General features: G+C 44.5%; 2 protein-coding genes across 2 annotated transcripts in view; both read right to left on the bottom strand.

Moving 5' to 3' along the window:
• Positions 1–16,052, bottom strand: part of CMTM7 (CKLF like MARVEL transmembrane domain containing 7) — a 16,506-nt gene extending 454 nt beyond the window's left edge. Inside the window, exons 1-5 of the mRNA XM_053410416.1 lie at positions 15,670–16,052; positions 7,815–7,988; positions 4,016–4,114; positions 2,463–2,544; positions 1–428 (exon numbers count right to left, since the gene is read on the bottom strand). The exon at positions 1–428 is cut by the window's left edge and continues 454 nt beyond it. Coding sequence (XP_053266391.1) covers positions 415–428; positions 2,463–2,544; positions 4,016–4,114; positions 7,815–7,988; positions 15,670–15,825 — 525 coding nt within the window. The 5' untranslated portion in view covers positions 15,826–16,052 and the 3' untranslated portion in view covers positions 1–414. The remainder of the gene's footprint in view (positions 429–2,462; positions 2,545–4,015; positions 4,115–7,814; positions 7,989–15,669) is intronic.
• An 8,588-nt stretch (positions 16,053–24,640) lies between these two features.
• Positions 24,641–53,096, bottom strand: CMTM8 (CKLF like MARVEL transmembrane domain containing 8). Its single transcript, XM_053410415.1, has 4 exons — positions 52,643–53,096; positions 26,120–26,293; positions 25,334–25,450; positions 24,641–24,751 (listed from the first exon to the last, which is right to left on the bottom strand). The coding sequence occupies exons 1-4, from the start codon at positions 52,829–52,831 to the stop codon at positions 24,668–24,670; spliced, it is 564 nt and encodes a 187-aa protein (XP_053266390.1). The 5' UTR covers positions 52,832–53,096; the 3' UTR covers positions 24,641–24,667.
• Positions 53,097–72,089: the final 18,993 nt, after the last annotated feature.

Below are 72,089 nucleotides of genomic sequence, written 5' to 3'. Positions count from 1 at the left end.
AATACAAGGTTCTCCATCACCACCCACATTTTATTCTCACAACAATCCTGTGAGGTAGGTTAGGCTGAGGGAAAACATCTGGTCACCCAGATAACATCATGGCCAAGAATTTCAATCCTGGTTTCCCCTTGTTTGCAGAAAGAAAGAAAAAACAGGTTCCCTAATACAAGAATCTTGGTATTAAGACAATGCAGTATAGAGGCTGCTGGTACTAACAATCTGGACAAATTAATATGAGGAGTGTAAGACCAGAGCCCTCTGGTGGTCAACTCACTTAGTAAGAGGTTTCAGGAGTCATTACAAAAGCAAGTCCTCAAGACGATCACCAGAACAAAATTCCATCTTACATACATTTGCTGTCTGTTAGCCTATGAAATCCTCAGTTTGGTGTGTGCATCATGAGTGCCAAAAGTTTCACACAGCAGCATCTGAAAAAGAAACAGAGAAAGACTAGAATAAACTTGTCAAGCAAATTACAGACACAATTTATATAGCTGCTCCATAAAATGAATTTTCTAGGCAAGCTCACAAAACAATTTCATCCAATGAAAGAGGGGGGAGCTTTGTAAATGTTTGGGACATGAAGATGTAATGGTAGATTTGTCACATACTTAAGAGGGCAAGGGGTGACTTGGAACCACCCAATATCCATTCTGTCTGCATTGATGCCTCTACAGCGAGACCCCATCTCTCAGTGTAGATGTGATATCACCCTATATACATAAAAATGTAAGGCTGTCATCACACTGCAGTTTGTGTGATTTTCGGCAGGCAACTATGCCAATTCCAGTGTGGCAGCAGAAGAGCAGGCAGGCAGATGAGTGAGGAAGCAATGCAGGTGGCGAGAGGGCCAGTCAAGCTGTTTAAACAGAAGGTGGGAGATGCTTCAGAGAGCAGTTGGCCAACCATATTCTGAAACGCTTCTCCCCTCCTTTAAAAGAGGGCAGGTATTTAGGCGACCTAGAAAGAAAGGGGCAGGTTTGGGTGAGCTGTGAGGAAATAGGTGAAAGGGTACATTGGTAAACGGAGTTGATGCATAGATAGTATTGGTGTGGGGGAGAAAGAGGTGAGCAGGTAGGGTTGGCACATGGAGCGAGCAGGTGTAGGAGCTTCTAGTAAATATTTTTAAATGCTGAACTACTGTATTTTTTGCTCTATAAGACGCACCAGACCATAAGACACACCTAGTTTTTGGATGAGGAAAACAAGAAAAAAAATATTCTGAATCCCAGAAGCCAGAACAGCAAGAGGGATCTGGCTTCTGGGATAGCCTCTTGCTGTTCTGGCTTCTGGGATAGCCGCACGAAGCCTCTTCAAGGCAGCGGGATGAAGGCTCTCTCTGCCCTCAAGAGGCTTTGCACGGCAAAGCCAGGACAGCAAGAGGGATCGCTGTGCAGCGATCCCTCTTGCTGTCCTGGCTTATGGGATAGACGCACATAGCCTCTTCCGGGCAGCAGGATAAAGGCTCCCCCAAGAGCAGCCCTTCTCCCTCCTTGGGGAAAAGCCCCCAAGAGCTGCACACACACACTCCACGGGGGTCTTTAAAGGGAGCACTGCGCAGAGCCTCCCGCCTGCATTCGCTCCATAAGACACACACACATTTCCCCTTACTTTTTAGGAGGGAAAAGTGCGTCTTATAGAGCGAAAAATACGGTATATACAAACAGTACCAAACCAGAAGATTTTTGTCTTAATTTTTAAAAAATATAGACATGAACAGGGAGAAATACAGAATGAGAGTGCAAATGTTCAGGCATGAGTAAAAAAAAATTTGAATGTAAGCAAGTGTTTTCAAATGTTTTTATCCCTGATAAAGGTCACCAGCTAAGTTATAGTTAACTGTGAGGATTTATTTAAAATATTTTATTCCATCTGCTCAAAGCTTCTGATGAGCAGGTACACCTTTTTTTTTATCCACTCCTTTATATAAAGAGTCATTTATTGAAGGGATGGCATGAATAATATCAGAGATGTCTGCACATGAGATGGAATTTTATAGGTACCAAGCTTATGCTTAGCAGGCCAAGAATATCTTACAATGAAGGGAGCAAATGGAGGAAGCTCTAGTGGTGTCAGTCTGCAGTATAATTTACATAAATGTGAGCTGGCTTGGGTCAAACATATTGCTGAGTTCTTTGCTGAACCTTGCAGCTACAACAGGAATGGAGTATTTAGGTCTCTCCGGCTTTGTAACGCAGTTTACAATCTAGGTTGCAAGAGTCAGAGAACACAAGTGAACAAGGCTGTTTCTTATGTCCGAGACAATCCATGATGCCACTGAGAAGTTGGGGGAGGACAATGTCTTGGGTAGAATCACTTTATCTTTCTTGTCTAAGAGGCTCTTGCTTGTCATCCTCACCTACGCTCAGACAGTTCTGCCAATGGACTACCAATTGGTCATTCCATGGTTAAATAATGCAAGTTAGCTATGGTTGGTGCAATTTAATTGACTAGATACTTACCTGTTGACTGAGTGACACAAGAGACTTTGTAGGATAGCCATATACTTAAGAGACACAGAAACGAAGCTAAGAAGCCAAATACCTGTTAAAAACAAAACAAAAAGAGCCGTGTGATAACTAAACCTTCTAGTATAGAGAATCCAATATACCCTATACCAACATTTAAGATTTATCCACTAAGGATTCTGTTCACCTCATGCATCCAGTTGATAGATCCTATCCAGGATTAAAAAAAAAAAATGGACACAGGTGGCGCTGTGGGTTAAACCACAGAGCCTAGGGCTTGCCAATCAGAAGGTCAGCGGTTCGAATCCCTGCGACGGGATGAGCTCCTGTTGCTTGGTCCCTGCTCCTGCCCACCTAGCAGTTAGAAAGCACGTCAAAGTGCAAGTGGATAAATAGGTACCACTCTGGCGGGAAGGTAAACGGCACTTCCGTGCGCTGCTCTGGTTCGCCACAAGCGGCTTAGTCATGCTGGCCACATGACCTGGAAGCTGTACGCCGGCTCCCTCAGCCAATAAAGCGAGATGAGCGCCGCAACCCCAGAGGCATCCGTGACTGTACTTAACTGTCAGGGGTCCCTTTACCCCTTTACCTTTATTCAGGATAAATTAGGCTTCTAGTTTAAAGTGCTGTTTCATGAACTCTGTTGGACTAACATACTCGATGTTGCCAGCTTATTATGCAGCCAAAAGAGTGGCCATTAGGAGCTACAACCCAGAAACTCTGAAATCTGCATGGCCCCAATGGCCACATGATGTAGCCATATAGTGTGGAATCTGGCTGCAGAGGCAGAGTTTTAGAGAACCTAATTATAATTTAAAGTGGGCAAAGCTTACATAGCGCTTGTTATTGCAGGGGAAAGTCTAGTACAGTGGTACCTTGGTTGTCGAACTTAATCCATTCTGGGAGTCCATTTGACTCCCGGAACCATTCGAAAACCAAGGCGCAGCTTCGGATTAAGGAAGCCGCATCGGACGTTCAGCTTCCAAAAAACGTTTGCAGACCGGAACACTCACTTCCGGGTTTGCGGAGTTCAGGATCTGATTTGTTCAGGAGCCAAGCCAAGTACCTCAGAAGGCAAACCCCTTGCAAGTCGAACGTTTTGGCTCCGAATGCAGCAAACCCAGAAGTGAGTGTTCTGGTTGCGAACATTCTTTGGAACCTGAATGTCTGGCGCTGTTTACGTGGCTTCTGATTGGCTGCAGGAGCTTCCTGCAGCCAATCAGAAGCCTCGCCTTGGTTTCCAAACATTTTGGAAGTTGAACGGACTTCCGGAACGGATTTCATTCGACTTCCAAGGTACCACTGTATATATACAAGGTTTTGTCAAAGGCCCTCCAACACTCAACCCAACCAGGATACAGAGCACAAACAAGGGACAAATCCTGACTTGTGGTATAGACTACAGCTCTACTTTACATGCAGCTCTACCTTACATGCATACAAAGAGTAATTATGCAGAAAAAACTTGGAATCTGCACTAAAATCAGACCCCAGCAGTAACAATGTAAAAGCAATTCCTTGTTGATGGGGGAAAAAAGCTGCCTCACCGCTCCAGCTGTAAGACTTGCTGACCCAGTGCTTCTGGCCACCACCACGACCGATCCAATGAGAAGAAGGGTGGTACCTATTAGGTAATGGAGAAACTCCTGAAAAGAAACAAGCACAGAACAATTTTGAAGACAACCCAATAAAAGGAGCATTTCAATGTGGCACAACACTGCCAACCAATCAGAGTCTTTTGCTTTAAATCACCTGTGAAAAAGGAAACATGGGACTGCCGTCTCTGGCCCAAATCGCATTTCCTGGAGGAAAGACACTGTTCTGCTGAAACAGATAAGGTTGCTATCCCTTGCTCTTCCCGCTCCCCGCCAAAACAAACAAACAAACAAGTTCTTTTCGAGATTGCACAATAGGTAACCATAAGAGAGATGCTGTAGTCTTGCTGGTGGTGTTACTGATGAGGAGAGCATAACTCCCAAACAGAAAGGCAAAGCCCTATTGGTCTCTGAGGGTTCTGCTTGCTTCCCTTCCTCACGTTTAGTGTGCATCTGTGGCCAAATTGTCATTCTCTCTTTAGGCTTTGGAATACACGGGGATCCTTTTTTGCTCCTTAAATCATAGTGTGAGTGCGGCATGATTTGCTGCCCGTTTATATTTGCAACTTTGCTTTCTGAAGCAGCATTCATATCCGCTATCACTTTCATTTCAAGAAATGAACCAACTTTTCTTTATTCCTCTGGTGTGAGCTTCTTGGGGCATAAGGTTAAGGATAAATAAATTCACAACAGATGCATGTTCTAACTCTCAGCTTAATATTGGGGCTGTGCATACGAAGACACCTGCACGTGGGTTCAAAGCCACTTTGAGCTCCTGCGAGGAAAAGTGGCATATAAAACTATAATAATACATACACCTGATTTTAAAGCCTTTAACAGAGATGCTGCAACTACATTTCCAAACGAGGGGCAAAGGTAAAGGTAAAGGGACCCCTGACCATTAGGTCCAGTCATGACCGACTCTGGGGTTGCGCGCTCATCTCGCTCTATAGGCCGAGGGAGCTGGCGTTTGTCCTCAGACAGCTTCCGGGTCATGTGGCCAGCATGACCAAGCCACTTCTGGCGAACCAGAGCAGCGCATGGAAACGCCGTTTACCTTTCCGCCGGAGTGGTACCTATTTAACTACTTGCACATGACGTGCTTTCGAACTGCTAGGCTGGCAGGAGCAGGGACCAAGCAACGGGAGCTCACCCCGTCACGGGGATTCGAACTGCCGACCTTCTGATCAGCAAGTCCTAGGCTCTGTGGTTTAACCCACAGCGCCACTAAAAAGCAGGTTATAGAATCGCATGTCCTAAGGCTACTGCGGAAAGTTAGCATATCACAGAGGTGGGTCTAGTCTCCACACACCCATGCTACTTTTTGATCCGCAAAGAGGAAGCATTTCAAAACTGATAAGCATTTCTAAAGTGGTACAGTGATGGTCCCAGGAGGTTTGAACTACGTGGTATTTCTGAAACTGGGACTTTAAGGTACAATAGGAAAGTGATAATGTCACCAATACACCTCACTCTGTCTTTTCAGGAAAGACCCGAACTGCGTGAGATGTTGTTTTAATTCTCTTGGGTACTAATTAGAGCAAACTCTAGCACAGAGTTTGCTCTGCTACTTTGCACTCCTTTGCCCCTCCATGGGCTATGAAGATTCTGCAGCAAATTTTCCAGTTGTCTGACCTTCCCCGTGGGAGAGGGCCTGCAGCTGTTGACTCTTGTCCCTGAATAGCAAGTCAGAGAGACAGAGCAGACTCATCTCTCCCGTGGATGCTGAATGCAGCGATAGCAGCAGAGAAAGTAAAGGTAAAGGTAAAGGGACCCCTGACCATTAGGTCCAGTCGTGACCGACTCTGGGGTTGCGGCGCTCATCTCGCTTTATTGGCCGAGGGAGCTGGCGTATAGCTTCCAGGTCATGGGGCCAGCATGACTAAGCCGCTTCTAGCGAATCAGAGCAGTGCACAGAAATGCCATTTACCTTCCCGCCAGAGTGGTACCTATTTATCTACTTGCACTTTGACGTGCTTTCGAACTGCTAGGTTGGCAGGAGCAGGGACCGAGCAACGGGAGCTCACCCCGTCACGGGGATTCGAACCACCGACCTTCTGATCAGCAATTCCAAGGCTCTGTGGTTTAACCCACAGTGCCACCTGCGTCCCAGCAGCTGGGTCAAATCAGGAGTGGGGAAATGCCATTGTCATGCATGTACCGTATTTTTCGCACGATTGGACGCACCGGACCATAGGGCGCACCTAGTTTTTTGGGGGGGAAATAAAGGAAAAAAAATTTCCCTTTATTTTCCCCCCAAAAGCAGGTCAGGCAAACCGAACCAGGTCGAGGAACAGCGGGATAGTGGCGCTGCGCCTCCCTGCTGTCCCCCGAGCTTGTGGGGCTGGCTGATGTCTGCCTGGCGCGCGGGGCGCTCTGCTTCAGGGCGCCCCGCCCGCCGGGTGGCAGGCTGCTATCCGCAGCTTGGGGAGCCTTGCGGGGAACTCCTGCAGGGCTCCCCACCCTGCGGATGTCTGCCCGGCGCGAGGGGCGCTCTGCTTCAGGGCGCCCCGCCCGCCGGGCGGCAGGCTGCTATCCGCAGCTTGGGGAGCCTTGCGGGGAACTCCTGCAGGGCTCCCCACGCTGCGGATGTCTGCCCGGCGCGAGGGGCGCTCTGCTTCAGGGCGCCCCGCCCGCCGGGCGGCAGGCTGCTATCCGCAGCTTGGGGAGCCTTGCGGGGAACTCCTGCAGGGCTCCCCACCCTGCGGATGTCTGCCCGGCGCGAGGGGCGCTCTGATTCAGGGCGCCCCGCCCGCCGGGCGGCAGGCTGCTATCCGCAGCATGGGGAGCCTTGCGGGGAACTCCTGCAGGGCTCCCCACCCTGCGGATGTGTTCCCGAAGCGCCGGGCGCTCTGCTTTCAGGGCGCCCGACGCTCCGGGAAGCAGGCTGCTATCCGCAGCCTAGACACGGCTAGCGGAGCGCTAATCCCGAAGCTTGGGGCTGCGGAGCTCAGCGCGCCCCAAGCTTCTGGGTGCCGGCAAGGTCTAGACGGCTAGCGGAGACCTTGCCGGCACCCAGAAGCTTGGGGCGCGCTGAGGTCCGCACGCCCCAAGCTTCGGGATTAATGCAGCGCTCCGCTAGCCGTGGGAGAGCTGGGTCTCCCACTGCTAGCGGATAGCTTCCTGAAGCCTGGAGAGCGAGAGGGGTCGGTGCGCACCGACCCCTCTCACTTTCCAGGCTTCAGCGAAAGCCTGCATTCGCTCCATAGGACGCACACACATTTTCCCTTGCTTTTTAGGAGGGAAAAAGTGCGTCCTATGGTGTGAAAAATACGGTACTACAGTATAGTCTTCGACCATCTGCAGTAACTGAAACATCGTGGCAGCTCAACCGACACACATGCATCCCCTCTAACTTGCTTGTTGCAAATGCAGATTGCAGAGCCCATCACATTTTAGGACAACTAGGAGTCACGGGAATCCTGCCATTTCAAAAGGGCCTGAAAGTGTGCTGGGGGAAACCTGAGGTTCCTCTTTATGTTCTGATAATGTAAATTTTCTTACTGTGAAAACTGATGACTGGGAGCTGATCACTTAAGATTTAATTCTCTTTACGTTTGGACTTTGCTTAGATCTCACTGTCACATTTTATGGCTTTTTGGTCCCACTGTCTTACTAACGTTTTCTTTCGGGGGTGGGGAGCTTTTGTTTGTCTTTACAAGTGCCACGGGCCAATTTATTAAAAGCAACTTGTCCCGTACCGCCCGGAAATTAAAAACAAAAGCGATTTTAACTATGAGCAGGAACTTACTGCAAGTGGCCAGTTGATGCAAGTCAGCATTCGGTAAATTCTGAAGATATAGACGACGTAGAAAATGAAGATCATAACTAAGTCAAACATGGAGATAATTTTGAAGTAGGTATATGTACTGTGACTGGCCACCGGTGAAGCAATGATGCAAATAAATCCGATCAGCAGCAATAGCTGAAAGGCAAGAGACAAAAGAGGGTGAATGAATAGGAAAGCAAAACAAACTCCCAACTCGCAGTAAAATGCTCAAAATGAAAAAAAGAAAAGAAAAACCACTTTTTGAAGAGTCCGAAGAAAACAATTCCAACTAAAGTAACGATAATAAAACTTAAAAGTTTAGATTACAAAAATATATTGGGGGAGGGAATACACTGGGGTACAATCCGAAGCAAACTTACCGCATGCAACTCAGTTTGAAGTCAGTGGAACTTTGGTGTAAATGTTTGTTGGGTTCAAGCTGCCAAGAGGGCAGGTTTCTAAAGACGGCAACAGTTACAGTGGTACCTCGGGTTACATACGCTTCAGGTTACAGACTCCGCTAATCCAGAAATAGTACCTCACGTTAAGAACTTTGCTTCAGGGTGAGAACAGAAATCGTGCTCCAGTGGCACGGCAGCAGTGGGAGGCCCCATTTGCTAAAGTGGTGCTTCAGGTTAAGAACGGACCTCTGGAATGAATTAAGTACTTAACCCGAGGTACTACTGTACTACTGTTTTGCTAAGTGGGGCTTAGGTCATCAGCAAACAGATATCCAGAACACAATGGCTGCATGCTAACACTATGTCTCATTCTAGGCTAAAAGAGGAAAACCTCGCATTTAAGAATAATTTACAGTTGATTTAAATATGAAAACACCACATTTAGTCCTGTATCCTCTCTCCACAAAAGCCAACTAGATTGCCTGTAAGAAGCCTGCAATGTGGACCAGAACTCAATAGCACCTTCCCCTCCTCTTGTGCTACACAGAAATTATATCCAAAAACCCACAACCTCCAGTACTTAAGGAAGTACAGCAGTAGCTCGGGTTACATATGCTTCAGGTTACATACGCTTCAGGTTACAGACTCCGCTAATCCAGAAATAGTACCTCAGGTTAAGAACTTTGCTTCAGGATGAGAACAGAAATCATGCTCCGGCAGCGCGGCGGCCCCATTAGCTAAAGTGGTGCTAAAGAACAGTTTCCGGTTAAGAATGGACCTCCGGAATGAATTAAGTACTTAACCCGAGGTACCACCGTACACATAAGATTCCTTAAGCTTCAAAATCCCAATATCCTCCACATTTAGAGACATCCAGCCATTTACACACTTCAGAGGCCGCCAATCTTTCTGGGCCTGTGAGTACATTTGCAAACCAGAGAAACTGTGCTGGGCACCATGTACATAATCAGAACACAGATGCAACACACAAATACACTTAATTCTTCCCCTGCCAGACATTCCATTTAACAGCTGCAAAAGACTATGTCTTTCAAAACTAATCTCAGAATGGCAGGTGGGGGAGGACAGGACCCCATAGGTGCTGGGGAAGGTATTTGGATTAGATACTGGGAAGGTTAGCAAGCTCTACAACCAATGAAGGTGCTTCTGATTAGCTGCATTCTGGCATTATACAACTCAACATTACATAGAATATGCAAACAGGGACGAGCATGCTACCTCTGACCCCATCACTGTACAAGAGTTGGAAGGCAGAGTGTCTGCAGCAAAGGCATTGTGCTCCTATAGACTCCCCCCAAGTTGCAGAATACTGGAGAAATCCAGGCTCTACACTGCTATGGGAAGTTTCCATTAAGCACCAGAGGTCCCTCTCTGCAGATGGTTGTCTTCCAACTCATGCAAGGTGACAGGGACAGGTGGAACAGAAGTGGCACTTTCCTCCCCATCCACACATTCTACTTACTCATCCATATAATGCCCGAATTGAACTGCTCTTTCAAACCAATTCAGCAACCCCTCATGGAGATAAACGATTCCACTGCACAGATGGAGATTTCAGAACCTTCGCTTCCATGAAGGGTAGCTCTTCATGCAAAAAAGGAAACCCCAGAAAAAGCGGCTATCTTCATTGTAAAGGTAAAGGGACCCCTGACCATTAGGTCCAGTGGCGGACGACTCTGGGGTTGCAGCGCTCATCTAATTTTATTGGCCAAGTACAGCTTCCGGGTCATGTGGCCAGCATGACTAAGCTGCTTCTCGCAAACCAGAGCAGCACACGGAAACACCGTTTACCTTCCCACTGGAGCAGTACCTATTTATCTACTTGCACTGGCATGCTTTTGTTTTTTTTTAAAAAAATATTTATTAACATTTTCAAAGTTAGTACAATAAAGATATAAAAAATCAAAAAGAAAAAGGAAAAAAATACGAAAAAACAGAAAAACCAAGATACATAAAAATTAAAAACACATTAAGTTCACAATAATTTACTTTCATTGACATATTTTCCCGACCTCCTCATACCTCCCCTTTTTGTATTCCAATTCAAATTATTGATTCAGCAAATCCTTAACCATAATTCTTAACCTAATTCCACCTCTCTTTTTTTCCCCTATCCCTCAGAACATTACAGCTGAAAACCTCTTAAATTCCATCCAACATCATTCTAACATTCATTAATTTTACAATATTTCTGTAGATAATCCTTAAATTTCTTCCAATCTTCTTCCGCCGACTCTTCTCCCTGGTCACGGATTCTGCCAGTCATTTCTGCCAATCCCATGTAGTCGATCATCTTCAACTGCCATTCTTCAAAGAGTGGACAAATCCTGTGTCTTCCAGTACTTTGCAATAAGTATTCTTGCTGCTGTTGTAGCATACATAAAAAAAGTTCTATCCTTCTTTGGCACCTGTTGGCTGACTATGCCTAGAAGAAAGGCCTCTGGTTTCTTCAGGAAGGTATATTTAAATACCTTTTTTAGTTCATTATAAATCATTTCCCAGAAAGCCTTAATCCTTGGGCACGTCCACCAAAGGTGAAAGAATGTACCTTCACTTTCCTTACATTTCCAGCATTTATTATCGGGCAAGTGATAAATTTTTGCCAGCTTGACTGGGGTCATGTACCACCTGTATATCATTTTCATAATATTCTCTCTTAAGGCATTACATGCCGTAAATTTCATACCTGTGGTCCACAACTGTTCCCAGTCAGCAAACATAATGTTATGTCCTACATCTTGTGCCCATTTAATCATGGCTGATTTAACCGTCTCATCCTGAGTGTTCCATTTCAGCAGCAAGTTATACATCTTAGACAAAATCTTAGTTTTAGGTTCTAACAGTTCTGTTTCCAATTTTGATTTTTCCACCTGGAAGCCGATTTTCTTATCCAAATTATATGCCTCCATTATCTGATAATAATGAAGCCAGTCTTGCACTTTGTTCTTTAGTTTCTCAAAACTCTGCAATTTCAGTCTATGACCTTCTTGTTCCAAAATTCCCCAATATTTCGGCCATTTGGCCTCCATATTGAGCTTTTTCTGTGCTTTCGCTTCCATCGGTGACAACCACCTTGGGGTTTTATTTTCCAATAAGTCCTTATATCTAATCCAAACATTAAACAACGCTCTCCTGACCATGTGGTTTTTGAATACTTTATGTGCTTTAACCTTGTCATACCACAAATATGCATGCCACCCAAATACATTGTTAAAACCTTCTAAATCCAAAATGTCTGTATTCTCAAGAAGCAGCCAGTCTTTCAGCCAGCAAAATGCTGCTGATTCATAATAAAGTTTAAAGTCTGGCAGGGCAAATCCACCCCTTTCCTTTGCATCCGTTAATATCTTAAATTTTATTCTAGGCTTCTTGCCCTGCCAGACAAATCTAGAAATATCTTTCTGCCACTTCTTGAAACAGTCCATCTTGTCCACAATTTGCAATGTTTGAAATAAAAACATTCTAGGCAATACATTCATCTTTATAGCTGCAATTCGGCCCAACAAGGAAAGCTTCAAATTTTACCAAATTTCTAAATCTTTTTTCACTTCCGTCCAACATTTTTCATAGTTATCTTTAAACAAGTTCCCATTTTTAGCTGTCATATTAATCCCCAGATATTTCACCTTCTTAACCACAGTCAGACCTGTTTCATTCTGGAACCTCTCTCTTTTAATCAGTGTTAGATTTTTCTCTAACACCTTAGTTTTTGCCTTATTCAGTTTAAATCCTGCCACCTGACCAAACACATGAATTAGTTCCAAAACCCTTTTAGTACTAGATTCTGGCTCCTGTAACGTTAAGACTAAGTCATCTGCAAAAGCTCTCAATTTGTACTGTTTGGCTCCGACCTGTATACCTTTAACCAACCGGTCCCTTCTAATCATGTTCAGCAGGACCTCCAGGACCGATATAAAAAGCAATGGGGAAATTGGGCACCCCTGTCGTGTCCCTTTTTCAATCTTTAATTCTTCCGTGACCACGTTATTTACAATTAATTTGGCCTTTTGTTCAGAATATATTGCACCTATACCATTCTCAAAACCTTGACCCACCCCCATACCCTGTAGGTTCTTTTTCATAAAACTCCAAGAGATGTTGTCAAAAGCTTTCTCCACATCCACAAATATCAAAACTGCTTTAGTGTTTATATTCACTTCTAACTTTTCCAAAATGTCAATTATGTTCCTCAAATTGTCCGATAGATGTCTTCCCGGAAGAAAGCCCGCTCGAACCTTATGGATCTCCTCCATCAATACTTTTTTCAGTCTCTTAGCCAAAATGTCAGCAAAAATTTTGTAATCCACATTTAATAAGGATATGGGACGGTAGTTCTTAAGTTGAGTCTTTTCAGTCTCTGTTTTCGGTATTAGTGTAGTATAAGCCTCCTTCCACGACTCTGGTGCCCTTTTCCCTTCCAAAATTTCATTGCAGACTTCCTTCAGAGGTTGTAATAACCACTCTTTCAAAGATCTATAATATCTGGAGGTCAGCCCATCCGGTCCTGGAGACTTGCCTAGTTGCATATTTTGGATGGCACCTTCTATCTCCTGGTCAGATATTTTACAGTTCAACATTAGTTTGCTTTTGAACTGCTAGGTTGGCAGGCGCTGGGACCAAGCAATGGGAGCTCACCCCGTCGCAGGGATTCAAACCACCGACCTTCTGATCAGCAAGCCCTAGGCTCTGTAGTTTAACCCACAGCGCCACCCGCGTCCCTTGTTTTCATTGAGGTGCATACAAAACATTGATCTCCCAGAGCACACCAGTCTACCAGTTCTCAATCAATATGTATTTTTGAATTTATAATCTGTAAAAAAAATTATTCCTTCTAGGTAAAAGTTAAGAGATCATATCCCCCCCCCCCTGTTAGCGGGGTAATGCAATCCCACTTGAGAAATCCTCAAAAATAATAATGAAAGGGATAGGGAAGAGATCCTGGAAAACTCATGCACCTTCTCTAGTGAAAGATGGATTCCAGTCCCCACTGTGCAATGCAACAAGTGTGTGCAAGATAAGATATTTGATACAATAAGCTGTAACTTGACAGTTACGCATTTGAGCAGTATTCCTTTTCTAAATCTCAGATGTCGGGGTTACCATGTGCAATACTTTCTCTAGCTTTTTTTTTTCAAGGTTAGAGAAAGTAGTTGACAGTAAAACACCTCAATTCCCAGGGTCTTCTTTGAACAGGAAACACATTTTTGTGCCTTCCTGTTTTGACTCAGCTGAATCAGTCCGCTCCTTTATATTCTCTACACGTACGATTGTGTCGCTGCTCACCCTAGTAATAGGGTTGTCAAATTTGCAGATGACACAACCGTGATTGGGCTCATCCCTGAAAGGGAGGGTGAAACGCACTATAGAGATGAGGTGGAGCGGCTGACAGAGTGGTGCAGAGCTAACAACTTGCTCATAAATACAAGGAAGACAAAGGAGCTTGTGGTGGACTTCAGGAGACAGAAGAGCAATATCCAGCCACTTTTGATTGATGGGGTCTGTGTGGAGAGGGTAACAACGTTCAGATTTTTGGGCATTGAATTACAAGAGGATCTGTCCTGGAGTGTCAACACAAGGGGGCTTGTGAAGAAGGCGCAGCAGAGACTGTACTTTTTGAGAATTCTAAGGAAAAACCATCTTCCGCAGAAACTGCTGCTTGCCTTCTATCACTGTGCCATTGAGAGCGTGCTCACTTATGGCTTATGTGTGTGGTACGGAAGCTGTACTACCCAGGACAGGATGGGGTTGTGCAGAGTTGTTAAGGCAGCAGAGAGCATTGTTGGCTGCCCACTCTCCACCTTAGAGCAGATTTATGCCACAAGGTGCCATAGGAAGGCACTGGACATAGTAAAAGATCCATCGCATCCTGGTCACTGTCTCTTCGAGCTCCTGCCGTCGGGACGGAGATACAGGACGATGAAGACAAGAACGAGCCGTCTTAAGAACAGCTTCTTCTCCAGAGCGATCTCAGCCCTGAATGGGAAGCCTGGACTTTGAAAGTCATCTAATCTTCCTTGCTGTACTATACTGTATTGTTTTAATTAGTGTTTTTATGGAGCAGTCGAGTAATTTCGTTGTCCCTGAGAGGGGGCAATGACAATAAAGATATTATTATTATTATTATTATTATTATTATTATTATTATTATTATTATTATTACTAGTTCTTTACAATGCTACTCAAATCACAGCTAATCTTTCAATATTTATAGAGCCCTCCTTTTTTAAGAAACAAGCAAACAAAAATGCCATACTGAGTTGGTTTTACATTTTGAAACCTCTGAGGAAATTCAGCTGCAGCTGAAATAGAGAGCCCTCACATGGGAAAAAGATTACAGCAAAAATGTTTCTCTTTCTAGCAAGGGATGATTTTTAATGCAGTCTTTCCAGAGCTAGCTTCCAAGCTAAAAAAGACAAAGGGTTTAACAATCTTGAGCTTTAATCCTGTCATGTCCTAAAGAAATCTTAAATTGACATGTTTTCAATTCATATGCAGATACAAAGCTTCCCCTTATTATTTTTTCTTCAGATCTAGATGAGAACCATGCACAACAAACACAAAACAAAGGTAAAGGGCTAGATCCAAATGTGCCCTTTCACGAAGGAGGCTTGTTTCTGGGGGGGGGGGGGAACCCTAACAAGTGTAGCTGCCCTACCTGTGCCCCAAGGTACTTAATTTATCAAACAGTTACGGCAAGCTTGTAGGTCTCCGTCCTTTGTAGTTCTTCCAGGGCATCTAAGCGGCGCTATTAGAAGTGCGCGCGGAGGGAAGAAAGATGAAGAGCAGGCGAGAGTTGCAAGACGAGGAAAACGGGAAGGAAGGAGGCAGAAGAGAAAGCAGTAAGTGGAGGGAGGCAGGCAGGCAGGCAGCTGAGCCGTCGGAAAGGCTGAGCAGAGCAGAGCCGACCCCATGGCCGCGGAGGAAGTCGCTGGCGGAGCGCGAAAGACGACGGAAAGCAAACTTTTTTTGAGTCCATGGTCTCTCCCGCCTTCGGAGGCGCAGATACAGCTCCTCGCCACGGACGCACGAGGGGGCCTAGGTACGCCTCTACGTAAATACAGAAAGTCACAGTTGCTAGGCCATCGACTCTGAAACAAGCAGCCAGCTCAGCTTCCCCCCCAACACCCAAACAGGGTTGACCAAAGGCGGCGTGGAGCGATAACAGCGCGAAGAGCCGCGCTTCTCCTTCGCGCGCTCGACGGCGCAATGTGGCGCCCGCTATTCTGGAGAGAAGCGCGCTGGCGGGAGCAACACGTGCAAGAAGCCCTCTGCCTCTCATTGGAGCGCCAGATTTAGGCCACGTCGTCCTCCCTTGAGGAGGGGAAAAAAGGCGCGCGGCAAAACAAGCTCCAAAACTTTGGAGAAGGAACCCGGACCCCCCGGAATCCGTGGACCGCCCGCCTCGGCCCCCTTACCATCTGGGCCACTTTGAGTAAGGCGGAGCAAGAGCCCGCGTAGCCTCTGTCCAGCAGCCCGGAGTCCGGCCCCGAAGCCGAAAGCGCCGCCGAGGACGTCGACGCGCCACCGCCGCTGCTGGCGTCGGTGCGGACCACCTGCAGCCCGCGAGACATCTTGGCGGGCGAGGAGACGGCGCGGCCGGCCCTTCCCTCACGCGCTCTTCTTCCTCCTCCTCCTCAGCGCTGCTAGGACCGCTATGGGGCTCCGGAGGCGGGACAGGGCGGGGCGGGGCGGGCTGGCTGCAGCGCCTCTCTGCACAGCTGGAGCGGGGCGGAGAGGACGAGCGAGGCTCCGGCGCCCCTGAGTCTCTTCCACCAGGCGGCCTGGTGGAAATCTGTGCGCGCGTCCTGAAGAGGGAAGGTGGGCCTCAGCGGCGGCCGCCTCAGGCAGGAGCCGTTTCGTAAAGGGACGGTGGGGGTGTCAAGCCAGAGCTTTAGCAGCCGGGACAGCGGGGCTCGGCTGCAGGGGACGAGGAGGGGACCCCCCACCCTCCTTAACAAGAACTCTTAAAACTTGAGTTTACACGGTGCGAGAGTTCACACGAGACTCCCGGGCCCGAGGCCTCTCTCGCGAACGTTTTTCTTTGCCTATCCCGCCTCAGGCGGCGGGGCCGGCTCTCCTTTTCCGTCACTGAGGTTTCTAGAAAACTTAAGTCCACAATAAATATTTCAGTCGTCGAGATGTCATAAGACTGCTGGGCTGTTCATTTCTAAAAACTTTAAAAACAATGACGGCGTCTTTCTCTTCCTCCACCCCGCCCCCACCTAATATCCGGCAATTTGGAAAGTCGTCTTTTAGCTTTGCAACTTCCTTTCCGAAAGGTCTTTCAGGGTTCACTCTTTTGTTTAATAAAAGTAGGTGGTTAATTACACGGAGGTGCAAGTGATGGGCTTTCCATTCTATGCTACCAGCTTCCTCTACAAAGCTTAAGCTCTGGACTGTTGTTTTGTTTTAATTAGATCTTAATAGGCAGCAAATAAAACTCTAGATTTGTGAACAAAACATGCTAACAGGAGGTTCTGGTGGGAAAAACAAAAACCCTTCCCTATTTATCTCCTGCTGCTTGTGCAGAAACAGTGGCATAATAGTTGAGCATTTTAGTCAACTTCTCCTTTTATAAGGCACTATGGTGTGTTTTTTTTAAAAAAAAGACTGCTCAATTGCTTCAATTTAAGTTTTTACTCATTATCGCCAACTTTCCCCAATAAGGAATATAATTGAGGTGAGTGATAATGTAGGCAACAATTTGGGAATGTCAACTTCCCTTTATCGCCTCTACAGGGGGAGAGCCATGTTAAGTCTATTACTACAGCAAAATCAGCAGGGAGCCTTGCAGCACCTTACAAGACCAGCAAATTTTATTATGGCATAAGCTTTCATTGACGAAGACTTACCACACAATTAATTTAAGGAGTTTGCTGTCACAGCCTACTTAGATGGGTTTAGCATGTCATTGGGAAACAGGCGCTGGTACTCATGAAGAATCAGAATTGTAGAGTTGGAAGGGACCCCAAGGGCCATCTAGTCCAACCCCCTCCAATGCAGGAATCTCAACTAGATCATACGTAACAGATGGCCATCCAACCTCTGCTCTAACAAAGGAAGAGTCTACCACCTCTCTTGGGAGTCTGGTCCACTGCCCAACAGCTCTTTACAGTTGGAAAGTTCTTCCTGATGCATAGTTGGAATCTCCTTTTTTCTAGCTTGAATCTATTGCTTCTGGTCCTAGCCTCCTGTGCAGAAAACAAGCTTGCTCCACCCTCCATGTGGCAGCCCTTTAGATATTTGAAGATGGCTATCGTATCTCCGTAAATGGGACGCGGGTGGCAAATGGGACGCGGGTGGCGCTGTGGGTAAAAGCCTCAGCGCCTAGGGCTTGCCGATCGAAAGGTCGGCGGTTCGAATCCCCGTGGCGGGGTGCGCTCCCGCTGCTTGGTCCCAGCGCCTGCCAACCTAGCAGTTTGAAAGCACCCCCGGGTGCAAGTAGATAAATAGGGACCGCTAACCAGTGGGAAGGTAAACGGCGTTCCGTGTGCTGCGCTGGCTCGCCAGATGCAGCTTGTCACGCTGGCCACGTGACCCGGAAGTGTCTGCGGACAGCGCTGGCCCCCGGCCTCTTAAGTGAGATGGGCGCACAACCCCAGAGTCTGTCAAGACTGGCCCGTACGGGCAGGGGTACCTTTACCTTTTATCGTATCTCCTCTCAAGTCTTGTCTTTTCCAGGCTAAACATGCCCAGTTCCCTCAACGGTCCCTCATAAGGCTTGGTTTCCAGACCACCCTCTGACAGCAATGGTGAGCAGCACCTCTCCAGGAATTCAGGCAGAGATCTTTGCAGCCATAGCTTTATATGTCAGGAATGGAACTTCTATCCTTATTTTGCCCATACCCCATGGGCCAATTTTGACAGGTTGGAACAAGAGTGCCCACCTGTCAAAAGTTCAAAGGGGCTTGCTGAGATCAGCAGAAAATTCAGCTTCACCCCAAATACACAGGAAGAATGTCTAATACCTGTCCCTGCTACTGTGTGAATAAAGGACACTATGATGCATTTCTTCATGATGTAGTTTGTCTAATTTCTGGGGTGCCTTTCACTGTGCAAGGATGTATTTAAAAAAAAAGAGATAGTGCACATGGTCTCCACAAAAACCTTACCTTCACAGTAACATTCCAAGGGACCACAACAAAGGTTCATTGATCTCTCATTCAGACGTAAGGGGGGTGGGAGCATTATCATAACACAGCAAGCCCAGAGACCAGACTGAGAAAAGAGTTAACGTACACCTGACCAGAAGACGTGCCTAGTTTTTAGAGGAGGAAAGGGGGAAAGCTCCATTTTGGGGGGATCAGCTCACAGTTGTGCAGCTTCTTTTGCAAAGGAGGAAAGCCCCTTTTTTGAGGATCAGCTCAAAGTTGTTGAGCTTATTTGCACAGGGTTTTTATGGGGTTCAACTCACAGTTCTGCAGCTTTAGGAAAGGAAAGGGAGCCGTTTCTACAGTTTCCAGACAGATAATCTAATCAGCCAGTCACATGTCGCTGGGGAAACAGCCTCCATCTGCAGAACATTAAAAAATGGAGGCCTGGGCAAGGGGGCGGGGCCAGAAAGGGAGCCAGCAATCGACCACACATTCGCTACATAAGACACACAGACATTCCCCCTTACTTTTTAGTAGGGAAAAAGTGCGTCTTATGGAGCAAAAAATACAGTAGCCTACTAGACCATTATACCATTTCTCCCCTTTAAATCAGGAGAGAAGTATTTTGGTTTCACAGGCCAGGTCCTTATTACGTCCATCAATCACCTTCCTCCACCACCTGTCCAGAAGACGACTTGGTTCTCCTGTCCAGAAGGAGTGATTTAAACACCTGCTGAAATGGAGGAAGGGGTTTGCCTTTTCTTCCCCTGAAGGTATCCTGCGTGGCAGAGGGTATAGATTTTTCTTCAGGGTTTACTCCTGAAGCCTCTTTCTCATGGATAAGTATACAGTGGTACCTCTGGATGCGAACGGGATCTGTTCTGGAGCCCTGTTCGCATCCTGAGTAGAACGCAACCCGCAACTGTGTGCGCACGGGGCACGATTCGCCACTTCTGCGCATGACGTCATTTTGAGCATTTGCGTATGCAGCGAAACCCGGAAGTAACGAGTTTCGTTACTTCCGGGTCGCCGCGGAGCGTAACCTGAAAATGCTCAACCTGAAGCATATTTAACCCAAGGTATATTTAACCCAAGGCGTTGGTTCACCAGAAGCGGCTTAGTCATGCTGGCCACATGACTTGGAAGCTGTACGCCAGCTCCCTCAGCCAATAAAGCGAGATGAGCGCCGCAACACCAGAGTCGGTCACGACTGGACCTAATGGTCAGGGGTCCCTTTACCTTTATGACTGTAACTGCAAGGCATCAGTTTTCGTTCTAGAAGGGCGACCACCTTCCCAGGTTGGCGAGCCCCATCCGCTCCTCCGTTCCCTCTATAGCACGTGTAGAAATCGCTGCCTTGACCACTGGATCTTCTATTGGCCTCATCCACTCAACCCACCAGAGCCTGTGCTACTGTAACAAATGACCAAACTTGATCCAGTGTACATGCAGCTGCAAGAGGCCTTCCCTGATACCCCTACAGTCCATTGCACCTGCTGAAATCAGGCATGAAAGGTTTCTGCTGTAGTTAACGTAATACGTTGTGGTGTATGCTTGGTTGTAGAGTGTGTGTGCGTTGCAGGGGATTCGACTAGATGACACTTGGGGTTGCTTCCAACACTACAACACTGGGCTCTCACTTGTGGGGTGCCTCAGGGTTCTGTCCTCTCCCCCATGCTTTTTAATATCTATATGAAGCCGCTGGGAGAGATCATCAGAGGGTTTGGACTGGGTGTTCATCAGTATGCAGATGACACCCAGCTCTACCTCTCCTTTAAATCAGAACCAGTGAAGGCGGTGAAGGTCCTGTGTGAGTGCCTGGAGGCGGTTGGAGGATGGATGGCGGCTAACAGATTGAGGTTGAATCCTGACAAGACAGAAGTACTGTTTTTGGGGGACAGGGAGCGGGTTGGTGTGGGGGATTCCCTGGTCTTGAATGGGGTAACTGTGCCCCTGAAGGACCAGGTGCGCAGCCTGGGAGTCATTTTGGACTCACAGCTGTCCATGGAGGCGCAGGTTAACTCTGTGTCCAGGGCAGCTGTCTACCAGCTCCACCTGGTACGCAGGCTAAGACCCTACCTGCCCGCGAACTGTCTCGCCAGAGTGGTGCATGCTCTAGTTATCTCACGCTTGGACTACTGCAACGCGCTCTACGTGGGGCTACCTTTGAAGGTGACCCGGAAACTGCAATTAATCCAGAATGCGGCAGCTAGACTGGTGACTGGGAGTGGCCGCCGGGACCACATAACACCGGTTCTGAGAGATCTGCATTGGCTCCCAGTACGTTTCCGAGCACGATTCAAAGTGTTGGTGCTGACCTTTAAAGCCCTAAACGGCCTCGGTCCTGTATACCTCAAGGAGCATCTCCACCCCCATCGTTCAGCCCGGACACTGAGATCCAGCGCCGAGGGCCTTCTGGCGGTTCCCTCATTGCGAGAAGTGAGGCTACAGGGAACCAGACAGAGGGCCTTCTCGGTAGTGGCACCCGCCCTGTGGAACGCCCTCCCATCAGATGTCAAAGAGATAAATAATTACCTGACATTCAGAAGACATCTTAAGGCAGCCCCGTTCAGGGAAGTTTTTAATATGTAACGCTGTACTGTTTTTAACACTGATTGGGAGCCGCCCAGAGTGGCTGCAAAACTCAGCCAGATGGGCGGGGTATAAATAATAAATTATTATTATTATTATTATTATTATTACAATTCTATTGCAGATGACAGGATCTCTTGTTTGCAAGTGTGCCCAGAGGCCCAAAAAGGATGGTGACCCCATGTCTCACAGCAAAAGAGAGAAGAAGGGGTGGCTCTGCCTTGTTAGGAGCTCTCAGGCCTGCCCACCATGCTGGTCCTTGACAGATTGGTCCTGAAGAAATGAAACCTTTGACAGGAAGAAAGCCTGCTTACCGAGTCAAAGATCAAGGTATAAATAATACTCCTTGGATTGACATTCCACCATTTTTGAATTAGTAAGTGAAATAAAGAACACTGCAACAATTAATTTTTAAAAAAAAAAACACTTTTGTTTTTATGTACATTGAAATGGTTTGAGGGAATACAAATCCAATACTTTACAAAACGTGCAACGAAGGAGGAGAAGGTCATGGCACCACACAGGTTGGAAATGGTTTGCTTTTTATATATATAAAAAACAGCTTGGTAATCGTAATACGCAGATTGAAAGATTAAAAAAAAATAATCGAATCATCTCCAACACAGATTCTGCTGTAATATCATAGCACCGATATTGCTATTGGACAAATCCATAATCAAGGAAGAACTTGTTTGTCAGCAATCAAATGAAAAATAACTTATGTCTGAGATCAGAATGTACAAAATGTGAACTTCCAGAGGATGTTTTTCTGTTTCTTCCACATAGCCACCCAATATGAGCCAGTTACTTGGAAAGTAATTTCTTTAAGGCTGCAATCCTAGACACATCTCAGTTGAACTCAGTTGGACTTACTTCTGAGTAGACACATATAAAATTGAGCTGTGAATTTACAGTGTTCCCACTGCTTCTAACAATCTACCAGCAATGAAAGCTGATTGGCCTACCCATATTAATTTGAAAAAGGATCCACTCTACAGTCCCATTCTAGTCATATGTTTACACTGCAGCAGCTTCAGAACAGTACACTAACTTTGGCCTTTGGCACCATTAGATAGTTAACTCTTGTAAGCAATTGCCAAATTGTGTCTTGTTACAACAACCAGAGGCTGAATATTTTCTTCCAGGCCAATTTAGAAAACATTAGCGCTCCAAGGAGAATCTCTTTTAGATCTCTAAATCTTCAAGACTGTGTACAGTAGCATTTAAGCAGGAAAGTTTTCCTAAACACAGAAAGTTAACATGTATAAAAATATTATAAATTATTCTGATATATATCGCATGACCTATTCTAAAAGCTGCAGTCCTATGTGTATCTGAGTCAATATATATAGAATTGGACTGTGACAGTTATATGTACAAAGTAAAAAAATAAAGGGAGGCACATTTCGTTACAACAGAATACATACACTGCCTTCTGAAACATATTAATTGATGTAAAATATTCACAATACTTCTTAATCAGGCAGAGGACACTATTGCTCCTTGCTAAAAATGAGACACACTCACGGAGGCATTGGTGTGGGGACAGAAAGATAGGGCTTTAGGCTGGTGCAGGAATTGGGCCCAGATCACACCCATGACTGGCCAGCACAGGCTAAGAAAGCAACTTGGGATTCCCGTCTTATCCTTGGAACACCCTATTCAGAGCTTTCTTCTGGACTGATGAGAAACCAGTGGGTGGAATACTTTCAATGTGCAGAAGAGGGAGGTCTGTGCTGGCAGAGTAGCAGAAACACCACCCCACTGTCATCAGTCAGCAGGAGATGAGATGAACCGGCAGAGGCGAGGAGAGAAATGTCTTCACTCCCTACAAATCCTCCCCAGTCCAGCGTAAGGGGTGGTGGTGGAGGTTTCCAGTCTTAATCCCTTATATTCCCCTTCAAATCTAACTAAGGCTTCTTTCTAATAATAATTTTATTATTTATATGCTGTCCATCTGACTGTCCTATCCACTCTGGGTGGCTCTCAACAAAATATTAAAAGAACAACAAAACACCAACCATTAAGAACTTCCCTGAACAGGGCTGCCTTCAGGTGTCTTCTAAAAGTCAAATATTTATTCATTTCAGGTAGGTAGCCATGTTTGTCTGATGCAGTAGAAATAGATAAAAAATTGTCCAGTAGCACCTTAGAGACCAACTGAGTTTGTTCTGGGTATAAGCTTTTATGTTCATGCACACTTCTTCAGATACATTGAAACAGAAGGACTTCAGATACACTGAAACGCTGGACTTCTGTTTCAGTGTATCTGAAGAACGGACCTCCAGAACGAATTAAGTACTTAACCCGAGGTACTACTGTACCCAGAACAAACTTAGTTGGTCTCTAAGGTGCTACTGGACAATTTTTTAGTTGTTCATTTGTTTGACATCTGATCGGAGGGCGTTCCACAGGACGGGCGCCACTACCGAGAAGGCCCCGTGCCCGGTTCCCTGTAGCTTCATGTCTCACAGTGAGGGAAGCGCCCAAAGGCCCTCGGAGCTGGACCTCAGGCTGGATGATGGAGGTGGAAACACTCCTTCAGCTATACGGGGCTAAGGCCATTTAGGGCTTTATGCATACTTACTTGGAAGCAGGCACCATCAAACTCATTAGTCTGGTTCACACTAGAATAACAGAATTGTAGAGTTGGAAGAGATCCCGAGACTCAACACCTGTGATGCAGGAATCTCAGCTAGCTCATGAATGACAGATAAGTCACCCAACTTCTGCTTTAAAACCTCCAAAGTCCTGTTCCACTGTTGAACAGCTCTTACTGTCAGAAAGTTATTCCTGATGTTTAGTCGGAATCTCCTTTCTTGTAACTTGAAGCCATTGGTTTGGGGCCTAGCCGAGAAAACAAGCTTGCTACATCTTCCCTGTGACAGCCCTTTATATATTTGAAGATCACTATCATAACTCCTCTCAGTACTTTACTAGGCTAAACATACCAAATTCCTTCAACTGTTCCTCATAAGGCTTGGTTTCTAGATCACAGGCTCCCCTTGGCCTCACATGTTCTCATCTCCTCCTGCACGGCCAGGATGACTTCAGAAACCTCTGCTTTAGTTTCCCCTCAAACACAGCTTGTCACATCACACTTAAATTGGGGTTTGTAGTTTATATCACCTATGGTTAGTTTAAACAAGACAGCTTCATAAACCATGGTTTGAAGTTTGCTTGTTCTGAAAGTGGCCAGAGTTACTGTTCTAGCGTAAACCCTAATCCAGATGCTATAAACCTTGCTTAAAGAAAATTAAGTAAAATTTTCTGATGTCCTCCAGCTCACACAGGAGAAAGGGAGAGTGCATTGTACTGAATCTTGGTTCAGTATTAGATGCTAACATGATAACTGGTTGAGTTTAGGTATCATAGCCATACTGTGGGTTTGGCCATCGGGAACATGCTATGAGCTTCCATGCTTTCTTCTCACCATCCCTCATGCTAATCCATAATCAGTTTCTTCATTGATGGTATCCTGCAATTTGGAAGTCACAGGAAACAGTGGTTACCACAAAACGAGGGAGAGATAGGAAGGGGCATGAAAATCCACAGCATCCTCCTGACAGTCAACTATGGTTTGGCCATTATGTGAGCCATGAGCCATTGAAACTCTCTTGAGTAAAAATGCTTTGCCTGAACATTAAGAAAAACCACTGCAGGAATTGATAATTTAAAAATGATGCATTATACCCAAATGTGTTTTTTCTTAACTTAAAGAGGACATTTATTGCAAGTTCCGCGATCTCCAAGATACAAAACTAAAGTAGGCATTTCCACCGTAGCAGGAAGTTACAACGAATGCAAAGAACTGTGGGGGAAAAGAAAACAGCTGTTAGAAAATAATAATAATAATAATAATAATAATAATAATAATAATTTAAAATTTTTATTTATATCCCACCCTCCCCAGCTGAAGCTGGGCTCAGGGTGGCTAACAACAATAAAATAATACAACATTCTAAAAACCATTTAGCAGATTTATTTATATTCCCAGATCACTCATGGGGTACAAGAAAAGGGTTTTAAAATAACCACTCATTGTTTTATTGTCCTTCAGGGCCCTGTCTTGAACACCCCTGTTCTGTTCAGCTTGCCATGTAAGGAATTCTTTTGGTTTCAGTTCACATGTGGTTAAAGTGAGCAGGTAGTTCAGCATCCTTCACTGTTTTAATGGTCTGAGTTTAATGAAACCTCTTGGTTTCATATCCTGGTTTGTAAGCAGAGCTTAAACCACAATTTTCCTCTTTGTAGCAAGAAAATTGGCCTCTTTCAACGTGCACCAATTTAATACCTCGTTCCTGAATATTTGTTGGAACACATAAACAACTTCCTCCACCCACTTCCATATTTTGAGTGCTATTCATGATTCAAAGATTAAAAACTAACTTACTGAAGAAGCCGCCCAGCTGTTGTAGTTGTGGCTGTCCAATTCCTTGGTGACGGCACATGCGTCTACAATGGCAGCAATGAAGTAGAAAAGAAAGGCACTCCCGTTAAAACACAGGCCCTGTGGGGAGGGCAAAGAAAGACAAAATGGTAGTTTTCCCCCCATGTGCAGTGTTCAATAGATGCTTCCTATCCAACCGGAAGCAATGCAAATAACAAGAGATGAGAGCTTATTCCTGTGGCCACAATCCTAGACTTACTGTTATTGCCGGATACAGATAGGTAGCCGTGTTGGTCTGCCATAGTCAAAACAAAATTTTTTTTCCCTTCCAGTAGCACCTTAAAGACCAACTAAGTTAGTTCTTGGTATGAGCTTTCGTGTGCATGAAGAAGTGTGCATGCACACGAAAGCTCATACCAAGAACTAACTTAGTTGGTCTTTAAGGTGCTACTGGAAGGAAAAATTTTTTTTGTTATTGCCGGACTTCTCTACTGAAAACTCATCTAGGTTTGCTCACATCTAGCTGAAGCTTCTGCTTTTACAACAACCTTTGTCAAAAGATCTGTGCCCCAGGAACAATTCCATACAATCATCGTTGTTTTAAGTCTCCCAGCTAATGCACTGTCTTCAAAATTTGGGTCAGTAACAACCGGTGTTAGGAAGGACCTATTTGACCCCCCCCCCAAATACCTTGGGTGGTGTCGCTGGTTAATGCTCCAGTTCTGCATTATTATTATTTTGAGGGAAAGCAAGTACCGTGTTATGAATTAGATGAAAGCTGATACTCACTACAGTGGTCCATGGCACTTGGGGAATCCGAGTGTACGTCATTGTCATGTAGATGATTAGGAAGAACAGCGTAAGGACCCAGTAAAACACAGCTACAAACATTACCCAGCCGAAGACAGGATATAGGAAATATTCTGTTCCAGCAATCAGCGTCCATACCAACAACCCCAACACCTGCAAATATGCAAAGAAAACAGAATAGTGTTACCGAGAAGAAAGGCATGATATGTACATGCCCAAACTATTGTTCTGCTTCATGAAAATGGGTTACTGGAATAGAAGGCCAACTCTAAGCAATTATTTGCTGGCACAGAAATCACAGAACAGGATAGAGCTCCTATCCTATCACAGTTAATGGGAATTAGGTTTGACTTCGGCGCAGTCAGGATTTTACCACATCTAGGCCTGCCGTAAGAGGCATTTCTATATGAAAAGGATTCGTACAAATGTTAGCGCAACAGATTTGTTTCCAAAGCAATTTAAATAATATTTCACAGCCCAAAAACATCTATGGTTAAACAAGAGGCAATTTCAGTAGACAGACTGATTGTATCATCTAAAATAATGAAAGCTAGGTAAAATGTATAATATCACGTAAACAGCTCTATAGTAAGGTAGGATGAAGTTTGGAATCCTTTAGTGAGAGTTTTGTTTGGTCAACTCAGCAGAGATTCTACATTCAAAATAATGTATGGAATCATCTACTCTCTCCCTGGCTATGACCTTGAGGAAAATGTAAGTCTGAATAGCTTTAATCTATCTTTCCAAATCATTAGGATTATATCAGTTCCAAATGCCCATATTTAACAGGCCTTAAAACCAAAAATTACATACACTTTCATATTATAGAAAGAGGGGAAGCCATTTTACTTTGGCTTTATTAAGGACCTATTTATTAAGGACCTATTATTATTTGAGTGTTGCTCAGAATATATCCAAATGCAATGCTAACTTAAACCACAATCATAGAATTTTAAGAATATTTCACATCTTACATACATGTTCATTTTTCTTAATTCTAACTAACGCTTAAGAGGAACAACAGAAAGGGGCTACTATAATTTCGGGCACGCTTATCCAAACCCTTAAATCTTATATTTGTTCATTTATATGTAGGAGTATTTTATGCAAATGAAAAGCATGTTAAATAATTGACGGGTGATTTCTTTAATTTAGTAACAGGCCATATTAATATTCATTGTTATATTTTTATATAGGTTGTCATCAGTTGCCAACTATCATTTCTAGTACCATTCAGCTTTTTCTGCCACTGGAGGTCACCATTGTTCTACACAGAAATGTGTCTTCTGTGGTATTAAAGCAGTTTCTAAAAAACAGGTGATAAAATTTGGTTGTGATTTTTGCCTTGATCAAACCTCCAGTTCTGAAATAACCAGTGGTAACCACTGAGTTATCCAATTCTTCAAATCTCCATTAATGATCAATAACTATAATTTCTAATTGATCTATAATAAAGGTAAAGGTACCCCTGACCGTTAGGTCCAGTCACAGGCGACTCTGGGGTTGCGCGCTCATCTCGCTTTATTGGCCAAGGGAGCCGGCGTTTGTCCGCAGACAGCTTCCGGGCCAGCATGACTAAGCCGTTTCTGGCAAAACCAGAGCAGAGCACGGAAACGCCATTTACCTTCCCGCTGGAGTGGTACCTATTTATCTACTTGCACTTTGACGTGCTTTCCAACTGCTAGATGCGCAGGAGCTGGGACCAAACAACAGGAGCTCACCCCGTCGCGGGGATTCGAACCGCTGACCTTCTGATCAGCAAGCCCTAGGTCTGTGGTTTAGGCCACAGTGCCACACATATCCCTAATTAATCTATAATAGTACCTAGTTAAAGTAGTTCTGCCACAGCCACATAAAGGGTGCAACTACTTTTCTTTTTTATTTTCTCTTGCATTAAAACAGTTGTGAGCTTTATTGTAGCCTTTCCTTTCCCATGGTGCTAGCTTTGCTGTCACTGGTCTAGTTTTCTCATTGGTCCAGTTGCAGATTTTAACATTGGCTTCCTAAATTAAAAAATGATGCTTTGCAAGTTGACAGCCAGACTCCTATTTTGGTACACGTTTTGCTCTCCCTTCCTCTGTTTATCTTAACCATTGCTTAGCAGTAACCTTTCCACATAGGCTAATAACTGTTCATTTTTTATTTTAGGCTTGAGTATCCAGCAAGCAAGGCGACAAGAAGAAATCACAACATATTCTACAAACCACAAAAGGGGCAAAGGGCTTGTAACACAGAGGACAAACAGGATATTATGAGGTCGGCTTGCCTAATTGTGGTAGTCAACTTTTTTGACATACCAAACTAGCAAACAATGAATGGGTTGTTCTGATAAGTCCCCTAGATGTCTCTCGGTGTGTGTGTGTGTGTGTGTGTGTGTGTGTGTGAGACAGCCTCATATATTTTCTTAGCTGGCTGGGCCTGTGAATATTTAAATCAATTTACAAGAGACATTTTTAGCACTGTGGAAATGCTGTATTTCACACAAGTATACAGATATGGATTGAGCATAAGTCATCAGCCAACAGCCAGCCTGACCTTTTCGAAATTCTAATCAAGAAATGTGTAATGTTGTTTTGGAGTTTTGTCAGGCTCAATAAAATACAGTGTTCAGCTTTCCTGAAACAGCTGAAAATGTCAAACACCCCTGAACCCATTATATCTCAAAGCTGAGACCAAAATTAATGAAGTGTGCCTCAAAGCTCACATGGAGCCTAGAAGAACATCTTGTTGATCATCTTTATCAGGGGAAAAAATGTTTTTGTTATGGATGAGGACTAGAAATATTCCTTCCTTATTTCAGAGAATCATAGAATGGTAGAGTTGGAAAGGACCTCTGTGATCATCTAGTGCAACCCCCGGCAATGCAGGAATCTTTTGCCCAACATGGGGCTTGAACCCACAACCTTGAGATCAAGAGCCTCACGTTCTACCAACTGAGCTATCCCAGAGCCTTTATGAATCTTTTCCCATAAGGCATCTCAGAGTGATTTGCAATGTAACTGAAAAAGAAATCCTACATGGAAAGGGGGTAGCAAAGCCATGTCAGATGAAACATCAATCAAAAGCACTTCCAGGATCACACACGGGGAAGGAATCTTTCCTTTCTTCTCCCTTTTAAAGAGACATCGGTCACCATTTGTAAGTATTGAAAGTAAGTACAGTATATCAACTGGTGTAACCCTTGCTCTCTTTCATTGTGTGATGTCAGGAGAACAGAGGAGGGGTTTTGCATTCTGCATATCCAGAGCCCCTCCTGCTGATTTGCCCATAGATCATAGATTTTTTTGCCTGGTCCAATAGAGCGTGTGCTCTCATTCACCTAATGGCCTGGTACAGATTTCAAATGTCCCCAGTTCAATAATTGTGGTTTGTTGGAATGGGAGTGAGTCATGAGCTGAGGTGCTCCCCCTTCTCTCACACACCTGCCTTGAGAGGATAGTTTCTGGTTGGTTAAACTACAGTTTCCCTTGGTTCCTGCAAACCATGGTTTGCAGTCCTGGGTTTTGGACATCACCATTTGTTGGGCCAAGTACATTTCAGGCGCACCAGGTCATTGCATCCATGAAAGACCCTGTCTTCAGAAGCAACAAGATGCAACTTGCTGTCTCTTGATCTAATCTGCTTCATAAAGCTACTACAATGATAAAATGGGAATACATCCTATAGGCTCCTCTGCAATTTCTTAGGTGGAGGGATGAGCAGTCAAGTCAAGTTTGTTTACTGAATGATCTCAGAAGTCATCACAATAACAAGTAGGAGAGAAAGTTAGTAACACAATAAAGAATTTTCGTGTCCATAAACTTGCAATTCTTGAACCTCTGCCGAGATACTTCTTTATGAAGGAAAGAGCAAGTCTGTAGCAGCATATAAAGGATATTATGCATACAAATCTATTGCTGGTGTGATAGTTTCTAAACCTTGATTTGTTATAGCAGTGTTGGATCGTGTTAAGACATAACTCTCCCCCACAAAAAAACCATAAACACCCAAAAAGGTTTATGTTTTCAGACTCTAACATAGAACTTGGATAATCAAATACATGTGGACTATATTTCAGAGATCCATTGTGAAAAATAGCTCTGTGCAATCACTTTGTTGCCAGCAATGCACATATTGATGAAATAGGAACATCTTTGTTCAACAGAATAAATGGACAAAAATCAGGCATTACATATGGCAAAGCTCAAAAACCTAGTGGCGCAGCAATAAAACTGCTAGCACGTTTGCAGAGCTAAGCAGGGTTCAGTATGGATTCAAATTGGATGGGGGACCATGTGTTGAGACTCCAGTGTTGCAGAGGTTTGGCCTAGATGACCCTCGGTGCCCTTTCCAACTCCTCAATTCTATGACATGCTGTAACAGACTTGAAAGCAGCTGTGCTTCAACACAAGGGTATTTAACGAAGATAAGGGTATTTAACAAAGATAAGTTGGAATTCAGGCACTCCTATCTTCCACTGCCTCCCACAGTTTGGTCAAACTTATGCTGGTAGCTTCGAGAACACTATCCAACCATCTCGTCCTCTGTTGTCCCCTGGAAAAGACCCTGATGTTGTGAAAGATGGAGGGTACAAGGAGAAGGGGACGACAGGTTGGACAGTGTTCTCAAAGCTACAAACATGAGTTTGACCAAACTGCAGGAGGCAGTGGAAGACAGGAGTGCCTAGCGTGCTCTGATCCATGGGGTCACGAAGATTCAGACACAACTAAACAACAAAATTTCTCAATGGAAAGCTGTGACATATTAGTGTGTTTTTTAAATGTTCCAGTACTTTTCCTACCCAATTAAGAATGTTCGTTTCCTACAGTGGAGTACAATGCAACAGGACCTCACAAATCCACGGGGGGAGAAAAGACTCTGGTTTTCCTTTTTCAAGCCTTGTCCCAGTTTGCTTCTGGCAGAATATCAGAAAGCCAAGGCCTCCATCCTTGCAAGAATCTCCGCTTGACCTTACACAAAAGGGACTGTCTGCTCTGCTCTCTTACAGTTGTGACATAATCAGATCAAAGAAACACAGCTTTCCTCCTTTCCCCCCCTCTTCCGTCCTCCTTGCTGAAATGAATCTCCTTGAAATCTTCACTGGCACCAGTATTGTTCTTCAGCACACACCAAAGCATACTTAGGTTTCACGAGAACAAATGGGCCTGAATTTCACTGAACTGCAGATAAAATCTGGACTCCCTAAGTAGCAGCGGCTAGTGCACAATGCAAATAGATGGCAACTCGCTTGGGCAAAGGTACTCTGAGTATCTCCAGCTGTTAGGCTGAAGACATGTCCAAATACAACTGAGTTCACCAGCAGTTAATACAGCTAAAACTCTACTGCAGGATCGGGAAGTATATACATTTTTTTCTGTTGAGGGCTATATTCCCTCAAGAGTAATCTGTTAGGGGATGCATACTGGTGGTGGGAAGAGCCACAGGCAAAGCTGTTATGGATTAAACTAATTCAAAATAAAGGATGCTTCAATCTTCATCATGACAACCTCAAATTAAAATTTCCAGACTTATGCAAGTTTATTCAGAAGTAAGCCCCACCAGATTTGGTAGATTTGCTCTCAAATGGGTAGATAAAAGATTATTTCAGTACCAGAGACCAATACAGATATTGTTGTGGAAAGCAAGCGAAAGTAATTCCGCTCCGACTTTGATGTGTTTACAGTGGTACCTCGGGTTACATATGCTTCAGGCTACATACGCTTCAGGTTACAGACTCCGCTAACCCAGAAATGGTACCTTGGGTTAAGAACTTTGCTTCAGGATAAGAACAGAAATCGCGGCGCAGCAGCAACAGGAGGCCCCATTAGCTAAAGTGGTGCTTCAGGTTAAGAACAGTTTCAGGTTAAGTATGGACCTCCGGAACAAATTAAGTACTTAACCCGAGGTACCACTGTATATATCTACACACACACACACACACACACGGCAGGAACTTACAAGTCTGTTCTCAGAGATCTGGCAAAAGCCTCTTTTACCCAACCATACAACCAGGGAAATGTTGTGGGTTTTTTAAAGAGCAATTATTATTTTTAAATGAAATACTGTCCCTTGCAATTTTTCTGAAACAAAAAGAGGCGGAAGAGACACTTTCATAACAGGTAAGCTAACAAAATGTGGGTCACAGCTGTGGGAACTCTTATGGTAAGAGGTTTTCAACCTTTCTGAGTCCACGGCTCCCTTGACCAACTACATTCTTTCTGTGGCACCCCTGTGGAGCTCAGGAGCCCAGGTATGTCACTCCTTCCCTGCCAAGCTGGCAGCCTCTCACCCTTTTTGAGCACGCTCCCTTGTGGAGTGTTCCCTCAGCCTCCTCTCCCCTTTTCTTGGGAGTTCTCTGGGCAGCTGCTGCTGCAACAAACAGTTGCCCGAGCCTTTGGGAGGCAGAGACAGGAGAGGGCATCAGAGGAGGGAGGGAAGGAAAGAGGCAGAGAGGCTAGCGCTGCCCGTGGCACCCGACCATCATTCAAGGCACCCCAGGGTGCCATGGCACACTGGTTGAAAAGCACTGGTATGAACCAACAACTCTGATGCCACATTTCTTTCTTCAACTAAATCTAATTTAAAAATATAGAATAACTTTTCTCAGAAGGTGGCGCCAGGTTTATCCCCCTCGTCTTCCACACTAACAAAGGAGCTTGCAGAGAACCAGCCATATTCCACCATAAACTTATCAATTAGCCTGTATCTTGTCAACTGCCTCAAGGTTGGGTACATAACTTCATAAAACCAGGGAACAGACTTACAACAACAAATTAAGACCTTCACTGCTTCAACTTGCTTCTATTTTGTTTTCCAATGTACCATATTTTTCCATGAATAAGACGGTGTTTTTTTTAATTATTCATTATTATTATTTTTGGCGGCTGTTTGCGTCAAGTGGGCAGACGATGGGTCAACAGCTCTGGGCAATCTGCCCCCAAAAAAGCTCCACAACTCTGGGCAATCTCCCCCCATTTCCTTAATTTGGTATCTCCAAAAATAGGGGCTGTCTTATACACGGGGGCGTGTTATACACGAAAAAATACAGTATTTCATATCAATAAAAAATTTGGTGAGGCGCGAACAGATTTTTATTCTGAAATTGTGGCCTAGAGAAACAAGTTTGAGAACTACTGTGCTAGAAGCTTCTTTCTGATCTCACCTCCAAGTACACTTCCTGGGATGCAGTCTCATCCTGTTTCTCAGTTTCATTGTATTTTGATTGTTTTCATTCCATTTCCCTTTCGCTTTTAAATGAGCTGCTTTAGGGCCCCCTTTGTAAGAGCCAAAAAGCAGTACAGTATACATAAAAAAGTTTATAAATAAATGAATTCCAATTCATGGGACTTACACTTTCAACTAAACAGAATGAGGATCAGGCTGTCAACCTATGAGAGACTTTTAACATTTCATATTTCACATAGGGGAAAAATGTGTGGAATGTAAAATACTAGACTAAAGTATGCCCTTTGTATAAGCAATTGCATAAAATATTCTCTTTGAAAAAGAAACTTGGGACTTTTTTTTTTTTACTTCAGTCCTAAAATTTTCCCTTTAATATTAAAAGGTTTTATTTACATTGATATTGTTTAAATGCAAATACACTGTAATGAAGAGTTGTCTTTTTAATGGCTTCAGATTTAATATCCCATTGTATTACTGAGCCAGTGCTATGCCTAAATAATATCTGAGTGATGTCCCCCCCTCACATTTCTTTTCTGTTGAGGAATGTCTAACAGTGGCTGTTAACAACTCCTGACCAAAGATTTATTTACATTGGTTGGTTTGTTTAAAGAGTTTCTAATCATTGCAAAAGAACAATGCTGTATACATCTGCTTCATTAATAGTGGCAAGCTTTTTTGTTGTTTTTTGACTCTCCGCCTTCCTGCTACGCCATCTATATATAGCTGGCACCATCATTGTTCTGTGAATCTGTTTTTAACATGAGAAAAAGCTTTTCCTAACACTTGTTAGAAACAAGATTTGCATTGACTCCTGTTGCAATAAAAGCTGAACATCTAAACAAGGCAGAGACAAAATGGAAACATGGTCCAACCAGACAACAGATGCATTAACATATTCTCAAAGAAACCATTTAAGAACAATTCTAAATTTTTGTACCGTACATCCCATTTATGACATTTGCATGCTGCACCACAAGTTCTCTTGGCAGCTTACAAGAAATAAGTATGAAAACAATTTGAATGCAAAATGAAACATGAATACATAAACTGAAAAGTGAGATAAATGCAACAAGAAAACAAAACTCAATCCACAACCTCAAAGTGAAAAACAAAACAAAACAAATTTCTAAATCCCTTCCGCAAGACTATTCATATTTTTAAATCAGAAGACTGGAACCTTCATTTATGCTTGTGAAGTAAAGTACTTTCAGCTACTCTGCATAATCCAACAGAAGAGTGAACATTCTCTAGACAATTTGCAGCAAAACACATTCAGGGTATATAGATCAAGCAGTGCAAACATTAACTTCTCAAACTCCATAGAATCATAGACTCGTAGAGTTTAAAGGGACCCAAGGGTCATCTAGCCCAACCCCCTGCAATGAGGGAATCTCAGCTCAAACATCCCTGAAAGATGGCCATCCAACCTCTGTTTAAAAACCTCCAAGGAAGGAGAGCCCATCCCGTCTTGTGGGCGTCTGTTCCACTGCTGAACAGCTCTTACTGTCAGAAAGTTTCCCCAAATGTTTAGTTGGAATCTCCTTTCTTGTAACATGAAGCCACTGGTTTGAGTCCTACCATCCAGAGCAGGAGAAAAGAAGCATGCTACCTCCTCCATGTGACAGCCCTTAAGATAGTTGAAGATGGCTATCATATCTCCTCTTGGTCTCCTCTTTTCCAGGCTAAACATACCCAGCTCCTTCAAGCGCTCTTCATAAGGCTTAGTTTTCAGACCCTTGATCTTCTTGGTTGCACACGTTCCAGCTTGTCAACATCCTTCTTAAATTATGGTGCCCAGAATTGGACACAGTATTCCAAGTATGGTCTGAGTAAGGCAGAATAGAGTGGTACTATTACTTCCCTTGATCTGGACGCTATCCTTCTGTTGGTGCCACCTAGAATAGCATTAGCTTTTTTGCTGCTGCATCAGAACTGTTATTCCAAATACAGTGGTCCCTTGGGTTACATACGCTTCAGGTTACATACGCTTCAGGTTACACACTCCGCTAACCCAGAAATAGTGCTTCAGGTTAAGAACGTTGCTTCAGGATAAGAACAGAAATCGTGCAGCGGCAGCGCGGCAGCAGCAGGAGGCCCCATTAGCTAAAGTGGTGCTTCAGGTTAAGAACAGTTTCAGGTTAAGAACGGACCTCCGGAACGAATTAAGTACTTAACCCGAGGTACCACTGTAACCCAATGGGCAAATCTGGAAACAAATTATTTAGATTCTTAGTATAAGACTTATACAACAGAACATAATATTCAGAGTCCACTGGACTCCAGCAAAACTATACCAGAAAAAAATAACAAGTGCAGACAACCGCTGGAGATGTGGGAGTAAAAATGCGAACTTAGTACATATGATGATTAAATGTCCGATGATAAGATCATTTTGGTGGGAGGTGAGGATAGTTATAGCAAGAGTAATAAAAAGAAATTGTTATTTAGGGGAATTGAATTTAATTCTAAATTATATTCCGGAAACGCGGGAGATTACAAGGGGTCAAAAAAATGAATATACCATGCCATATTAGAAGCAAAAAAACTTGTTTTGATGAATTGGAAGAGCCGCAAAAAGATTCCATTGAGCACATGGATTGTAATATGGACAGACCAGCTATATATGAACGAACTGCATGTCGACACAAATTAAGAATGGATAAATATGAAGAAATCTGGAAGGAATACTTAAGCGATAAGGCGGACAATGGTGGGAAGTTGGGGGAGGAGAGCTGGGGAAATATTGTTAGAAAGGTGTAGTCATTGGTATATCAGTATTCAAAGCTGAATTGTCAAATTGTGTTAGTAGTGTTATTATGGTTTTTGTTGTATGTGTCTTTTGCTGTTGTTGTTTGTATTGAAAAAATGATTAAATAAATTAAAAACCAGCAAACAAATTATTTAGATTCTTTGCCTATGGAACAAGCAGCGTGCATTTGGGCACTGCCTGTCAGAGAAGAGCGCCAATCTATATCCAGCTCTCCTGTTTTCCTCAACTCAAATTTCCAGGCAATTCCGATGAACCCTAAAAATTATGGACTTCATATTGCTCTAGGATACACATAAGAAAAGCCTGCTGATAAGGCCAACCACATGCCTATGGGAAGCCCGCAATCATTACTCAAGCAGGACAGCATTATTCCCATCTACAATTCCCAGAAAATGGTGTTCAGGGGCCAACTGGCTCAGGTAGCAGAGGTAAAGCATAGTCATCAGTTAGAAGCCCTGATATCAATCAATAGACTTTATTTGCGTAGCCGACAGGCCATAGCATCAAAGGACAAACACCGACAAAAATACATTACAAATATAGTTACCATAAAATCTTATGACCTATTAAAACCCTAGGTAGAAGGTGGATTATCATTCATCAATGACCCTCTGTCCCATGGCCGGTAGAAGCCCTGATACACATATACTTCATGAATTTGTCTAATCCTCTTCTATTTTTTAATTATTGGAAATTTCAACACAATAGTTTTATCAAAAATACATCATCCACATTATTATTATTTTCCTCTCCATTTCCCCCCTCCCCCCTAAACAAAACAACCCCCCCCCCACCTCCCACCCCAGCCCCGGACTTCCCTCAGCTCCTTTCTCTGGTTTCTCAACACATATTTCTATCTGCATGTTATAAAATTGTAAAAATCCTCAAGTTGTCTATCTATATATTACAATAAACAGTTTGCGAATGTTTATTCAAAACCTGCCAAAGAGTCCAGTTCATTTTGTTGCTTCTTCAAATATTTCATAAAAGGTTCCCATTCGTCTTTGAGGTGACAGTTATCCTTATCACGTAGTTTGTGTGTCAGTTTTGCCAGTTCCGCATAATCCATCAGTTTTTCTTGCCACAGTTCTTTTGTCGGGATTTCCTCATTCTTCCATCCTTGTGCTATTAAGACTCTTGCCGCCGTTGTCGCATCCATAAAAATATGTTTTACAGGTCTTTACCCACTATCCCTGTCTAATCCTCTTCTAAACCCAGCCAAGATGGTGGACATTGTTGCCTCTTCTGGGAGCAAATGCTAAAGTTCAACTATGTCCTGTGCATCTTTCATCTGTCCCGAGTCTCCCAAAGTTTAGCTTCGTTTAATGCAGATGACACAACCTAGATGGCAGAAAGTGAGGAGGAATTAAAGAACCTTTTATTGAGGGTGAAAGAGGAGAGCGCAAAATATGGTCTGAAGCTCAACATCAAAAAAACGAAGATCATGGCCACTGGTCCCATCACCTCCTGGCAAATAGAAGGGGAAGAAATGGAGGCAGTGAGAGATTTTACTTTCTTGGGCTCCATGATCACTGCAGATGGTGACAGCAGCCACGAAATTAAGAGACGCCTGCTTCTTGGGAGGAAAGCAATGACCAACCTAGACAGCATCTTAAAAAGGAGAGACATCACCTTGCCAACAAAGGTCCGTATAGTTAGAGCTATGGTTTTCCCAGTAGTGATGTATGGAAGTGAGAGCTGGACCATAAAGAAGGCTGATCGCCGAAGAATTGATGCTTTTGAATTATGGTGCTGGAGGAGACTCTTGAGAGTCCCATGGACTGCAAGAAGATCAAACCTCTCCATTCTGAAGGAAATCAGCCCTGAGTGCTCACTGGAAGGACAGATCGTGAAGCTGAGGCTCCAATACTTTGGCCACCTCATGAGAAGAGAAGACTCCCTGGAAAAGACCCTGATGTTGGGAAAGATGGAGGGCACAAGGAGAAGGGGACGACAGAGGACGAGATGGTTGGATAGTGTCTTCGAAGCTACAAACATGAGTCTGAACAAACTGCGGGAGGCAGTGGAAGACAGGAGTGCCTGGCGTGCTCTGGTCCATGGGGTCACGAAGAGTCGGACACGACTAAACGACTAAACAACAACAACAACAACAATGGCACCGAGTTTCAGTATTTTGAAAGGAACAAACACTTTTCCCCATCTGCTTTCCCAGCATTGTTTGTCATTTTATCGCACAGTCCTTGGAGAGGTAAAACGCATTCCTTGAAGGTCAAAAGAGGAGCCATAATTGAGGCCTGTGCACAGAGCTCTCTCTCTCTTGATACACACCCACACACAATTCTCTGTTTATTTTTTCAGTTTCAATCCCACCAGAGGGTGCTCAAGGTGGCTGACGACAGTAAAAGAGAGACCAAAATACCAAGCAAGAATTAAACACCTAAAACCAGGCAGGTAGAAAAATCCGTAACAACAGCCATCAAGCAATCTGCTTGAACAAATGGCAACATATTGGCAGCGGCCAAAACATCATTCATTAATTAATTCATTCAGCTTTTTATAAGGTCAGGTGCCTGCCTGCCTGCTTGCCTCCGTAAATACATATTTGCTTGATCATCAGAGAATGAGTGGTTGCCAGGGCTGAATAATACCAGTCCTACATTGGTTCCCAGTACGCTTCTGAGCACAATTCAAAGTGTTGGTGCTGACCTTTACAGGCCTGAACAGCCTTGGCTCAGTATACCTGAAGGAGCGACTCCACCCCCATTGTTCAGCCCAGATACTGAGGTCCAGCTACGAGGGCCTTCTGGCGGTTCCCTCACGGCAAAAAGTGAGGTTACAGTGAACCAGGCAGAGGGCCTTCACAGTAGTCATACCTGCCCTGTGGAACACCTTCCAGTCAGATGTCAAGGAAATAAACAAATATCTGACTTTTAGAATACATCTGAAGGCAGCCCTGTATATGGAAGTTTTTAATGTTTGATATTTTACTGTGCTTAATGTTTTAACTGCTGGAAGTCGCCCAGAGTGGCTGGAGAAATCAAGTTAGATAGGCGGAATATTAATAATAATAATGCACCCACAAAAAGTTATGTTCTCCACAGCCTGCCCAAAAGCTGTTTGGCAAACTGGAGAAATGTAATTTTGTCAAGAGAAAATGGTAGACAAATGGGGAGGTATGCCTATATGAATGTCTATGAATTTACCCCCCACCCAGTACAAGTCCCACCCACCATCACATATGGCTTCATGGAATGAAATAGTTGTCCACCTCTATTCCACTCCCATGAACAATGTAACATTGGTGGACAAGCTTCTTAGAACTTTAATCGGCTGTTTCACTGGACATCCTGTTCAGCCAAGGAGATCTGCAAAATAGCACATATCCTCCTTTGTTTCCCTGTGTTACACTGTTCATGTGAGGAGTTAAATGCACAAGGGAGCTAGCGACAACACCCCAAACCAGCTCTTAAGTAGAATAACATGATAATTTAGTTCCAACCTGAAGACATCATAAATTAGCATTGTTGTTTGTATGGAAATGCTTTGTAACTGCTTCCAGCGAACCTTGTGAAAATGTAGAGCTAAAGAAGCGCCACATCAGAGCAGGTTTCCAGTGCCGAGATAGGAAAATTGCAAAAGGAAAGCAAGGCAAGAGAATCTAAAGGCAATTCCATTGACTGCAAGACCTACAGACCTTTTCTGGCATTTAAAAGCCACTATATGTCAAGACTGTCAAGTCCAATATTGTTCAGCACAGTACACTATGCAGAGCCTGAATTATTTCTTCTCTTATCCCACAATTATTGTGACTGTTGGGTGGGTTGGTGTGTTTTTTGGGGGGGGGAGGGAGGGAGAGGCACTGGCCTTCAAATGCACTGTAATATAAACCAAGCAACTTGTACTTGCTCAAAATCAGTGCTCACCACCTCTGCATATAGTTTAGACAGCCAAGCTCGCAAACCATAGCATACAAACATTTTCTGTTGTGAAGTGATGTTGGGAGGTGCAGTCTAAAATAAAGAAACAGCATTGCTGGAAAAGGGTGGTTTTATTGCCCAGCCCATTTTCTTTGCACCAAGAATCTCAGGTTCCAAAGATGCTTTGCAGTATAACTGCTGGTGAAAATATCAACATGCGAGCCAGTGAAGATTTCTCTTTTCACCGTGCTGCAATTCCAAATCCAGAATAAGAAGCTTGAGTTCTTGTTACATTTAATCTTCCTGTTGCGCAGGACTGGGGAACATCTGACCCATGGACCAAATGTAGCCTTCACACACACACACACACACACACACACACCTGATGTCACAAAGGCACCAGGTGTGGGAAAGGCAAGCATGGGATTTGAAAGTTGTTCCATTGATCAAGAAAGGCAGCCTCACTCCCTGCTTCTTCTTTGAACTGTAGAGGGTGTTTTAAGACACACTTCTGTCCCATCAACTAATGGGTAGCTGAGAGCATCCCTCAAACTCTCCCGGCTTCTTCTTAAAATAAAGGTAAAGGTAAAGGTAAAGGGATCCCTGACCATTAGGTCCAGTCGTGGCCAACTCTGGGGTTGCGGCGCTCATCTCGCTTTATTGGCCGAGGGAGCCGGCATACAGCTTCCGGGTCATGTGGCCAGCATGACTAAGCCACTTCTGGTGAACCAGAGCAGCACATGGAAACGGTGTTTACCTTCCTGCTGGAGCAGCAACTATTTATCTACTTGCAATTTGACGTGCTTTCGAACTGCTAGGTTGGCAGAAGCAAGGACCGAACAATGGGAGCTCACCCCGTCGCCAACCTTCCAATCAGCAAGTCCTAGGCTCTGTGGTTTAACCCACAGCGCCACCCACATCCCGTTGGCTATAGTACCTTTAGATCAGGGGGGTCTCTTTCCTTCATGACCCCATCTTTCCTAGAACTCAAACTCTACTGTGCATTCCTGGAGAAGGTTTGGAACAGCCACGAGAAAGGGACTCTCCCCTTTTTCATCTCTCCTCATTCAGTTTTCCTTATGTTCTGATATAGCAAAGTAAGACTTTCTATTACTATTTCAAATTGAAACCATGAAAATTTATCTGCTTGCTTATTTTCAGATCTAGTTTCTGCACCAAAGGGGCCCAAAATTGTGAAAATAAGAACTGAATTCTACAAGTTTAAGAAACCAAGGACACAATAAATGCAGTTAAAAGCCCTTGCAAAGTTAAAAGTTTAAAAGCCTGTGGGAAATTGAAGGATGTGTTTAATGCTCTGTTGAAACCACAAGGTCTTAGAAGTGCTTAACTTTCCCTGGGTAAATTTGCCTAATTTATTCTACCATTTTTACTGTTTTGCCTAATTTATCCTACTGCTGGAAAGACCCAATATGCTACATGAACACTGTGATCCTTTCAAACTACTCCAAAACTGCTCCAGAAATTCCTATGGCTTCTGAGATCTCACCAAGCATTGAAACAAAAGACAGTACATAGTCATATCGCCTCTGAAACTCTACTTCTTCACGTAATCTTATAAGGAGAACATAAATGCCAACATGTAACTAACTTAAAGAATTTGGCTTCATTAATCACTTGTGAGTGATGAAGAGAATTTTGACTGGTCTCAACAATGGCACTTTCTAAAGCAGGGCCATTACCTCCCAGAGATTATCTTGCTCTGTAAATATTTGCCGCTACAGCCCTTTTCCGTTGGACAAAGAGACAAGCCAATGGGTTTTGCACAATGCGTCTGGTCATGTCTGATGATAACCAGATTCTAGAAATAAATCCCCAACAAGCTCATTAAAGTATTGTGTGACTCACTGCACATTGTCTGGTTTGATGATTCCCAACAGGTGAAAGAATCAATGACTTCTTGCTCTTAGACATTTCTACTATTAAGAGAAAGGGAAAATAAGCTTTAGACTTGCATCAATTGATATAATCATAATGGCAATTTGTCCTTATAAAATTGGGGGTGGCAGGCAGAGGGCAGCCCCCTATTTCTGCCGCCACCTTCTCTCTTCTCTCTCAATCCCTATCTCACCATTTTCACCCCTCCTTGCCACCCCAGCAAAACTACCCCTCTACCCCTTTTATATAAAATATCATGGGGTTAACAGCTGATATTTTATAAACAGGAAGGCAAAGACTCAGTACATTAGATCTTTTACTCTTTTTGACTGATTCTCCTTGTCCTTAGTGCTCTAAATAATACTTTGACACATCTGCTACTAACTATAGGGTTGCTAGGCCCTCTGGTCTCGCTTTGTAATAACGTTTTGCTCCCTATCCCATCATTCTTCCATGCAGACGATCTGCTGACGGAGGGCCAGACTTTAGTGTGTTTAATGAAGTGGGCTCTGGCCTATGGAAGCCCATCCTACAAGATTTTAAAAAAATAATTAAAAAAATTCCAGGTGTCAAAAGACTTCCTGTGCTTTTGTTGCATATCATAATTGTTACCCACCGGAATAATGAATTTGTATCAAGTCGTTATTGTAGAGCAACGTTGCCTTACGACAGATCAAACAACCAAATAAAGTTTCGTAAGGATATTATACTATACATCAATATCAGATTACATGCCAATAATCTTGGCTTCTCACCCACTGGGTGGGGTGGAAGAGTTGCTAGATAGGTGAAGGAGTTGGGGCACACAGCCCATGATGCTATTTTGCATTTGTATGTACAAATTTATATGCATAGATACCTCTGGTACCTGCGCATTTAATGCATAGGTGGATGGCTGGAATTTCACAAACACTGTGCACTTTGAAGCAATTTGCTTAATAATAATAATCTGCATGTATAAAAAAATTGTAAGTACAAATTTATATGCATAGGTACCTCTAGTACATTTAATGCATTTAATGCAAAGGTGGATGGCTTGAATCTAATCAAAACTGTGCAATTGCAGCAAATATAATAATAATAATAATAATAATAATAATAATAATAATAATAATAATAATAAGCAAAAAGGCACAGAAAGGGCCAAGAGATCTGGCCACTTTAAAGGTCTCATGCTTATGAGTATCTCTAAAGAGATAGATAGGTTTTACCTTTGGCTAAAATGTCTTGACTAATCAGCAGACAGGAATTCAGAAACGTCTTTCTCAGGGATCAAGACAAGGAGCAACTTTGTGAGATTTGTAACCCTAACCGCTGTACAATTCCCTTGACTGAGCAAGTTATGCACACAGTTATACAAGTACAGTTATACGTAGCAACATGTTTTGCGGTTATATGTCCTTTAATAATTAAACTAGTCATTCACAATTATATGGCACTGATTGTTCAAGAGAAGGCTTGAGGCGGAGAGCCCCCGCGCAAACAATCACAGGTGCCGATTCACAAAATGCATTAAGAACAACTGTTCATTTATTTCTGCTGTCTGTCTCTATGGTCTCAGTCATGCGTATCAAAGGATGGATATCCATCACACTGACATTTGCTAGTTTCAGTTATAGTAGCCTCTACCTGCATATGACGGAAGCCGAAGACAAAATAGGAAGAATACTTTAAGACTACACATTTACTTAGCAGCAGGGCTTTTTTTCAGCCGAAACTCACTGGAACTGAGTTCCCGCACCTCTCAGGTGGGCGCCATTGCTATTATAAGAGAACAAGGGAGGCATTCATGATGAATTCCAGCACACCTTTTTCCAGAAAAACAGCACTGCTTAGGAGTAAATCTCACTGAACACACTGGGGCTTACCTTTAAGTAAGCTTGCATAGGTGGGCGCTGCAAGTCAGGGGTTGTTCACACACACACACACACACACACACACACACACACACACACTTTTTTAAAAGACCAGAGAATTTCCTCCATATGAGCACTGAGTACACATTGCTGTCTTGGTGTTTTTTGTTTCGTTAGCCCTTCATTCAATCCAAATGTGAACTGCATGATCATTCATTCCCTTGTCAATCTCTCCATCATTTTCTTGACGTGCTGGGCTCATTCCATGTCTCACCTTTCATTTTTTTTCCTGTTTTTGACACCACCAACCTCCCGCTTTTATGACCCACACCCAAAAAAACCACAGCCCACAATAAAGCACAGCAAATTATATTTCTCAAGGAAACATACTGGACAGTTGTAGGTGTGTCAGGAGACAGAGTTTAAAAGAATTGTACATTTTCAAAGCAACCTAATTTGTATGCACACATGCACACACAAACACAACATGGAACACGCTCACGCAGAGTTCTGATTATTCATTATGAAGAAAAGATAATAACAATGTAACTTCTTTTAAAAGACCGCCCAATAGCCCACCTTGTTAAGGAAAGAAACAAACAACTCACCCAAAATTTACAGATCTGCTACCTTCTGAAATTTGACTACACTGGGAATTTTACCTGAACAGGAAGAGTAGGTGCTAAGTCAAATATTCACGGAGTACTTTGCTCCCCTCCCCCACTTTTAGTGTACATAAAACAAAGATTTCTAAAGTTAAGTGACCTTAAGTGTATAGGACAGATGCAATCAGGAGGTCGATGTCCTCAACACTCTGTTGCTAGATCTTCTTGGGAAGATTTTACTTCTTAAAATCTGAAGTTCACATTCAGCAATAAAACTGGTTTGGGGGTGAAACACTAGTATGGCTGGAACACTAGTCTCACTGCTGGAAGAGCTCAGCTATTTGCTCTTTTGGGCCAAGTGAAGTGGTTGGTAAAGTTAAAGGTACCCCTGACCATTAGGTCCAGTTGTGGACGACTCTAGGGTTGCGGCGCTCATCTCGCTTTATTGGCTGAGGGAGCCGGCATACAGCTTCCGGGTCATGTGGCCAGCATGACTAAGTGCTTTCGAACTACTAGGTTGGCAGGAGCAGGGACCGAGCAATGGGAGCTCACCCCATTTCGGGGATTTGAACCGCAACCTTCTGATCGGCAAGCCCTAGGCTCTGTGGTTTAATCCACAGCGCCACTCATGTCTCCACAGCGCTCCCCCTTGAGAGGTCCACAAAAACCAGACAGGCCAGGATTTGCAAAAGGCACACGATTTCACCCAAAATGCCATTACAGTGGTACCTCGGGTTACATACGCTTCAGGTTACAGACTCTGCTAACCCAGAAATAGTACCTCGGGTTAAGAACTTTGCTTCAGGATGAGAACAGAAATCACACGGCGGGAGGCCCCATTAGCTAAAGTGGTACTTCAGGTTAAGAACAGTTTCAGGTTAAAAAAGGACCTCCGGAACAAATTAAGTATGTAACCAGAGGTACCACTGTAAATATTTCCCCTTTTGAGATAAGAAGAAAAATTCATCTTAAAATTCCACATTAATAAGGGTAGCAGTGGAACTCCAGTGCAATCTTTGGCAAGAAATTAGTCAAGCTTCAGCTTTATCCTGCATCAATTCTACAGTCAGGTTTTGGTAGCCTCTGAACATTCAGCTTACTAGTAAAACGTGTGTCCTCTCAAACTTCCTGTACAGAAAGTAAACACATGGACCACATCCTTGGCAACCTGAACGTTCTGCAACAGGATCTGTAACAGCTTGGAAGTGTCTCATCATTTAATCATAAGATTACTGGAAAGACAAACATAATGCCTTATGAGAGGCACCACTTTCATCACAGGAAAAAATAAACCAGGGAAGCTTTATGGGAACAGACAGAGGGATGGAGAGAGCTTGCCCTATATAGTATTCAAATCATTTATCCAAAAGGCCCTCAGAGTTTATTACAAAAATCAGGAGTAAAACAGTCCCTCCTCTCAAAATAATCCCTAGTTTGTGTTCAGTAGCAATGATCCAATCTTTTAAAAAATAAAATAAAATACAGTAATTTTACACTTAGCCAGTGTTAGAAACTCACATATGTAAACTAGGTGCCAAATGGCTGCATAAACTGTTAGAATTCCTGCTCCGTGATTACAGTCATAGGATTGTTGTCTATCACACGACGGTGTATGCTTTGATTCCACAGAGTGGGAAGTGACGGAGACAGGATGTTTGTGTTACTGTGTTCCATGAAGTGGGACTATTGTCCTTTGTTCTTTCTCTTTGCTGTCTGATGCTAGAGAGAGAGGGAGCCATGTTGCAGTGCTCCGTGTGTATATGTAAATAAAGTAGATTAGCCAAAATGCTGAGTTGCTGAGGTCTGTTACGCAAGCTGCGAAGACTCTGCAGATCCCTAAGCGTGCCAGTGTCTGTTGACATCGGTCGCTGTGATATTCGGGCAGAAGAAAGCTTTTGAAGGAAGATCAGGAGGGCGAGAACATGCCAGTCAGGCATGTGTCTCTGCCAGGGTCCTACTCGAGTGTAGGAAGAGAGTTGCAGCCACCAAAACAGAAATGCCTACTTGCCATTTTGGGATCAGGCGGCTAGAAAGCCATATTGAAAAACACAACTTTTTGGTTCCTGAAATTCATTCTGATTGTGCAGATAAAATATAGAATTCTACAGGCTGGGGTATTAGTGTGTGAAAACAGTCCGGATCCAAGGATCCTCAGGTATGACACCTCCAAAAGGCGGAGGCGTCAGGTGACATTCTGGCGCCCAGGCATCTTCACTTGGCTGCAAGCGGCCGATAGCCAGATGCAAAATGTAACTGGCACCTGGCGAATTTCGAACACTACTCTTAGCTCTATATTAACTTTCACTCTTTTAACTAAGAAGATAACAACATGTTACTAAAGCTACAATAATGGCACCAAGCAAGACATCCCTCAAGGACTTTTTTGGCACTCTCAGCAACATTTGATACCCCCTTCCCCACCAACAGCCCTCCTGGGCTTTGAGAAGGTGGCATGAGGTCTCTAACAGGGTCCCTGAGTCAGCCTGTCTCCTTGCCAAAGTCCAGTTAGAACTTTCCCAGCTTTGGGAAGAAGGTAGGAGGGCTCTAGCACCCTGCCAGAGCCTCACACCTTCTTCCCTTTGGGCTTCACTATAAGGCACTATTTTAAAGGTATACTTGACAAGGAAGACACACAGCCCCGGCTATGAATTCCATGTTGAAGTACACTTGCAGTCCACTTGGTATGAAAAGTTGGACTGGCCTGACCTAGAGGAACGCTGTTGCTGAAGGTAGCTTGGTGTATGGTTCCATCCTTTACAAGAGATAGAAAATAACTGCAAGAAAGAGCATAGTGAAGGTGAACACAAACACTGGCATGGAATCATAGAATTGTAGAGTTGGGAGGGACCACGAGGGCTATCTAGTCCAACCCCCTGCAATGCCAGATTCCTTTTTCCAACTTGTGACTCAAACCCATGATCCTGAGTCACATGATCTATCAACTGAGCTATCTCAAAATTTCAGAGCAACTGTCCCTCTTAACTCTGTGACTATTTTCTATTTTGCTACAAGGAATCAAACGTGTGTTGTTGTTGCTGCTGCTGCTGTTGTTGTTGCTATTAGTTGTTGTTGTTGTTGTTGTTGTTGCCGTAATTTTCATGGAGAATCTTTACCCACCCATTTCTTATGCTTTCCTTTCAACCAGCTATGCAAAATAACCAAATCAGCGAAGATGGGACTCCAGCTCCAAAAGAATCCCACAGACTTAAATCAAAATATTGCAAACAATTCATATGGATTGCAACCATTATGTGCTGCAAATATGAATAATAACTACCTGCAAACAGCAACAACAGTTTTATGAAAGAAGAGCAAAGCAACTTTGAGAATTCAGCCGCAAGTTAGGAGAACACTTTGAAGAAGAGTGCTTTGGGGAATACAAAACAACAAAGCTTGGTATCTGAACTATTTTAAACTATTTTAAAGGTGTACTTGACTAGGAAGAGGGACACACACACACACACACACACACACACACACACACCCCTGGCTATGAATACTCCTTACAGCTAGTAGCACATATTATGGCTAGGTAAAGGTAAAGGGACCCCTGACCATTAGGTCCAGTCGTGACCAACTCTGGGATTGCGGTGCTCATCTCACTTTATTGGCCGAGGGAGCCAGCATACAGCTTCCGGGTCATGTGGCCAGCATGACTAAGCCGCTTCTGGCGAACCAGAGCAGCGCACGGAAACGCCATTTACCTTTCCACTGGAGCGGTACCTATTTATCTACTTGCACTTGACGTGCTTTCAAACTGCTAGGTTGGCAGGAGCAGGGACCAAGCAACAGGAGCTCACCCCGTTGCGGGGATTCGAACCGCCAACCTTCTGATTGGCAAGTCCTAGGCTCTGTGGTTTAACCCACAGCGCCACCCGAGTCCCGGTAAATTCTATCAAGACTTATTTCCTGGTTGTGTGGCATAAGAATTGCAGCTATAGTCAACAGTTTGTAACATAGTTCTTCACCCATCCTATTCCCAAAGTTCTAAAATGCCTCTGCTTCCTATCAGGCTGCTTTTGTTTGGAAGCCATGAGGAAGTGAGTTAAGCCATCCACCAATCCATTGTTTTATCTGCAAAGCCAACAGCAGCTTTCCACCTCCAAGGCATCAAGGTATATGTGATCAAGCAAACAGACTATTTACATCATCAAAGCCAAACAGTCAAGTAGAACAATTCATAAAAGGTATAAAAGAGGACTTGCAAAAAAAAGAGAGAGGAGCAGAACAAAGGGTTTTAGATCCCCTAATCATTAACCACTTAAAATTAATTTGTGCTAGGGGTAAGCACCCAAAACCCACACAGCACTCTTTATAATGAGCTGAAGCACCAATGGTCAAGATCATAGCAGGAATGTTTCCGACTTTATATTTACACAGCCTGACTTAACTGGCTTATGGATCGCTGTTTGCAAATAACAGCATTTTCTGCTATTCTGAACATATCCGTTTTGTGTAGCAAGATGTCAGAAGTATATGCTGAAAGCATTCGAACAAAAAGCACTCTGGTCTCTCTAATAACTTTCAGGAACTTTGGCAGAACGCAGCACTGAAGGCGTGGCAGCTAATAAGTGTAGCAGGAGAGAGAGAGCTACCTCTTGAGTACACTATGGAACAGATTTTAGAAGAGAGGTTCTGAATGTGTAAATAACCTGTTCAACAAAGGCCCAGGACAAAAACAAAACAGAACAGTTTCAGTTACTCCTTGATCTATGTGGGCAGATCTTCAGTCTCACACTGCGTTCCCATGAAGTAACATTTCCCCCGCAGGAGGATTCTTGATACCATTGCAGATAAATTTAAATGCCTTTATTTATTCTAAAGAAATAAAACATTGGTCTTTAAGCAGCCCTTTTTCCATGCCATTAGGCATGCTGAAACCAAACCAAAAGTTATTCTGCCTTCAACGTGGTCCTCAAAAAAGATACTGTACTTCAACCTTTTACACCAACTACCGGTAAAGGTAAAGGGACCCCTGACCATTAGGTCCAGTTGTGGCCGACTCTGGGGTTGCGGCGCTCATCTCGCTTTATTGGCCAAGGGAGCCGGCGTACAGCTTCTGGGTCATGTGTACAGCAGGACTAAGCCGCTTCTGGTGAACCTTCCCGCCAGAGCAGTACCTATTTATCTACTTGCACTTTGCCGTGCTTTCTAACTGCTAGGTTGGCAGGAGCAGGGACCGAGCAATGGGAGCTCACCCCGTCACGGAGATTCGAACAACTTTCTGATCGGCAAGTCCTAGGCTCTGTGGTTTAACCCACAGCGCCAGCCGCGTCCTTCTCAACTACCGGTACTTTAATGCAAAACAAAGCCAGGTTAAGAATAGTTTCAAGTTAAGAACAGACCTCCAGAATGAATTAAGTTCTTAAACCAAGGTACCACTGTATTATAGGCAATTTGACTTAAAACATGTGGTGCCTCAGAATGTAACTCAAAGGTCAAAGGTGAGTTGCCTGTACAGTGGTACCTTGGTTTAAGAACAGCTTAGTTTATGAACAACTTGGATTAAGAACGCTGAAAACCCGGAAGTAGGTGTTGTGGTTTGTGAACTTTGCCTTGGAAGCAGAACATGTTGAGTGTTTTCCATTTGTAAATTGAGCCCCCCACTGCTATGGGAAAGTACGCCTTGGTTTAAGAATGCTTTGGTTTAAGAACGAACTTCCGGAACGGATTAAGTTCGTAAACCAAGGTACCACTGTATTACAATTTAAAAACCTTTCTATTGTTGGGTTGTGCATCAGACTACCTGAAAAGAAATATTTTTCTTTTTTAAAAAATTTAAGAAAATATGGGTAACATAAACACCTGCTGCTGTAGTCTACTTCCAATTCACTATACTATACTAAGGTAAAAGGTAAAGGACTCCTGGATAGTTATGTCCAGTCAAAGGCAACTATGGGGTTGCGGCGCTCCTCTCGCTTTCAGGCCGAGGGAGTCGGCGTTTGTCCACAGCTTTCTGGGTCACGTGGCCAGTGTGACTAAACCACTTCTGGTGCAACAGGACATCGTGACAGAAACCAGAGCACACGGAAATGCCATTTACCTTCTCAGTGCAGCAGTACCTATTTATCTATTTGCACTGGTGTGCTTTCAAACTGCTAGGATGGCAGGAGCAGGGACAAAGTAACGGGAGCTCACCCCATTACGGGGATTTGAACTGCCGACTTTCCAATCGCCAAGCCCAAGGGGTTCAGTGGATTAGACCACAGTATAGTATATAAGTTATATAAGTTTATAAGGGACACGGGTGGCGCTGTGGGTTAAACCACAGCGCCTAGGGCTTGCCAATCAGAAGGTTGGCCATTCGAATCCCCACAACGGGGTGAGCTCCCATTGCTTGGTCCATGCTCCTGCCAACCAAGCAGTTCGAAAGCACGAAGTGCAAGTAGATAAATAGGTACTGCTCTGGCGGGAAGGTAAATGGCATTTCCATGCACTGCGCTGGTTCGCCAGAAGCAGCTTAATCATGTTGGCCACATGACCTGGAAGCTGTACGCCGGCTCCCTCGGCCAATAAAGCGAGATGATCGCCACAACCCCAGAGTCGTCCGCGACTGGACCTAACGGTCAGGGGTACTTTTACCTTCACCTTTTATAGTATAATACTATACTACACACCTTGATAATGGGAGTTGTTCAAGACACCTCTTCGATCCCATCTCTGGGCTCTCCTACTGCACACATTCTTGGGAGTGGATATCTAGGCTATTAGGCACATTCCTGGGCAGCTCTCTTCCTCTTCACTACCAAAGGCTTAACAGAATGCCATTCTGACCATAGGTACTGAAGTGCTTACAGGAGATAAAAGAGTGTTGTGAATGAGCCCAGCTTGAGTTATTCAGGATTCACCTGACACCAGGATTCTAATCTCGCCTCAGGTGACCTATTAAGGGCAACAATAACCTGTCCAGCCTACAACCACTTCAGCGCCTCCATTTCAACAAAGCAAAAAAACAACCAGAGGAAATGGCCCCAAGGAGCTTCCGAAAAAGGCTATTATTCAGATAGCTGGGGAAAAGGAGCCCCCCCCTTACTGGGGGGGGGCATAGGTTCTTTGTCTAACTCTCTGCTGCCCAAGTGATCTGTCAGGCTCGAATGAATTTGCAACAAGCTGGGAGAGATGTGTTAAGAAGCCAGTGGAGAGGAAGCACAGAGCAAAGCTCAGGTAAGAAACAGAAATGGAGAGACGAAACTGTTCTTTGGTAGATTTGAAAGCAACTGTCTGTATTACTTCCTGTATCTTCTCTCGTAACAAAATAAAGGAATTGAGGTCTCTTAGCAGTTAAAATGATCTTAATGCAAGACTCCCTCTCCTTCTCCCACCCCTGCTTTCTTCTTTCCTTTAGGAGGTTGCTCACAGCATGGAGTTACAATGAAGAACCGCCCAAGGAGTCGTATCCTATTTCCACGTCGCAAATGGTATCTCCAAAGGAGCGTTACACCTGTTTAGTTATATCTAAATCAGTTCTTATTAATTGGTGCAGGGTTTTTGACTAGCTTACAATGCTCAAGTCTTGGCACTTTTGAAGCAATGGGTATGCCTCTGAGCATGTATAAAGTCATTTTCTTCTCTCTTCCCCCATCCACACACATGGATAGCTCAGTCGGCTGAGCATGAAACTATAAATCTCAGGGTTATGGGTTTGAGCCCCACATTGGGCGAAAAGATTTCTGCGTTGCAGGGGGTTGGACTAGATGACCCTCGTGGATCCCTTCCCACTCAGATTCTATGAAATATTCCAAGTCCAAGGGAAGTGCACGGATGGATCTCTCTCCCTTGCACCCCAGCTTTATTTTATAAACACATCCTGTTCCAAAACACTTCGGGGGCTGAGCCAATTCCAAGCGAGAGAGGCTTCAGATATTTGATTTTATTGCATTTTCTACTTTACACCTGCCCTGGGAACTGAACCCTTGTGCCTGGGGGCGGGGGAAGAGCTATGCATTGGCTAGAAGAATGAAGTGGGAACATCAGGAAGCATTTGTAACAGGAGCGGAAACCTAATTATATATATATTTTTTAAAAAATGTATTAAATTTAATAATTTGGATAGATTTGCTAAAATTTTGAAAACTAATGAAAATTATTATTTAGAGAGAGAGAGAGAGAAATGCACTGGCGAGGGGGATGTGGACAAGAAGAAGAGCGGAAATCGCAACCGTGTCTACTCGGAAGTAAGCGCTATTGGGGCTCCCTCCCGGATAAACTGGGAGGTCCGGGTTGTGATCGGTCCCAGCGAGCGCGGGCTGTGGCGGCGGCAGCAGCTCCTCCTGCGCGGCGCGCGTTTCCTCGCGAGCAAGCGCTGCTGCTGCTGCTCAGCTTGGGCTACTTACAATCTCGGCCACCATGAGGATCCCGGGCAGCGTCCTCAGGAACTCTCGGTCGTAGGCGAGCGTGCTGGAAGCGGACGACCAGTTGGCCGTGAAGGAGCTGCTGGCGGTGGTGGTGACGGTGTGGGAGCGCGAGCGCTCCTGCGCCGGGTGGCGGTGCGGCTCGTGGTTCGGCTGCTGCTGCTGCTCCATCGTCGCTTCGGCTCCCGGAGGAGGGCCGACGCCCCAGCCAGGGCGCCTCCGCTCCCCGCAAAGTCAGGCCAGACTCGGTGCTGCCCGCCTGAGGCGAATTGCGCGCAGCGAAGGCGGCGCAACAGCCCGGCGACGAAGCGCCTGAGGGGGAAGCGGCGGCTTTTGTGCAGCGCCTGTGAGGAAGCCCGTCGCCGGGACTCCAGGGGGCAGAGCTAAGGAGCCGGGCGCGCGGGGAGGGGGCGAGGCCTGAGGCTGCAGCCGGGTCCCTGGAGGGGGGCGCGGGGCGCGCGGGCTGGCTGGCTGGGGAGAAGGGAAGGAGATACCCGGTAGCGCGCGCGCGCGCGACAAGCCCTGAAGCGGCGTCCTTTGCTCCCTCTTAGCCTCAGTTTTTTTGCCCCCGATTACTAGGGGGCGAGTTCCATTATGGGATATTTTGAACACACACCCCCGCCAAAAAAAAGTTGATAAGCATTCCCATTCAAATTGTGTGTGTTGTGTGCGCCACATCTTGTGGGGCAGGGCTTACCTGGGGACAGTACCGGATTAAACCCTGTGGAGGCCCCCCTAGGTAGTCGAAATCTTGCAAATGGTCTCCTTTTTAAAAGCCGGGTCCCTGGAGGGGGGCGCGGGGCGCGGGCTGGCTGGGGATTGGGGAAGGAGATACCAGGTAGCGCGCGCGCCAAGCCCCCAAGTGGCGTCCTTCTCCCTCTTCGCCTCAGGTGTCCCCCCCCCATTTTTTTATTGATTTTCGACATTTATCACAAAAATGACATAACAAACACACAAAGTAAAACACATTACACTACACTAAACACAAAGAAAAGTTGTTTCTTCAAATTCCCGATTAAACCCTGTGGAGGCCCCCCTAGGTACTCGAAATCTTGCAAATGGTCTCCTTTTTAAAATAAATTTATTTATTTGATTTTTTTCAGATTAAAATTTTATAGTCACATATCCAGCATGCCACATAAAAAACAAGATGGCACGGACTTCCCTCTTCCTCTTTGTGGGTCCAATTGTCAATCATTTCCTCCTACATCTTTTATGGTAGTCCAAAATCTTTTTACCTCTTCAAAATTTGCCATTAAACAACAAGTGACATTCCAATTTTACTAACGACTTTTAACTGTTTACAATGGTTTTTAAGATAAGTTATAATTTCCCCCCATTCCTTATTAAAATTTTGGTCTTTCTGATTTCTGATTCTTCTGGTCATTTTGGCCATTTCGGCATAATCCATCAATTGATCTGCCTTTCTTCTCTGGTAGGGACTTTCTCTTCTTTCCATCTCTGGGCCAATAACATCCGTGCAGCTGTGGTCACATACATAAATAATCTTTTCTGCTCCCTTGGAATTTTGGCACCTAGAATTCCTAAAAGAAATGCTTCGGGGTTTTGTGTTTTTTAAGAAAATGTTATTTTAAACATTTTTTCCCAGCTCATTATATATCATTTCCCAAAATTCTTTTACTACCTTACATTCCCACCACATATGACAAAAGGTGTCTTCTTTTTCCTTACATTTCCAGCATACATTTGACCCTGTTTTATCCATTTTTGCTAATTTACCAGGAGTTAAATACCAACGGTACGTCATTTTCATGTAATTTTCTTTCAACGTGTAATTTAAAATGCACAGCATGTTACCTGCAAATGATCTCCTAATACGTTTTTGATTTTTACCAACCCAACAATTTTAACTCACTAATTTTATTACACAGTATTATTTTGATTTGTTTTGAGGGGCCCCTGAAAGGCATGGGGCCCATAGGCCGATGCCTACTCTGCCTATTTGGTAATCTGGCACTGCCTGCCACCCCCCACCCCACCCCATATTTTATTCAAGTTGGCACCCCTGGCCTGACATGGCAGGCAATGTTGCCCTGAGCCTGTAGGTTATTAAGGTAAAGGTATAAGGGACCCCTGACCATTAGGTCTAGTCGTGACCGACTCTGGGGTTGTGGTGCTCATCTCGCTTTATTGGCCGAGGGAGCCGGCGTTTGTCCGCAGACAGCTTCCGGGTCACGTGGCCAGCATGACTAAGCCACTTCTGGCGAACCAGAGCAGCACACGGAAACGCCGTTTACCTTCCCGCTGGAGCGGTACCTATTTATCTACTTGCACTTTGTGCTTTCGAACTGCTAGGTTGGCAGGAGCAGGGACCGAGCAACGGGAGCTCACCCCGTCACAGGGATTCGAACTGCCGACCTTCTGATTGGCAAGTCCTAGGCTCTGTGGTTTAACCCACAGCGCCACCTGTGTCCCCTGTAGGTTATTAACCTGTAACAAAAGTGGTTTAGGCTGCAGCTCTTGACTGAGGGCCATTCAGTTCAATGGGACTTGCTTCTGAGGGGACATGAAGGCCGCAGTCCTATGCGCACACCACCCAGGAGTAAAGTCCCACTGAAGCCAGTTGGAATTACTTCAAAGTAAAATGAAGAAACATTAAAATGTATAGATTTAGAAGGGACCATGGGGGTCACCAAGTCCAATCCCCAATGAACCTACAACCCTGAAATTGGGAGCCTCGTGCTCTACCGACTGAGCTTACAGAACCTCCCTGTAATGAGCAAAACCAAGCAAATATAAATATTATTTTTAAAGGGGCTTTTTTTTCTAGACGGAGCTCAGCTCTGGCACCTCTTAGCTGGGCATCATTGCCATTCGAAGAGAACAAGGGAGATGAGCTCCAACACCTCTTTTTCTAGAAAAACAGCACTGGTTAAAAAGCAGTGTAAACCAAGTGCGCATTTCAGATGTGCAGACACCATGCAGGAGTTTACGCAGTTTAGCATGTGCTAGGGAAAGCAAGAATGTCTAGATGCACTTGCAAAGTGCCTATTTTTGGTGACAGGTTTAAAAGAATAACACAGCTGCTTCTCAGTGCTGTGTTTAAGTTTCACTTGGTTAATAGTACAATTCTGTATGCCTCCCTGACTTCAGTGGGATTTGTTTCTTGGTATGTGTTAGCAAAGGTAGCTAACCCCTCATTTGGGGTATTGATTTTGGCAGTGGCAACCTTTTTAAAAATGCACACAATTCTGGGGTGGGCAGAGCACATCATTATGATCTAGATACATACATAATTTTATTTGCACGCCGCCTTTCCATAGTTAAAACAATTCTCAAGGCAGATTACAACATGAGTACCGTATTTTTTGCTCTATAAGACTCACTTTTTTCCTCCTAAAAAGTAAGGGGAAATGTTTGTGCGTCTTATGGAGCGAATGCAGGCTGTGCAGCTATCCCAGAAGCCAGAACAGCAAGAGGGATTGCTGCTTTCAGTGCGCAGCGATCCCTCTTGCTGTTCTGGCTTCTGAAATTCAGAATATTTTTTTTCTTGTTTTCCTCCTCCAAAAACTAGGTGCGTCTTGTGGTCTGGTGCGTCTTATAGAGTGAAAAATACGGGGGGGTTTTTTTGCATAATTACAAATGTACCTAAAGTACTCATAAGCAATAAATAAAACAGCCAAAAGTACACAACCACATTAAACAATTTCCACATAAATTGCAATCTAAAGATCTGAACAATTTCAAAAATGGCAGCAACCCCGCTGCCCCAAATAACACCCCAGCCCAAGAATCTATTCAGCAACCTCAGCTTTTGTAACTGGAGTCAGTCAGAGCCCAACCCTCCCAGGCCAGGTGGGAAAAGGCCTGCAAGGCGGGGAGCAGTTCTTCCTGGTCATAAGATTGAGCATTTGATTACCGTAGCTCAGAGGTGGCAATTATCCCCCACCCCTCCTCGCTGTCTGCCTGTGTGCTGATGACAGCTGGTGTGCGCATGTGAGAGTGTGCGCATGATTGTAGAACAACCCAATCCACTTCTGGGTTGGCCAAGGATTAATGCAGCACTTGCTTGGAAAACACTAACCGCTTCTCATTTTTAGGAAACGGCAGCCCTTTTGTATCAGATTGTATTAGTTTAAAAGAACCTGAACCATTTCAAACCTATTTAGTTTCTTTCTTTTGAAAGGTAGGTTGCACATTTCAATACAAGAAACTGGAGCATGTCACTGGCTTTTGAACATGCAAGTTTGAATGCTAAGGAGCACCCACATGCAAAACGACAACTGCGGACGTCATCATGCTTTGCATGAAAAACACACTTCCAAAGCCAGCAAAATAACAGTACAGTGGTATATTGAGTTACATACGCTTCAGGTTACAGACTCCGCTAACCCAGAAATAGTGCTTCAGGTTAAGAACTTTGCTTCAGGATGAGAACAGAAATCATGCTCCGGCGGCAGCAGGAGGCCCCATTAGCTAAAGTGGTCTTCAGGTTAAGAACAGTTTCAGGTTAAGTATGGACCTCCGGAACGAATTAAGTACTTAACCCGAGGTACCACTGTACGTGCACGACACACATGGTGGGAGAGAGTAAATGGCAAGGACTGACTACCCAGGAGGATTTCTGGTCGCAAGATTGCCCTGGCAAAGTTAATATGAATAACCAAGGCTTCTTTCTGATGTGGCAAATGCATTTTATAATTGTGGCAATTTTCACACAGGGATGCTGTCAGGCAAATGTGAAACATAAGGCAGCATGGAGTCTGCATAAAAGCGTTGATCTACAATTACATCTCAGGGCTAATCTACATTTAGTAAGAAGCAGACACACACAGTGCAGTCCTCCAGGGATTTACAATTTTGGAATACAGATAGAGGTCTGCATGGCTGTCAGTTTTATCGCACCGGGTCCCCTTTGTTTATTGGGAGCTAGCATATGATGCCGGAGGGTTAACACCTAGCTTTCTCCCTGCCCATATTAATTGTCTGTGCGCATGGAGTCTTTAATGTCTGGATGGGTGTGCTGAACATGGTTTTTCCTTGCCGGCATTCTGAAGTGGTACAGTGCTCCCGGGAGAGCTATGCCACATGCTTTTTTCTAAATGTGTAGAGCCTGGCCTCAGTTTTGAAACCATTGGCAGGTGGAGATTGTTTTTTCCGATAGGCTTTTGGGAACTGACTGGTTTGCTTGTTTCTTAAGGAAAGGGCTTTTCATAGTGTGTGTGATTTTTACTGTGTTTTAATAGATTTGTTTTATGTTTTAATCCTATTACCGTTTAATTCCTTTTTGTTTCTGTATGTTTTTAGTTTTATGCATTTTATCTACATTGTTTTGAGTAAGCCGCCTTGAGTCCGGGGAAAAGGCGGACTATAATAACAATAACAATTATATTATTAATACAAATTATTTACTGTTGTAAGAAGGGGGTTATACTTCTTTGTGGCTGCTGCTTTTACATCTTCACCATACCAGACTTCCTTTCTGGACGTTTATATCTACATAGGAATCTGTGTTGCATAGGCCAACTATGCTTAAAGTTGGATAATTGCAACACCAGAAGGCATAGATGATAGATGATGCAGTGAGGACCTACCCATAGGCCTTTGCTCAGGGGCTTCTGCATCAACATGGCATGTGCATGTTGTCGATGCCAAGGGCCTAAGGTCAATAGGTGTGATGCTTTTCCATGCATATGTGAGCACAGAAGTTAAAATTCTGTAGTAGTAGTAATAATATAATAATAATAATAATTTATTATTTATACCCCGCCCATCTGGCTGAGTTTCCCCAGCCACTCTGGGAGGCTTCCAATCAAGTGTTAAAAACAATACAGCATTAAATATAAAAAACTTCCCTAAACAGGGCTGCCTTCAGATGTCTTTCAAAGATAAGATAGCTACTTATTTCCTTCACATCTGAAGGGAGGGCGTTCCACAGGGCGGGCGCCACTACCAAGAAGGCCCTCTGTCTGGTTCCCTGTAACCTCACTTCTCGCAATGAGGGAACCCCCAGAAGGCCCTTGGCACTGGATTTCAGTGTCCGGGCTGAATGATGGCCCAGGGGTCTGCAACCTAAGGTGCATGGGCCACAAGCAGTCCACGGGGGTTGTTTAACTGGCCCATGAACTGCCCCCGAACCAAACCGCCCGCTCAGCAAGTCCTCGCATGCGCTAAACTGGCACAGCACGGCACAGGGACTCGCTTCCGTGGTGTGGGAAATCGCATATACGCATGTGCAGTAGCTGGAAACCGTGTCTGCACAGACGCTGGAAATCACATCTGTGCAGATGCCAGAAATCTCATGCCCACGAAGGAATTTCTACTAGAGTGAACCAGCCCAGGCGAGGTAAACCTTGCCGACCCCTGCTCTGGACCATCTATTTCTTGTCATCTGTTCTGGATCTGTCCCCCTTAATGTTTAGGCATGCAATGCCGCACTCAGTACAGTGGCACCTCGGGTTACATACGCTTCAGGTTACAGACTCCGCTAACCCAGAAATAGTGCTTCAGGTTAAGAACTTTGCTTCAGGATGAGAACAGAAATTGCGCAGTAGCAGCGTGGCAGCAGCAGGAGGCCCCATTAGCTAAAGTGGTCTTCAGGTTAAGAACAGTTTCAGGTTAAGAACGGACCTCCAGAACGAATTAAGTAGTTATCCTGAGGTACCACTGTATTTGAGATGAAGGAGCTAGGACCCGCACGTCCGAAAACGAAGGGGTGGCTAATCAAAGTTGTTGGACAGCGGCTTCCATCAGTCCCAGTCATAATCCCAGCTCAGGGATCATGGGAACTGGCAGTCCAGCAACAGATGGAGGGTTATGCAAGGTAACTGGTGGGGTTTAGTCCCATTTTCAAAGTGTAGCTCAACCTCCTTGAGGTTCTTTCCGCCCCCCTCTTGAGAATCTCATTGCAGAAGTAATGTGCTTCCCACAGCCTGTGCTTTGTGATTCGAGTGCTGAGGGCTCTTTACTTTTAGACAACAACAAATAAATTGCCTTGGGGTGTGGGGAGGGTTAGTAGTGGGAAGGAGCTATCCTGTGTTTTCTCCCAGTAGGACATTTCAGACATTATTTGTATAGCCATCACTTTTCTCAAGTTGACGAGGCTTAATGTAGCTTTCTTCAAGACAATTATTCCAGCAGGAAGCGTTTTTGCTGTGCTGCATTTCAGTTTGCTGAAATTCAACACAAGAACTATAGCTCTCTTGCAGTTCTTTTAAAATTGTACCTCTAGGTAGCCATCTGGCATTCTTAAATTTCAGGGTTGTTCTTTCCTCCAGCAGACCAGTTCTTCCCCCCAAAAATGGGGGGGTGGGGCAATGCAGCAGATGCAACCACCCTTTTATAGCTGTGCAGTCAGAATGAAAGAAGGGGCCCATTTACCTTATTTTTTTATAATGAACTTTTCAAGTAAGGGTGCAAGCCAGGTCACTATGATACTTCAGTCAACACTTGGAACCTGATTTTGACAAATGTGCTTCATCATGCACCCTAATTACACATTCATCTAATGTGCTACACCAGCAGGCCAGGGTAGTGCAGAGGACAATAGCCACAACCCCTCAAGCTAATTTGGGGAAATAAAACATAACGGGAGGCAATGAAAGCTGCAGCTGACAGAGACTTAGATGGTTATGGGCTCTAATTCAGGGCTGGATGAGAGCATCACGTGGTTTTAATAAATAATATGGAGTGCAGGTGAATAACTCTGAACCCTGAAGGATGGATTGGATTTGGATTTGATATCCTGCTTTATCACTACCCTACGGAGTCTCAAAGCGGCTGACATTCTGCTTTCCCTTCCTCCCCCACAACAAACACTCTATGAGGTGAATGGGGCTGAGAGACTTCAGAGAAGTGTGACTGGCCCAAGGTCACCCAGCAGCTGCATGTGGAGGAGCGGGAAATCAAACCCGGTTCACCAGATTACGAGTCCACCGCTCTGAACCACTATACCACACTGGCTCTCTGGCATGGTTAGGTACAGTGGTACCTTGGTTTACAACCATAATCCATTCTGGAGGTCTGGTTGTAAACCAAAACAGGTTGTAACCCAAGGCGCGCTTTCGCCAATGGGGCCTCCCCCCCAAAATTGGTTGTAATAATAATAAAAAAATTGGGTTGCAATCCAAAAAAAGGGACACACACTTCTGGGTTTGACATGGTTGTAATCCAAAGCGGTTGCAAACCAAGGTACCACTGTACTCTGGAGTCACTTATAGAGAATTTGCTATCTGTAGACTAGAAATGTTTACAGACAGATTAACGCATGAGAACAAGTTACCAGAGCACAGGAGATAAGAGAGGCGATTCCTGAACAATGCAATGTTGGTATTATTAGTGCACAAAGTGCTTTGCAGTCATTTCCGACACCATACTATTTTTCCTTTGTACAAATGGGAGCAAGTGGTGCAATCAGGATAGGACTTGGGGGCAGCACTCTAGGGCCCTATTCAGCAGGAGACAAGAGCAAGTGCAGCACAGATTGCCACCTTTTGCAAGAAGTAATGGATACCCATTGCTATCTAAAGAAGCAGGTCCCCACTAGACTTTTCAGTCCTCTGTCTAAAATCACCTAATTGCAGCACTGAGCTGAGCCTAAGTGCACAAAGGATTTTTGTGCCAAAGGATCCCATGCCAAGGAAGGATTTGTCCCAGTTGGAATCTTAATAACAGCAAAATTATCATACTGACTCTGATGAGCAGTACACTTTAGCATTATTTCCAGATGATTACCAATACATCATGTACACCTGAAGTATATACCGTAATAATATTTGCTTCCAAAAATAAAAATAAAAATCTCATCAAGAGTTCTATGGCTGCCTGTACATCACCTGGTTATGTGTCTGTTGCTTTGTCTTCACCTGAAACAGAGGCTTGACTGGTCCTTCCCCCACCAATTACCCTATTTTAGCAAAGGCCTGGATGAAATGTTCACTTCCAGTGCCTTATGCAACGGCCGGATGGAAGAGAAAAACCAGCGTATATCTGCCTATATTATAGGTGTAACAGAGGCTGCTCAAGAGTATAAGTAAGAATCTTAGCAGCTTCTAATAGTTCTTCCCGTCCACACATTCTGTGATAGAATAAGCACAGAAGGAGAGCATAGTGAAGGTAAAAAAATGGGTAAAGGACCCCTGGACAGTCAAAGGCAACTATGGGGTTGTGGCACTCATCTCGCTTGCAGGATGAGGTAGCTGGTGTTTGTCCACAGACAGACAGCTTTCTGGGTCATGTGGCCAGCATAACTAAACCGCTTCTGGCACAATGGAACACTGTGACTGAAGCCAGAGCATGCATGAAAATGCCATTTACCTTCCCGCCACAGCAGTACTTATTTATCTACCGTACTTGCACTGGTGTGCTTTCGAACTGCTAGGTTGTCAGGAGCTGGGACAGAGCAACGGGAGCTCACTCCATTGCAGGGATTCGAACCACCGACCTTCCAATCACCAAGCCCAAGAGGCTCTGGTTTAGACCACAGTGGCACCCGCGCCCCTGCATTGTGAAGACAATGTGTGCAAGGCACTATTTCCAATGAGCCAGTGCTTTACAACCTACTCAGCAAAATGCTTATCCCATGCTAAGGTCCAGAATGCTAGCAGGCTATGGAATCTGCTGTTTCACCTATGACCCCACTGTGTACCTCCACTTTATATGTGTGTGTGTGTGTATATACACACAAACACTCACAGTATACATTAATTGTATGCTCCTGTTGATGTGAAAGCATTAAATACAGCCCTTAAACAAAGCAAGTAATTTAATATGACACACTGATTTATAGCAGAGCCTTAAAACAGACTTCAGTAGTACAATGCAGAGACGTATCTTTGCTAATGTGAGCCTGATCTGGGCTTTGATAACTCTCTAACAACAAGCAAGCTGATGTGGTCTTTTGATAAAAAACCAGCCTCAGCTGGCGGGAACAAAGGTTATGCAAAGAAGCATCTACTAAGGCTCAAAAAAACCCAAGAAACATCCAAACCTCTGACGCGGGTTCTGTTTTGAAATAATGAGGTAGAAATAAATTGTGGAATAGAAGCATGACAACAGTTTTTGACAAAACCAAAACAGTGATATGGAAATCCCTTTCTTGGTATGGGGGAGAACAGCCGAAAAAGCATGCCAAAAAGATGGCTCCAAACCTCCAAATGTCTTTATTTACCTGGTACAGGTGTACCTTGGCTCTCAAACAGAATGTGTTCCGGGAGCCCGTTGGACTTCCGGAACTGTTCAAAAACCAAGACATGGCTTCTGATTGGCTGCAGGAAGCCACGCCGGATGTTCAGCTTCCAAAAATCGTTTGGAAACTGGAACACTCACTTTTGGTTTTCAATCATTCGGGAGCCGAAACATACGAGTTCCAAGGCTTTCGGCAACCAGGGTACGACTGTATAGTCTTACTTATCTCATCCTTGTCCCTGATCCCTGTCTACGGGAGTCACATCCATGTCATGTGCTTCTATCACATGGCTTCCCCCCAATAGACTCCTGGGAACAGTAATTTGTATCTGCTAGTTACCATGAAGTTAATAGCTTTAAACAACAGTTGTTTTCTAATATGTGGGATTTAGGTAGGGTGTGTTGGGATACTGCCAGGGAGACAAAGTCCATCTGAGCCCCCAAGCTCGGCTGCCGGATGATCCATCGATCTCCCGTAGACACGCAGTATCAGCAATTAGCGACACGAAGCCTCAAGAATTGATTGCCACATTCTTAGGCTGGTGCACACTCTATCAGCAGAATTCACACAGCAAAAGATGCACAGCAGGAGAGCATATTTACAGTTTATTTAGCGTTGGTCAGAACAAAGAAAACATGACCGTCTGCATCGGTATGCTTAGGCAACAAGAAGGAAACGAAAGCAACGACACAACATATACATCCTGTGAACAGGAAATACGCAGACTCTGTGACTCACAAAGCCTGCTCCCTTTTAAGGTGGAACGGAAATATCCTAACAGGGTGAAGTAGTGCTTTCAGCCCCACTGAGTAAGAAATCTGGTTAATTAATTGATACACTTGCAGTCGGGGCCTTATTAAACATATACCTGCATTGTCAGTAATAAATAGCCACGTTTTTAGCTGCGAAACCTGAATGTTTCAAACATTGGTGAAAGTCCATCTCAATGATGACAGCTGCGAAAGTCTGCCCGGATGCTGAAAACAAGACAATTACGGTGCAATGCAATGCAATGCATGCTTACTTGAAAGTAAGGCCCCCTGTGTTCAGTGTGGCCTACTCCTTAGTAAGTATGTTTAGGCAGCCTTTCTATATTACAGATCTAACTACTTTCTTTCTGCCTTGCAGCTGATGTGGACAGAGCAATTTATCTTGTCTTTTTCACAGTACAGTGGTACCTTGGGTTAAGTACTTAATTAGTTCTGGAGGTCCGTTCTTAACCTGAAACTGTTCTTAACCTGAAACACCACTTTAGCTAATGGGGCCGCCGCGCTGCCGGAGCACGATTTCTGTTCTCATCCTGAAGCAAAGTTCTTAACCCGAGGTAATATTTCTGGGTTAGCGGAGTCTGTAACCTGAAGCGTCTATAACCTGAAGCGTATGTAACCTGAGGTACCACTGTATATAGATATTGTTACTTGCCACTCATACCTCCCAAGTGGTGTGAGATTCCAGGGGTCCCAGGAACTTACCCAGAATTTCCTTCAGAAATTAGGCACGGCAGACACAGCGGTGTCTTTGATATAAGGTTTTATTTTATGCATATATGCAACCTGCACCTAGGTAGAAGAAATGCGGAGCATTCACATCCTATGAGGGCCTGGCTGGATTCAAAGGACAGCAATAAGGCATCCTCTTGTGTTCCAGCCTGTCATCTCCAGTTCAGTTGGAGTTCTGCTCCTCCTTCTCCTCCGCGCTGCTAATCAATCTCAAGGACACCCTCCCCCAGCTTACATCATTCAAAGTTGAAACCCTAATTAGCATAACTAAATCCAGGGGGTTCCATGTTTGGCAAAGTTTAATCAAGCCTTGATCAATTCCAACTTTTACTAAATCCAGGAATTATGGGGAGGATCTGGCACCCTGGAATTTAGGGAAACATGACACACCCACACACCACAAACCTCATGTATAGTGTTTGGGTATAGAGACGCGGGTGGCGCTGTGGGTTAAACCACAGAGCCTAGGGCTTGCTGATCAGAAGGTCAGCGGTTCGAATCCCCGCAACGGGGTGAGCTCCCGTTGCTCGGTCCCTGCTCCTGCCAACCTAGCAGTTTGAAAGCACGAAGTGCAAGTAGATAAATAGGTACCGCTCCGGCGGGAAGGTAAACGGCATTTCCGTGCGCTGCTCTGGTTCGCCAGAAGCGGTTTAGTCATGCTGGCCACATGACCAGGAAGCTGTACGCTGGCTCCCTCGGCCAGTAAAGCGAGATGAGCGCCGCAACCCCAGAGTCGTCTGCGACTGGACCTAACAGTTAGGGGTCCTTTTACCTTTACAGTGGTATGTCGGGTTACAGACTCTTCATGTTACAGACGCTTCAGGTTACAGACTCAGCTAACCCAGAAATAGTACCTCAGGTTAAGAACTTTGCTTCAGGATGAGAATAGAAATTGCGTGGTGGCAGCGGGAGGCCCCATTAGCTAAAGTGGCACCTCAGGTTAAAACAGTTTCAGGTTAAGAACGGCCCTCCAGAACGAATTAAGTTCTTAACCTGAGGTACCACTGTATAGTGTTTGGGCATAGAAATATCCAATTCCTTTATTTCCTGACACAGACTCTCTCTCTCACACACTATAACTATATATATAAATAGGTCATTTTTAATGTTTACCATACAGTGGTTGGTTGGGTGCTTGTCAAGCAGCTGTGTGCTTGTGGGGGTGGAGAATCTATTTTCAGCTGCTGAAAATTGCACATTTGTTTGTAGGTAAATACTCCAAGATCAGAGGGGCTTCAACCCACTGATCTCATCATATCACACCAAGTGCTATTTCCAGTTATCTTCAGAATTGTGCAGCCTACTCAAGACAAATCCCAATGGCAAACACAGAAACATTGTGGGGGAGGGCACTGTGTTACTCTGTTGCTGCTAAAACAAAGAGCCTTGGGGCATGGCAGCTCAGTTTAGACTAGCAAAAATTCTGCATTATCAGTTTCTGCTTTCTATGACATTCTACAGCTGCTTTACTTCCTGTTTGTAGCCAATTTCAGCTAATGCCTCTGAATCAGGCTTCCTCAACCTTGGCCCTCCAGATGTTTTTGGCCTACAACTCCCATGATCCCTAGCTAGCAGGACCAGTGGTCAGGGGTGATGGGAATTGTAGTCTCGAAGCATCTGGAGGGCCGAGGTTGAGGAAGCCTGTTCTAAATGGACGTTTACAGGGCAACCCCAATACGTCTGGAACTTCCTTAGATAGACAACTTGTCTAAACCAGAGCTTTAAAATAACCTTTACCTCGAATCTTTGCTGTAAACCCCATAGTTTTAGTGCCCATATAGCTTGTTATTGACACAGGTCATTCCATTGTTTTATCTCGTGATTTTATTCCTATTGTTATCAAGCCCCTTTGCATTTACTTGGAATTCGGTGGGGTTGCTGTCATCAATAGCATCAAATATCTACTGGCATGTCAGCTGTTCTAGTTACCCAACAAATTGCAGGTAGCACAGAGGGGGATTCCTCAAATTTACACTTGCCTATAAGAACACTAGGGACGCGGGTGGTGCTGTGGGTAAAACCACAGAACCTAGGACTTGCCGAGCAAACGGTCGGCGGTTCGAATCCCCACTCCCGTTGCTCAGTCCCTGCTCCTGCCAACCTAGCAGTTTGAAAGCACATCAAAGTGCAAGTAGATAAATAGGTACCGCTCCAGCGGGAAGGTAAACAGCGTTTCCGTGTGCTGCTCTGGCTCGCCAGAAGCGGCTTAGTCCTGCTGGCCACATGACCCAGAAGCTGTACGCCGGCTCCCTTGGCCAGTAAAGCGAGATGAGTGCCGCAACCCCAGAGTCGGCCACGACTGGGCCTAATGGTCAGGGGTCCCTTTAACTTTACCTTATAAGAACACTGCAAACACTCACATTATGAAGTTGCACTGCAGTATATTCCTGCTCCTAATTCTCACTATTGCTGCCTTTTAGAACAGGAACGGAAGACCTGTGTCAGAAAGACAGTTCGCCCAGAGATGCTTCATCTTAGCGATTATCCTAATAACCTAATCAAGACCAGGTTAGAGAGAGAAAAAATGGGTTTCTTAGGTGTGTGTATTAATTAAAATAAATGGATGTGCAATGGTTATTCACAGTTTGATAATAGCCGTGTTCATTAGCACTGCGTTCTTTATGCCACTTGGAATGATTCAAAAAGGGGGCCTTTAAATTAATCTTACCAAATCTCTTTTCTTTAAACTCTTTATAGAAATGCTGATTTGTTCCTATGGAGTTCTCTTTTAAATGTTTCTATGGAGAGCCTCTTGATCAGCAAGAGAGCCTAATTTAAAGCTTTGTGGGCGAGGGAGAAGGGAAGGGATATTGGGAAGGGAGAGAGTTATTTCCCCTGCAGGAATCTTAAGGGTGTTGGGGAATTTTCTTAATCTATACTGTGCCCAGGGACGCGGGTGGAGCACAGGACATGCCGATCAGAAGGTCAGCGGTTCGAATCCCCACGACGGGGTGAGCTCCCATTGCTCGGTCCCTGCTCCTGCCAACCTAGCAGTTCGAAAGCACATCAAAGTGCAAGTAGATAAATAGGTACCGCTCCAGCAGGAAGGTAAACAGCGTTTCCGTGCGCTGCTCTGGTTCGCCAAAAGCGGCTTATTCACGCTGGCCACATGACCGGCTCCCTCGGCCAGTAAAGCGAGATGAGCACCGCAACCCCAGAGTCGGCCATGACTGGACCTTTACCTTTACCTATACTGTGCCCACCAACCTGGGAGCAACCCAGTGGTGCTTACTTCTCTTTTGGAAAAAAACCACCTTAATATTTTTCATATATAATGGCAACATATTAAAATTGCAATATATAACAGTCCTATTTGGTTTGATTGGTCTGGTATACACCCTTACCTTTATGTCATTATTCTTACTTACATATTATAAAGGGAGAATTTGAAGAGGAATGCATTATTCCATCTCAGCCTTTCCAATCTCTCCATAAAACTTCTAGGTGGGGTTACTTCTGATTAGATATGCACAAGATTGCACCATTAATACACTATTTTACACCTCAGTTCCTAATTTACCAGGTACTTCTTACCTCCACCCTGTGCAGCTATTTATTTACAATAGATTAGCATGTCCATGTTATTGCTTCACGTGTTTGAATTCCGGGGGCGACATACGGATGGCAGGTACGGGTATAGGAAGGCGGGAATTTGCCTGAAGCAAATACTAATCCACTTGTAATATTATCAGTGAGAAGAATAGCTCCAACTGTGTAATGTAAACTTTGACCAAACCAACATTGTATTAAAGCTCTTAGCAACAGGACTAATATGAAGAGCTAAGTGCTATGCCAGGAACTCAAGTAAATCACCATGTCAAGTGCACATGTGACTTCTGATGGCATGTTTGAGGCCTGAGCTATAGCAACAGGAGAGCTACAATTTGAGGAATGATTCATTAGCGTTTACACCAGTTTTCCCACAAGTCCGCGCCTCTAGGTCAATACAAGAAAGGTGTAACATCTGGTGTGTAAGCAAAGAGGCGGAAGGTTAAATGCCCTTTTAGTGTGATGAGGACTAGCCACTTATTATCCAAACGGTCAGAAGCAAAAACAAATAATCTGGCTATTTCTAGTAAATCTCTGTTAAGCCTCGACTAGGAAGTCTCTATTATGTATTGCCTATTTACATTGCAGATGCCTTGACTATATTGTTTAGATGCCTGTTGAAAACTTTTGTTTGTTTTAAAACTTTTATTGATTTTATCTTTACATCAGACCAGTGGACCCATCTAGTCCACTTCTCACAGTGGCCAACCAGATGGGAAGCCCAAAAGCATGTTTAATCATGTTTCTAATGATAGTTTTATGTATACATACCCTTCAACATTTCTCCGATGGAAATACTGTAGGGGTGTCCTTAGGAAAAGTGGGACATTCCAGGATGAAATCAGAAACCAGGACGGCTTCTGTAAATCTGGGACTGTCCCTGGAAAATAGGGGCACTTGGAGGGTCTGAGAAAGTAGACTTCAGAACACAATCATGTGTTTTAAACAGTGGAATAGCATTAATTTGATTTTTCAGCAGCTTTATACGTTGAATCAGGCTGAAAGGCAGCATATTAAATATTTTAAAGAGAGAGAAATTCAGTTGAATGAGGTGTGGTCATGTTTTAGCCTGAACCAGGCTACAACAAAAACGAAGATAAAATGCAAAATATAAAAAATAAAATAAAACATTGTCCAGTAGCACCTTAGAGACCAACTATGGTAAGTTTGTTCTTGGTATAAGCTTTTGCATGCACACTTCTTCAGATAAAATTGTTCAGATGGTACTCGGCCACTTTAATTAGATATTTTTGAACAAGGTTTTTCTCTCTGCCAAAAACACAGTGGCAGTCCTGAACTGTATGTGCTTGCTTGAATAATTTGTCTATCCTAAACTAGCTCTGGGCTACCTGCAATCTCCTTTGGGGGAATACCGTATTTTTCGCCCTATAGGACGCACCGCCCCATAGGACGCACCTAGATTTGGGGGGGGGAATAAAGGGGGGGAAATTATTTCCCCCCCCAGGCACGGGGCTGGGGTGGGGGAAGTCCGAGCTTTCCCCACCCCAGCCCCCAGAACAGGCAGCTCTCCGCAAGCCGTTGGAGGCCAGCGCGGTCGCACCGGGCTCCCACAGCTTGCGGAGAGCTGTGCGAAGCCCGCTCTGGGAGCTTGCAGGGCTGGGGGCGGGGGAAGCCCAAGCTTCCCCCATCCCCAGCCCCCAGAACGGGTCCCAGAGCGATCCCGAAGCTGCTCTGGGAGCTTGCGGGGCTGGGGGTGGGGGAAGCCCGCCGACAGCCTCCAAACCACGTCGGGAGACAGCGGGATGGCGCGCTGCGCCTCCCCGCCGTCCCCTGAGCTTGCGGGGCTGGCGGCAGGGAGAAGCACGCTTCTCCCCGCCACCAGCCTCCAAACCAGGTCGGGGGACAGCGGAATGGCGGCGTTCCGCCTCCCCGCTGTCCCCTGAGCTTGTGGGGCTGGCGGTGGGGCTCTCCTGAAGCCTGGAGAGCGAGAGGGGTCGGTGCGCACCGACCCCTCTCACTCTCCAGGCTTCAGCGAAAGCCTGCATTCGCCCCATAGGACGCACACACATTTCCCCTTCATTTTTGGAGGGGAAAAAGTGCGTCCTATAGGGCGAAAAATACGGTATTTGCTAGAACTGGCAGCCCCTTCTGTCTGCAATGAGAATATAGGAATATATTTCAACAAGATGGAATGGCTTATTATACACTTTCTACTCTAGCTTGATTACTTTCTGAGTAAAAGGGGGACAGAAACTCTCAAAGAGATCTCTCCTCAGAACCAAGTATATGGTAAGTTTCTTGAATTTCATGCAGGAATGACTTCAGTTACCTTTTCTCTCTCTCCTGCCCCTGCCCCATGAACATCAAAGAACAAAATGAATAAGAGCCAGTTATAGCATGAAAGAGAACTTGTGTTTCCCCCTGTACTTGAAAAACTGCTGGCTTTCAGTGTTTGCATTGCATTGTTTATATTTCAAGGTTCTTGACTTACCGTATTTTTCCGTGTATAAGACGCCCCCTACTTTTGGGCACCCCAAATTTAGAAAATGGGCATATGCACTATCCATGTAGAAGGTGCCCCCAGATTTTTAACCTTATTTTAAAGTAAAAAACCCCCTAGTCTTATACACGCAAAAGTACGGTACAGTCATACCTCGGGTTACAGCCGCTTCAGGTTGCATTTTTTTGGGTTGTGGACCGCTGAAACCCGGAAGTATCAGAACGGGTTACTTCTGGGTTTCGGCAGTTGCACATGCACAAAAGCGCTTAATTGCGCTTTGCGCATGTGCAGGAGCGCCAAATTGCAATCCGCGCATGCGTAGACACGGGTTGCGAATGCTGCGGGTTGCGAACGTGGATCCCGCATGGATCACATTCGCAGCCCCAGCGTCCACTGTACTTGTAGCTTCTTCCTACCGCTTTAAGGAACTATACGGAGGTTCACACCCACACCGCCCAAACTCAGCTGTTCATGGATGTGATGTGGGAGTGGGAATGCACTTACTACTGGCCTTTCCCCCAAGCACCAACATGCACATTGGCCGTGCACATGACGGCCTGCATGCTGGGCACCTGTGTGAAAGGGCCATGCAAGTATACAGATGCACAAAGAAGGAATCCTTGGCATGAATGGGAATCCTGGGAGAGTTCAGGACCAGTCATCATGCAGACCTGTCCCCTTCACGCAGGCATCAAACATGCTGGCTGCAGGTGCAATCCTGTTCATCCCATGCGCACGTAAGGAGGTTGTGTGGACCACTCTAATGTAAACACCTTGTACGCTAGGATATGGGGAGATACTGCTGAAGGATAAATTGGTGAAGGTTGTATTCTAAGAGCCTGTTTTCCACCAAGCGGTATCAATCTCTCCAGGGCAGCAGAAGGTGGCAGCTTATGGGTTTGTCCTGGCAGCGTTCCCCAACACTGCCTTTTTCATAACCTTTCTGCTATTGCTCTATTAGCATGAAATTATTGAGTAATTTTGTTTTGGAAAAGGAACCCCTGGCAAACTTCTGGTTTTCTACATGCTTGTTGGATAATTTCTGCCTTTCTTTCTGTGTTGAGTGAATGCCTTGGATTTTAAGGAACTGCTTACAAAAGAGCAGCCTCAAAATTGCAAGTACAGTGTACACATAGACACAAATTCAGAGCCTAGAGCTGAATTAAAAACTTAACAACTGTGCTTTGTAGCACCTACAGGAAATCAATGCTCGCAGCTCCTTTTAGAATAAAGATGTCGTCTTGGGCTAACTAAAGAGTTTAATAGAAATTATAATTAAGAAGGAACAAATGGAAACTGGGATTTAGTCCTTTGAACATGAAAAGCTGTTCAACCATCATTATATATAATACATAGAACAATGCTACAATGTATGCAATTAGTTCCCTAATTGCATATATGTAACATGCCTTGTTAAAAAAAAACAGGAGTTGTGGGCAGGACTTTTCCAGCTGTTTCTCACCTATATAGAGTGGGCGCCCTTTGGACTTTTACTGAAAAAGCTAAAACTACACTGTGCTAACTATATATATATATATCCGCAGGCTGGATTGAGAAGGCGATTGGGCCGCATTCGGCCCCCAGGCCTTAGGTTGCCTACCCCTGTCCTAGAGCACTAGCAAAATCTAAAAAAAGAAAAAGGAAAAAAGTTTTGAGTTATTTTTTAGGAACTTGGCCAAAATCAAGACTTCTGACATGGGTCCAGATTTAACCGGACATTCCAGCGATTTCCGCCCAGACACTGGTTCCGACTGCTGTATTCCGGCTGTGTCC

Source organism: Podarcis raffonei, chromosome 12, assembly GCF_027172205.1.
Source record: "Podarcis raffonei isolate rPodRaf1 chromosome 12, rPodRaf1.pri, whole genome shotgun sequence".
Classification (NCBI taxonomy): Eukaryota; Metazoa; Chordata; class Lepidosauria; order Squamata; family Lacertidae; genus Podarcis; species Podarcis raffonei.
The sequence above is the reverse complement of the archived record's forward strand: the minus strand, read 5'-3'. Positions and strand labels throughout refer to the sequence as shown.

Excerpts from the sequence above, each read along its gene's own strand:
- CMTM8 (XM_053410415.1), bottom strand. The coding sequence starts at position 52,831 with ATGGAGCAGCAGCAGCAGCCGAACCACGAGCCGCACCGCCACCCGGCG. Across the intron at positions 26,294-52,642 it reads TCCTCATGGTGGCCGAGATT|GTGTTGGGGTTGTTGGTATG; the intron begins GTAAGTAGCCCA and ends GCATATTTGCAG. Across the intron at positions 25,451-26,119 it reads AAGTGCCATGGACCACTGTA|GGCCTGTGTTTTAACGGGAG; the intron begins GTGAGTATCAGC and ends CCCTCCCCACAG.